Source organism: Cyclopterus lumpus, chromosome 1 (genome assembly GCF_009769545.1).
Source record: "Cyclopterus lumpus isolate fCycLum1 chromosome 1, fCycLum1.pri, whole genome shotgun sequence".
NCBI lineage: Eukaryota > Metazoa > Chordata > Actinopteri > Perciformes > Cyclopteridae > Cyclopterus > Cyclopterus lumpus.
Window position 1 is genome coordinate 14,045,632 of NC_046966.1, and position 71,865 is coordinate 14,117,496.

Below are 71,865 nucleotides of genomic sequence, written 5' to 3' on the forward strand. Positions count from 1 at the left end.
AAACAAACCACACTTTACAATATCCTCAATTTAATGAGAACAGGTGCAATTCACAAACACTGGGTGCGCTCTATTGAGCATGTACGCCTATTTAAATCACAGGGCTGGACTTAAAGAGGACTCTATTAAACGTTTTGTGTTTTGTATTGTTCTTGTTTCCTGCATTGATAAGCCGGAAAGCATTGTGCAACATTTGACCAACTTGCTTACATTTCAGTTTACCTTTTCACATCTCCCTCATCTGCTCCAGGCCTGGAAAGACGCTCAATAGAGCAATCGATTGGCAACCGACCTGCACAGCGAGCCAGATATCGCATCCCGCCGCTCGGTCTCGATTACTCTCGCCTGGATAGACTGCTGCGTGTTTCCTTTAAGGAACTGAGTTGAGTGTGTCAGTTGTCAACAGGCTGAGCGAGAAACGAGCCGTTGACACAGCTTGGTACGCGGAACTGAGACGTTACTGCGCCGTTACTGTGTTGAGGAAAGCCTCCTTTGGGAAGTTCATTTTGTTCGTTGTATCCAGATAAATATGTCCCCTCGACGCGGTAGGTTATCTTTGACTTCTCTCTTTTTCTTTTGCGATATTCTACTAATTTGGTGAGGTGACCTCGGGCCACAGGGACTTTAAAACTATTTATTGATTCAGTTCTCAAGCTAGGTTTTCAGACCATCTGCATAATTAAAAATGAAGTCATATTTAAGCTAATATAGGCAGAACAAGTGTGTCGGGTATCACAAGACAGACTGCTTTCTCTAGTCGTCGTTATGTTTGCTATTAAAGCTCGACCAGTTTCTATTTAGACCAAGTTAGCATGCGTATTAGCCGAATTAACGCTTCCAGCTAAAGCTACATCCATATGTCAAATGCCACTGGGGATTATAGTTATTGTTGGCCATATGATTATGTCACAGTATACAACCATTATACACACAGGCTACTAATGCGACTACCTACTCACTAAGAAGCATACACACCCACTTTATATCGCCAGTCTTTATGTTTGTGTTTTTAACCTACTTCTGTAATGATTTCGCATTTTCTCTTGCCGATAATGTATTTCTCAGAAGCCTCCTGAGCATCATGGACATGTGAAACTAGACTCTGCAGTAGGCAGATGCAAGTCCCAGGCTGGATTTGAATGGCACTGAGGATACAAGGTAAGCACTTTGCCAGTAAATTTGAACTCTTTATTGATCTGGTTCTTGAGCTACAAACGACCTCAGTGATGGCAAAGTCCAGATAGACTGTGAGAGAAGGAAGAGAGGAAAAACAAACGTAGCTTGAAGAGTGGAGTAGTACATTTGCTGTATATATTTATGTATTATTTTTTACATTTTGTTTTGCAAAATTAGAAAGCTATGTTTAAGTCAAGCTTGATGTGGCCTTCCATTGAAAAGAATGATACCAGTCACTTCCTCACAGTGAGGAGAGCTTTTTAATGAAACAATTAAACACTGGTATTGGTTGAGTACTGTGTATCAGCCAATACCCTAAGCCAGGGTATTGGTATCAAGACTGGTGCATCGGTGCCTAGATCAAAGGAAACTTTGGGGAAATGCAAAGTCCATATGGAGTGATATTTCTAACCTGAAGGAACACAGAGCGATGTGGCGATTACAAAATATTGTGTTTGATGTGATAATAATTACTGCAAAGAGCACGTTTGCCATCTTTGTCAATCAGCTGAAGTAATGCTGGTTTAAAAAAAAAAAAAGAAACATAAAAACAGAATATTGAGCCGATTTTATCTCTCAACAAACCTGGCGTCTAGATGACCGACTTTCCAACAACTTTTAGAAACGCCACAGACATTCAGGGCCTAAAACTAAAGGCTCTGATATATGGATTATTAAAGTCAATAGCAACAAGGTGTCTGACAGGTTTCTTTGCACACAGTGACCTCAAGGTATATTTAAAATATTAAGCAACTTGCTCTGCAAGGTTTCTATCCATACTGACCTCCTCCTATTTAACCAGTTCTTTCAACATGTCAACATTAGTGTTACAGGGGACACGACTCCAACTGCTGCCCCCATCATGCTTATATTGGGCTAATTGTTTTGGACCTATAAACAGGCGTTGATACCTTGCGGGCAAAGTCATGTAATGATGATTTTATTCATCATAAAATATGCTGAAGACATCTGTACAAACATACCTCCAGGCCATGACCCAGCCCTACACAACAAACCATGTTTTTTTTGTCTACCATTAGAAATTCCCTTTAAATTCTCCCCTTTTCGTCATTGTAATTTATCACATGTTCATTTTCATGTCTCCAGTATATTGATAAACTTTTATGATACTGACCCTTTTATATACCCACTACTTCAATGTTCTCTTTGCAATATTCCCTTAATGTCTTTGTTTAGGCTTATAGCAGGTTGTAAAGGCTTGCTTAGTTGTTTTGTTGAGTCAATAATTCACAGTAGATGGTGGTTGGACTTTCAGATTTGCATGAAGTCATTAGATCTTGTATACTGTGAACAGACTACTGTCCATACTGAGAACTTTCTTCAACACAACACCATCATACTTTTGTCTGAGTAACTATTTTAAACGCCTTTCTACAAGGTTTTCTAGGGTGGAGTGTTCAAGGAGAAACGACTTTAGATACAACAGCATTTTGCTTCTTGTTTGTTTGTTTGTTTTTGGGAGAGGTGCATTTAGATTTGTTTGGATATGATGAACCCACATGTGTCATTTGAGATGAAAGAAATACAACGGTAATGAGTTGAGAGGAAGCAACTAGAGTTGGGAAAAACAATCTTCCAAATGCAGTTGTACAGCTACTTAATATTTTTGTAGTTTTCTTTTTATGAGTTTTGCACAAAAATAGATTTTTAGGGCAAACTGCATCACACCACCTGTCGGTGGGATATGTGTTGATAATAAAAAAACGTTATCTGTTTCCTGACATCTGTCACAGATAGGACACGGCACCAGCACCCTGGGTGCTTCGCTGTCACGTTAGAAAGTGTGAGATAGAGAGCAAGGGCCAGTTTATCAGAGAAAGGAAAAATAACAACAGGATTCTCACACCTGTGAGAAACAGGAGGAGGTTTAGGGTTTGAGCAGCAGGTGCGGCGACCTTTCACCAGTCTCATTTTCCTCAAATGGAGTGTGCCATATTCATCGTTCACGCTGAGACAAGGAACATGTGCTGCTTATCATACCCTGCGTAGAAACTGGGCTACACCCCTGTTGACTGTGCACCTGTTCATAGTTTTGACTCACGTTGTGGCCTTCCAAGTTATGACTAGGTCTGGCCTATTTTTCAACAACTGAAATTGTCTTGCTACAAACAAATTCCCCCCTGGGGATGAATAATCTATCTATCTATCTATCTATCTATCTATCTATCTATCTATCTATCTATCTATCTATCTATCTATCTATCTATCTATCTATCTAACTATTATCCTATCTATCTATCTATTTGTGATTTCTGTAGAACCCTTCACAGAGCTCTATCGACAACTGTGGTGCCTCTAAGTAATATACTGGTAACACAAATTTGTTTTGACATAATTAGATTTCCTTGTCTATGATAAGGGAAAATACAATCTATCATTCAAGTTGAAGATAATTGAAAGCCTTTGGTTATGTAGCTAGAGCTGCTTCTCTTGAGTTTCTGCCTCATTATTCTCCCATACCTACCCAACCAGTGAAATAATGACCATTACTTCTGCATCAGGGGAATGTGTCAACCTGCCAGCCAGCAACATTTACAGGCTGTTTTCAGGTGCTGCCTCCATTGTACGCTGACAGTACCATTTATCTCGCTATCGTCATTATAATCACTTATTACCAAAGGAAAGAGACAGAGGCGAGGTGGGAAGATGTATAAATATAGCCTGTCTATAAATACTGCTTCAGTTTCTCACTAGAATCTGAGACATTATTCACAAAGCTGCAGTACGTTCACAGCATTTTGTGTGAGAGCAAAAGGCTAGGAAAGAAATTGAGATGTCTGAGCATCAGGGAATTAATTTGCTTTCTTACTTTAGCCCTGAGGAATAGTACATCTATTTTTTTAATCAGATTAAAAACCACTCTAGAATTTCAAGCAATCATTCACCATGATCTACAAATTAGTCTGGAATACATTGACATAGCACAGCCCATTTCAGTCTCCCGTGAGCTGCTCTCACACTCAATGACAATGTAGTCTATTGTCATTACAGTTTGGCTGACAAATGCTTTCCCCAGTTCCTTTCACTTTGTCCAACAATAAATGTACGAGTACTGCCCTATACACTCTTAGTTTAGTTTCTCGTTTGTTTGTTGGCCAGGACGGCACAATTATTGCTAAAGGAGAATCCTGATTGTTTTTTAAAGAGATGCATATGATGAATTCTGATAAGAGGAATCATGTCTAAGCAACACTTTGTATTCCATCAGATCATTTAAATTAAATGTTGTATGTGAAACCATTTGATTTATTTTAATAATTAATTGTATAATACAACATATGCTATTCTTATCAATATTCAATTCAAATTCAACAAGGTCCAGTTAGAGAGAATTTCCTCATGCAAAGGTCCGGAACATCAAAATAATGTCTAAATGGAGCTATGATTTAGTCCAATATTTATTGAAGTAGCCTTGCAACTTTTACTTCAGTTGAATAGGGTGAGATCTAACCCAAAAAAGCCATGCTATTATCTTTTTGTCATCTGAAGATAAATTTGTGTGCAGGGACTAAATCTGTGGTTATTAAACCACTTGTTTCGGCTCTAGTCACCTCTCTGTTAGTGGATTAATGTGCCAGGATTCTGATCATATTTGGCTCTTAAGTTTATTTTTCTGTGCCTTCATTTTGGATTATTGTTGGTACGTTTGCGCAAAAGAGTTGTTCTTTTTGTCTCTTAGTGGTGCTTCACATTGACGCTTTTAATAATCGTCACGGTCTCTGAACATGAGACATACTGGTTTTGAACTGCCCGTGTGAAGACTAAACATATAATAATCTGTCCCTTCTTGGTTAAAGGCTCTGGTTTCGCTGTTTCTCTTTTTGGAGAAAGCCATGTGAAATAACTTCGCTAGAGAGAGAGAGAGAGAGAGAGACTTTTCCTGATCTAGAGAAATCAGACCAGTGCTAATACCCAACGAGCCGGAGACCTCCAAAACATCCCGAACCAGAGGCCAGACTCTCATTAAAAACATCTAATATGTCCCCAGCAAGTATCTCCCAGTACGCTTTATAAAACTCGGCAGGGAGGCCATCAAGGCCGGGAGCACGCCGTCCCTGCATGCCCTGCAAGGCAGCCTTCAGCTCCTGCAGGCTTATGGGCCTGCTGAGCTCCTCATTGATGTCCTCAGAGACCTGAGGCAGCTCCCCACAGAACCCCTGCATTAAAGACTCCTCCTCCCTGTACTCACTGGTATACAGGGAGGAGTAAAAGTCCACCGCTCGCCTCCTGATCTGGCTTGGTTCCACAACTGGCTGCCCTGCGTCTCCTAACAGTGAGTGGATTACCCTCCTCTGCCCACTCTTCCTCTCCAGGCCAAAGAAGAAGCTAGAGGGAGTGTCCATCTCTGTGATGGTCTGAAATCGGGACCTGACCAGTGCACCCTGAACTTTAACGTCTAACAAGTCGGCCAAAGCCACCTTTTTTCCTTTGAGGACTTCAAAATGTCCTCGATCTCCTGTGGACTCACTTAAACTCTCTAGGTCCACTATATCAGTCTCCAGGTCCTTCATAGATCTGGTGATGTCTCGGTTGACGTTGAAAGTATGCTGCTGACAAAGAAGCCTAATCTCAATCTTACCACGGTCCCACCACTGCCTAAGACTACTAAAATCACTCTTCCTCAGCCTAAAAACATCCCAGAAATAAATAAGAACCTCTCTAAATTTTTTATCAAAAGTTAAAACTGAATTAAAATGCCAATACGCGCTCTTGGGTAAAATGTTTCTAATAAAAACATGACATAAAAGCAAAGAATGATCAGTAAAACCGGCAGGAACAATACTGCACATTTTAAAAATATTAAAATGGTGCTTAAAAACATAAATCCGGTCTAACCTGGCTGAGGAGATCCTCCCCTCCCTAAAGTGGGACCATGTGTACTGTCGGCAGTCGGCATGCATCCTTCTCCACACATCCACCAGGCCATGAGAATGGACCAGCCTCCTCAGAACCTGCTGTGAAGCTGGATGTGGCTCTGTGTGGTTACGGTCCTTTAAATCATCTTCCATACAGTTAAAATCCCCCCCCAAGAATAAAAAATCCTCTGAGGCACAGCCACTTAAAACATCATTAACTTTTTGTAAAAACAGCTTCCTCTCTGCACCGGTTGCTGGAGCATACACATTGATAAAAACAACAGTAAAAAGGTCGAACCGTGCTTTAACTAAAAACAACCTCCCCTCGATGATGTGTTTGACCTCCAGTGAGACCGGGATAAAAGACCTGGAGAAGAGGAAGCCCACTCCTCCACTGAGGTTTGTGTGGTGACTCAGGAGGACTTCCCCTTCCCACTCCCTCCTCCAGTCGGCCTCGTTGGTGCTGTCGCTGTGGGTGTCTTGTAGGAAGAGAACATCAATACCTTTCATCTTTTTAAATTCATAAATAGATGTTCTCTTCCTAACATCCCTGGCTCCATTAACATTTAAAATTCCGACTCTGAAAGTATCCATTAAAAGAAAAATGTTTAAAACACAAACAAAAAACAATAAATTAATTAAAACACACATTGGAGCTTTCGGCATCACCCTCATCCATCATTTCCTTTATTTTTGTGGCAATTTTTCTTAATCTAAAACCCTCCTGGTCAGTGAAGCCGGACTCCTCCTTCCGGCTCATGTGGTGTCTGGCTGAGGTATAAAATAAGTTTATGTTAGGAAAGAAGTCAACAACGTTGACTCCTTTCCTGCCTTTTGTCCTTTTGTAAAAAAATCCTAATTTTCTCTGCCGTGTACATTTTTTGTTGCTGACTTCTAGTTAAAACCGCAGGAGCATTGCTGCTGTCAGACACCTCCTCGTCACTGCTGTCTGACCTCTGCCCCCGACCCGTCTCCTTGGCTTCCCCCACCTTGCTGGCCTTGGTGCCACTGCCTGCCTTCTGGGCCCGCTTCTTCCTCTTTGAGGCAACTTTAAACTCCCCAACTTCCATCTCCGCTTCTTCCACCTGCTCAGCCCACCCACCTACACTTTCCTCCTCCGCCTCTACTTCCCCACCAACCTGCTGTGCTACCTCCACGGGCTTCTCCCCAGCACCATTACCCCCCATTTCCTTTTCTTCTCCTCCATCCTCACCATTTCCCACCTTAACCAAAGCCTCCCCCCTGCTGCTCTGGACACCCTCACCATCATTACCACCACCACCATTATTACAACCATCACCCTCACCACCACCATTATTACCACCATCACCCTCACCACCACCATTATTACCACCATCACCCTCACTCACCTCACTCACACCACTCACACTCAGCTCAGGCACAGCAGCATCCACCCTGCGCCGCGGCGCCGGAACAGGCCGCCCAGACGCCGCAGCCGCATCCGCGCCCCCGTCCGGAGACGCGAGCGCCGCCGCACCCGCGCCCCTGACCGGAGACGCGAGCGCCGCCGCCGCCGCGCCCCCAGCCGGAGACGCGAGCGCCGCCGCAGCCGCGCCCGCCGCGCCCGCCGCGGCCCCGACCGGGCCAGGCGGAGCCGGGTCACCGCGCTTCGGACAGGCTCTCGCGGTGTGCCCCTCCTCACCGCAACTAAAACATTTCATCACCGACAATGTCACATAAATCTCTTAGTCAAAATCATCTACTTTCACCCTGAAGCGGAGGTTGAGGTCCTCGTTCCGGTTGTTAAGTATCATATACAAGTATCTACGGTGGGACACTACGTGCTTCAGCAACTGATCTTTACACCCAGACAAGATCTTCCTGATCGGGGAAACCACCTTCCCGTGTCTGGAGAGCTCTCTGCTGAGGAACTCGTCAGTGATGAACGGAGGGACATTAGACACAAGGACTCTAGTAGCCGGTTGCACTAACGGAAACACCTGGACAAACAAATCGTTCACCGTGAGGCCCGCCTCCACCACACGGTTCACCTTCTCCACCTGGTCCAGGAAGATGACCACGGCGCCGTTCATGCGCGCGGCCGACTTAATGCTGCTGTGCCCGACCTTCGCCCCCACAGCCATCCCGATGTCCTCCACGCTGCACGAGAAAGCGGCCGCGATCTTAATGCCGTGCTTCCTCGTGAGGTGGGACAACATGTCTCCATTTACCATGGCGTCTGACGCCGACCGGCGAGACACTGGCAGGAGGAAACAAACACCCAAAGAAAACCCACAAACTACCCCAAAAATACACAACTAACAACCCAAACTACGGTGAAACCAAACCAATAAACCGCGGTTCGCCTATTAGACGGATGCAAGCATCCAGTCTCGGGTGTGGTGAATGCCATCATAAACAAAAAGACACACAGTAAACAGAGAAAATTTAAATTTTTAATTGAGACAGTCAAATGATTCTGTCATTGTCTGTTTTTCATTCTGTATTTTTTGGATATGAAGGACTCTAGTATGTTGACATTCTGCATGTTCTGAGAACTGTTTAGGGAAACAGAAGAATCTTTGTGGAGACAAAGCAGGAAGTTGGTCCTATCCTCTCCTCGGTTCAATCAGAAGTGGCCAGCTAGGTAGGTCGCTGCCCCTGTGGTTTGGCTTACTGCACCATGCGCATGTTCTTGTGTTTGCTGGAAGTCTTAGTTTCACTGTGACTTTTGGAGGAAACTTTGGATAAATATTAGTTGGTACAATAAACCTGTTAGGCTGACATTTTTTTTTTTTTTTTTACAATTTCAACTCTCACTTTAGCTGTGTATAACAAACTCTTTTATCCCATAATCACTCTATCGGTGTTCTCAGAAATAGAAACCATGACTAAAGTCAAGCAGTTGGCTCCGGCCTTAGGAAACGAGCACTAGCTTGTCTTGATGGCCTGTCTGCAAAACACGATGACATGGTTGCACTCAATTAAAACAGTGATCATAACTCTTCTTTTTTTCCTTAAACCAGTGTCTTGTTTCTAATGAGTGGTTTATTTTTTAAATTATACATGTGACAAGCTGACTGTTATGGAATAGTAATAAAAGTGAGAGGCTGGAGTTAAAATACCGATGCAAGAACTTTCTAATTAAACTAAGAATGCAAAGAAAACCACAAAAGCTAAAATGTCTGCTTTGAAAACTAGTTAAAGTGCTGTTAAAAAGATTCAAAAAGATTTAAAATGAAAAGGGGTCTCTTGTGGAAGCTAATGTCATGGCTGACAGTATCTGTAATCAGAGCAGAGGGACAGATCTCTGTGCTTGGACCATGTCACAGTTTTGTCACCGCTGCAGCCAATGAGTTCATTTAAAAGTAATGAGGGCTTGTTGACTAGGTGAAGCAGTTAAGTGAGGAGTGAATTATTTAACACGAACAACACCTGGGTCAGTGAACCTCCATGGTTTGAAATAGGCTGAATCTGGGTATTAACTGTAAAAGAAAATAGTGCTGGCTGGTCTGGCGAGGTGTGATTGTGTAAAGCCAGGGTCACTTTGCTATGAAAGCCTACTCTTCTGTCTTTCTTATTCTCCCACTACGTTTCTTAATACAGAATTTTGTTATACTTCCTGGCCTCTGTGGACACTCTGTCACATGCTCTCCTCGAGCCAGTGTGTTCTTATTGTTGTGATCCACAACAGCTGAGCCCTTGAGCAATACAACTATCCTGATGGCCATTTGACAACAAGTGTCTTAGTGGCCAAATCTGTCACAGTGGCTTTGTCCTCTGAATATTAGCAAAAAGAGGCTACAAGTAAAGTATTTGTTTGATCAACTTATCGTTACAACAATTATGGACTAGTGGACACGCATTATAGTAAAACCTGTGTAGGGTTAAAGTTTAGTAGGTCACAAACATGCTTACAGAAATAATTTCTCAGGAATTTAGGAATGGCTGGTTATTTTTTATGGACGTAGAAACTTTTGTAATGATTCACTGCACATCTATTTTTTTTGTTTTAAATGAGTTTCATGAGACTAATTAACACTGTTGCAACTGTAACATTTCTTAAGTGACTGATGCCTGGCCAAAACAAAATACTGCTAATGTGTGTTTTCACTGTGGCCGTGCAGTATAATAGTGGTACATTGACTTTCCAAAAGCAATACCATTATCATATTTTGTCAAAACACTGTTGCTCTATCAGGTTTCAATAGAAAAAATGTGCTTTAGTTGCCAGAGGAAGGCTGTAGGAGACTTAGTGTTCTCACTGCCTAACATTTCACTGCCCTTCCCGTCTCACCAGTTTGTTGGCATTCTTGAGAGCAGTTTCAGTTTTGTTGGGCTGCTATTGTTTATTTGTCTCCAAATCCTGGAATCTGAAATGAAACTGTGAAATGTATTAACCAGTTGCCTCTTCACTCAGTTACTCCCAACATACCAAGGCACACACCTTTGTCCCAACTAATGCAGTCAGACACTTTGAGTGCTAAAATACTGCTCTGCTTACTCATCTGTCCACAATGTGTATATATTACACTTAAAGATAAAGGCACATTAAATACAAGACTTGCATCCACATAACTGATGTAGGTTATCACCCTCTCTTTTATAGTTATCATTCAGTTAAACCACATTATGGGCCTTGACATGTTAAATCATGTTAAGCTTTCTCCCACCGCAGCATTTGCTTTTGAATTAAAAAAAACAAAACAATAGGGCATATAATCCTTTTTCAGCTATGTGTAAATTATCATTGCCTACAGGACAGTTAACTGTTAGCTGCTGTAGCTGTAATGTTGCCACTAGCATTAATGCACTGGGCTGTAAGACACTATGCAAGTCATTAGCTAAACTGACAGCGTAAGCACAGGGAAGACCATTACTACTACAAATAAACAGCAGGATTTGAAGTGGGACTTCTTCTAATCCCCTCCTAGGCAACCTGGATACACCATAGTGATCTGGGATTTCATTAAGTCTTCCATTGGGGAATGTGTGAGCATGTTTTCAAGTCTTTTACAAGGTCTTTTTCCTCTTGTAGTTTAATCTCTGTCCCTTGGCAAGCCTCCTCTTATTGCCACTGATGTCATCTGATGTGGTGTATGACATTTGTTCCGAGGGGGCTGGCATGTGGTTTTGTATTGGAGGCAGAATGACTTGCAAAAATATCCTTGCGGTGCGGTTACTGAGCTTCATACACAGGAAACACTATCAGCTCTGCTCTGGTGGTGGTGCTGCTGCTCTGGTGGCACTGCTCTTTGTAGAGTCCTCATCAAATTTCCCCGTATGGACAAGAAGGTCTGTCTTTCTGTTCAGTCCTGTTTATTATGATTAAGAGTTCACTCCTAAGTAAGCTTCAAAGAGTTGTTTACTGATATTTGCTTCCTTACTGATAAGTGGATATAGTTAGACAGAATTATGGGGTTTAGTAAAAGTGACCAATAGTTTGTGTCTTGTGCTTAAATGAGGAAGCAGACTCAGGCTGGGTGAGGGGCATCTGTCCCATGTTCTTCATGGATCTCTTTTTTTGCCACTCATTTTTTTATCTCACTGTGGGGCCTTCAGTGAAAGCACTTCCTCATGTTTTCACTGGAAGGGCACTCAAGAGGGAGGTTTTCTTTCCTTCCTAATGTTCATATCCTAAGTGTGGTGTGAAGCCTCTGAAGAGATTATGCAGGAGTTGGTCCCATTGTTAGACACTGATTCATTCAACCCATAAAGCTGTCGTTATTTAGGGAACCCAAAGCTTCTCAAACATGACACCTCCCTCAAAAGATATAGGTCATCGGTTAATAATGGTAAAAGTATTCCATTTATGTATGTTGTAAATTCCTGGTTCTTCTTTTGGTGAACATTTAGCTGTTTTTGCTTCAGTTAGGGACTTCCATTTCCTATTTATTATAGTACATTGTGAAATGTCTTGTGGCTACATTGATCATTTTAAAATATGTCTGGCCCTTTTTGTAATGGATTAGACCAAATATAAGACCAGGACTTAGTTTTTCACACACAACCTTGCCTGTTTTTACATTTCTCTGTGCTTAAACTATTATTTTGGGCCAGATATTGGAAGAAATGGCAAAATTACACCACGAAATAACTGACTAACAAAATTGCTGGAGCATAACTACAGAACACATAATGTAAGTTACCAAATATCCATCTATCTATCCAGCCATCCATTTTCATCCGCTTACCCGGGGTCGGGTCGCGGTGGCAGCAGGCCCAGCAGGCTGACCCAGGCTTCCCTCACACCCGCAACATTTTTCAGCTCATTCTCGGCGATCCCGAGGCGTTTTACTATTGTGCTGTGCTGAGTATTCTTATAATCTCTTAACTTTAGTAACTGTTCTGGTCCTTGTAAAAAAACAAGACCGTTGACACTGCAGTCTAAGACTAATATGTAGAGGGCTTCTGTCTACATTCTGGGGGTCAGGGGTCATGTTCTATCTAAATGATACTGAGAGAACAAGGGGTCTGCAGATTAAGCCAGTCAGCTGTGCTCTCACAGCAACTCATTAGTTGCAGCTTGACAGTTAAGAGTATTGGTTCAGTCTAAAGCCTTCATACAGGTGTTATGTACAAATATAATACTTGAAGGGCCATTTTGTGCATATTTATTTTATAGAAAAGCCCTTTTAACTCTTTTTTTTCTGCTGTGACACTGCTATAAAATATCACATATATTTGATTCATAATTGCATGTCACATTACATTTAGAGATTTAATTTACCCCTTTAGACATTAGGTGAATCTTGTTTAGACCAATCCACATTATAAGACATCCCTTTGTTAATATAGCAAATGGAAGTTTTTTTTATTGCAACTGCTCTATTCTCATTTCACCAGCATGTCATGCTCAGGGTCCTTTAAACAATACATTCAGGAGCTAAACACACAAAGCCATGTACAACTACTCACTTGATTTACATGGATACATTCAGTATGTTTAATAGCTCTGTGAGCCTTTTTTCTGTGTGCGTGTTTGTGTGTTTGTGTGCACGCGTGCGCGTGGTATGTTACAGAAGAAGTGACCTGTGTGTGAGAACATGTCTCTAATGAGTGCAAAAACACGAGGGTTAATGAGGCTGGTCTCCTGTAATCACCATCAATGACAAGATTGTGTTCGTCATTGTCCTCTTTGGATGTTCATTGGCTCAGGAAAAGGCATCGGGAACACAAGACAAATTAGGACTTAATTGTTGGATGGACAGCCAAATGCATGCATACATACTGTACATGCCCAGTCTTTTGTTCTGGTTGTGTGTTCCATTTCCATAGTGTTAAATTGGAAGATAGGAATCGGCTTACAAGTATATACATACATACTTCCCCACTTAATCCCGAATCCTAATATGCTGTTTGCAAAACCTGCTAGGCCTTACATGTTAAAATGAAGTCCATGTCCAACTGGGGATCCATTAGAATGGCTTCATTGTTTTGCTGCTGACTGAAGGCTGGCTAGCTAGCTGGAGACAGAGGTGGCTGGCAGACTGCCTGGCTGGGTTACGAGCTCTCACTCGTGACCAATGTGACAATGAGTGACTAAGTTGAGTCTATTTATGAGTGGGCCAGTATTATCTCATGCCACCTCTGTTGTCAAATGTTAAAGATGCCATAGTTCTGTTTTTACTACCCCAGGATGTCATAAATGAAGGCAGAAGTTTGTTCTTATTGTGTTGTCATATATATATATATATATATATATATATATATATTACATTTTAATCTATATGCAGCAATGTCGTTCCAAACATGAAATACACCAAATATTAGTTTTGTTAAATAGTGCAATTAATTCCTTGTTTATTTGACCCATGGCTTTTCTTTTCAGTTACAGTATCAACTTTAGTAAAGTCTCTTTACTTGCTATGTAATGATGTTTCCAATGGTTTGGTTGAACACTTGCTCAGCATAATAAAGCTGTTACAATAGTGACAGCCTTAAGCTTGTAGAATAAACTGGAAGTCTAATAACTCTAAGGAGTACTCCACCAAGTTAGTATTGACTTTCATAATATTGTCAAAACCAATGCAATCAACACAGTCTCATCTTTTGTATTCCACACATTGTTGTTCCTTACCAAAACCTTATGTCTACATTACCCACAATGCAACTGAACCAGAGATTCTGATGCTGTGCTTCTAGTGTATTATGTACTACTAGCCTCAAACCGACAGGAGGAGTTACAAAAGTCTGGTTCACTCACTTTTTTCTACCTTCTCTGGATTCTTCCATTTTTAAACTAGTCTTCAGATGCATCTGACGCCACAAATGACTTTTTACAACTTGTCTCATAAGCAGTAGTACTCCCCAAACATACTGGTGTCTAAAATTGAAGGGGTTTTCCTTTTGAATATATATATATATATATATATATATATATATATATATATATATATATATATATATATATATATATATATATATATATATATTATTTTTCTTAAAGATGCATCTTTTCTTAAAGATACGGTACATTTCTGATTTGGCTCTGTGAATGTTCTATGTTTATTCTAAATATCTGTCCATCAGCCTCTTCACCTTGCTCTTTTATTAATGCATCTTTTAAGTTGGATAGCTTGTCTCTTTTACTCCTGCAGTGAACTTCAGGCACCAAACAATCTGCATCATTTAGCCATGTTACTTCACTTCAGCCTCAATTCATTATCTGGACGGTACTATCTTATACATATCTATCAAAACTCTGAAACCGGCAATTCTTGAATGTTTGTTGGCAAAGAGTTCAAGTTTTTTGGGGTTTCATATTACCGATGTATCATGCAGAAGCAACTACTTGCTGCAGCATTCACATGCCGAGCAAGTCAATTCTTGTTTTAGCCAAGCTATCTTTGCTATTGATTGCTCCTTATTGGACTCCTTGATTTTGCTGAATATTTGAGCAGTATGTGGTGGGTAATTGCCAAAGTGCCAGCAGCTGGTGAGTGGGAATGGGGGGCGTGTTTCTGGTGATATAAGATTCCTGATTGTTGCTGAACTGAATTCTAACACAACCAAACTGGTTTAGAGCTGCAACACTACATTTCTTAGCACCCACACAGGTGCATAGGAATGAATGTCACTAACATACTTTACAGTTGTTGGCCTTCCTAGATAGATGTTTAGTGATTCGGTAATGTATTGTCATCCAAGATTGTCTTTTAAGAATATAATGCATTATCTCCTTTTTTTTAATTTGAATGAATTCATTAATTGTCTTTGCAGTCCCTTTGTCACTGCCTGTGGAGGGCGCAGACAGAAATTTCCTGTTTTTCATGATGTAGAGATTGGTAAATGTTGTCTATAGGCAGCTCAAATACTTTGAGCAGCAGTGTCTCCCACATTATTTTTTTTTTAAAGAGAGTACGGAAATTAAAGGCTGGAACTCGCTACATCTGGAATGCGCCCAAATCTATCTGGTCGCTCTGTCTCCTACATTTTGAGTGTTACAAAAGTTACAAAATACACAAATGTTTAATGTGGGGTGCAAATTAAGCAACAGTTTTCACAGAATATTTTTTAATATGAGAAACAATTCAAGCAATGTGAAGGGATGACTTCCTTAACTAATAGTCAGAACATTTTGCTTGGATAGTTTGTTGGTTTGCTAGCTTGCAATCTACTAACAATCCTTTTCAATGATAAGGACTTTTTAGTCTTGGTTAATCTTGGTTCAAAGGTCTACTTTAAAAAGCATCTCACTGGCTAAAACTGTATCGGCAACTGTTGCATGCTAGCTAAAAAACTGATAAAACTAAAACCTGAATTTGCTTCCATTACTTGTTAATAATTTATCATCTCCAAACAATTGAACTCCATATTTTTCTCTGAATGTGTAAAGTGTTAGATTACTTTTTTAAATTTAAGTAATGAGATTCTTCCTTACATTTGGAAAATGTAGCATGTGTAGTTTCATGAATAGCGAATCATGTCTCAGATCAGAAAGCTTTGAATTGTAGGGGACTACAGTCAGTGGTAAACTCAATGCAGCATTGGGCTGCAATTAATCTGCCAATTATTGTCCACAGTAATCGATGAATCACTTTGTCTAGAAAATGTCAGAAATAGTAAAACTCATCCATCAAACTAAGGTCCAAAACTACAAGATATTCAGTTTACCATTAAACAACAAGATGAAGAATAGCAGCAAATCTACATATTGGAGTTGCTAGAATAATAGCCAATTTATCTACTATAGTCAATTAACTAATGTTGTGTCATCCCTTTTCCTTCTTTGCAGACTGACTCAGGGGGAGTACTGCAATGACTAGCAAGCATCCTAGCCATGTAGATAGCGCTCACTTCACAGAAAAACAGCCACCTGCCTCGTCCCCCAAGCTCCATGTCCAGCGATCACCATCAAAGGAGACCATCACCATCCACTCAGCTCTTGGGAAGGAGGAAGTGGAGGAGGAGGAGGAGGAGGAGGAAGAAAAGCTGTGCAGGACAAGTGTCTCCAATCCCTCCGCTGATCAGAATGACTTAAACATTGTGACAGCCTTAGAAGCAAGCGAGGAGATGTTTGAAGACATGTCATTGACATCTGCAGCCAAGGTTGCATCTCAAAATGCTGAGCAAAAAGGCTCAACCTCTAAGTCCTCTCCCACTAAATCTTTGAGCTTTCCCTCCAGTGAAAAACCCTTCCTCAGCTTGCTGAAGTCTTTTTCCTCTGACATTGAGTCTCGTGATGGGATGCCTCCTCTTGCTGCTCCAACAGTAAGGCATAGGCACCTGAAGAGTCTTGTCAAATCTCTATCTTCAGATACATCCCAGGACTCATCCTCTTCCTCCATATCCTCTCGTTTTCCAGAATCCCGCCTTAACCTGCAACTCTTCAAGCAATTCACACAGTCCAGGATGCCGTCTGCTACCACATCGTCCACAAGTGATTCTAAAACTGCCCCTTCATCTCCATTAACTTCACAAGATAACCGCAGCTTCTTTAACGTCTCAGAAGTTGAGGCAAGGATTGAAGACACTAAGCGGCGTCTCTCTGAGGCCATCTCTGAGCCACTCCAACTGCTGACTAAGATGATTGATGAAAAGAGTAGCAGCTTGGTAAGCAGCAGTATTTACCGGCCCAAAGCCCTCTCTGCAAGTGCCTTAGAACTCTCCAACATTACTTCTATCAATGGTCACCTGGAGAGCAACAACAATTACTGCATCAAGGAGGAAGAAGGCGGTGACCTAAAGGCTGAGTGCTCTAACAGCGGGGCTTCTGGTACAGCTGAATCTCCTGTTAACCCATCTGTTGACACGAAGAGCCCCAACAAATCTTTACTTTCCATGTCATTGGACACATGCTCTATGTCCGCTCTTGCTAAACAAGAGTATGACGACTTTTGCATCCTGTACAGTGAGGACTTTGAGACTTGTACCGATACAGACGCTGATGGTGGCAATAGAACTGATGATACTGGAACTGGGAGTCAAAGTGAAGTGCCACTAAGTGGTAGTACTGAACCGTTCAGTGAAGATGACTCCGAAAGTATAGAGCCAGCACCTAGTGTTCCACACTATACTCTCATCTTCCTTACTGTTCTGGTCTATGGGTATTTTGTATTGCCTCTACCAAGTTACGTAGGAGGAATGCTGCTTGGGATTGGACTGGGATTTCTTTTAGCCATTGGTGTTGTGTGGCTGTCGGGACCAAAGCCTTCTGGTAGCACTTTTAAAGAGTCCAGACACCATCGGAATCTGACCAGGCTGGACATTAAGGAACCAGCAATCTATAAGGTCAGTGAACATTTCAAATGTCCTTGAATTTGTTTTGTAATGCTACAAAGGCCTTGGAACACATTTGCTATCATCTGACATTGATTTAGCTTTTTATTAGTCAAACAATTGTTAACTGAATAAACTGGCTTCTTGGCTACACATTAACACCATAAATATTGCCAGTTGCCCCCTTGAGGCTAAATCATCCTTTGACAGCTGATGGGTTCTTAGTTCTATGTCTTGATGCTATCAAAAGTATCCCTGGGCCAAAATGTTCATCTGCTTTTGGAAACAAAATCTGACTAATAATTGACTGATTATTATTTATATTATTATCATGTCAGTACAAGTGGACATGTTGCATCCTCCATTCTGCACTAATTTACCACCCCAAATGTATACATTAAAGCCACATATCACAAAATTGTGAAAAACAGTAAAAAAAAAAACTCATCACTGCTTTTTAGTTGTATGCCTCCGTCATGTTGCAGTTTACATACACGTCTTAAATAGCATATGAATTCTTAGATAATGATGCATTCTAGAGAAAAATGTGTTTTGCGAGGTCACAGTGACCTTTGACCACAAAAACGAGTTAAACCTTGAGTCCATAAAAAGGTATACAACTTTTATAATGACAGATCATTTGTCTTCATTGTTTATCTATGGGGTGCTTGTAGGCAAACATGTTTTTGCATTGAAGATGTCAAGTAAGTAATAAAGTAAAGTGGATCCTGGGCAAAATTTAGCTGGATGAACTTGAAAGTCTACCACAGAAAGCAGATGACAACAAACAGTTTCTGACTGTTAAACGTCAGTGGTTGCCAGATACTCTTATCAGTGTGAAGTTCATAGAGACATGAATACCTAAGTGCAGATATTTACACTGTCCTCATTTTCCAGGCCCAGTTTTTGATTGTTATATATCTTCTATGTTTGCAGTAGTTTAAAATACTGTTTTGGAACTCAATTATTGAAAAGTAATCAACATGTATGATGTCTTCCGTCCAGGGCTGGATGAATGAAATATCGAACTACGACCCAGAGACATACCATGCCACACTGACACACTCTGTGTTTGTCCGGTTGGAGGGCTCCATCATTCGCTTGAGTAAACCCAACCATAATGTTGCTCGCCGTGCCACACACAATGAACCAAAACCCGAGGTCACATACATCAGTCAGAAGATCTATGACCTCACCAACAGCAAAGTATGTCGTTAGTATAATTACAAACTATACAAAAATATATAACAACAAATACGATTTTAACTGTTGCACTACGTCTGTAGATCTTGTAAAGTATAACACAAGTCAGTTTAAAAATATGTAAGTCTAGTCTATTCCCAGTCTGATTCATTAGATTATCCTGTTCACAAAACAATGTTGCATTTTAAAATAGATAAGGACAAATACTACAACATGGAAAAGAGTATATTTTACTAAATACACTTATACAAAATGTCCTTAAATGTTTTAAAACCTAACCTTGTTTGACTCGGGTCTGTCTTCCGTAACCCTCCCCAGGTATATATAGCACCTCAGAGCCTGGCCAGGAAACGTGTATGGAATAAAAAATACCCCATATGCATTGAACTAGGCAAACAGGATGACTTCATGTCAAAGGCCGAGGGGGACATGTGGGAGGCCAGTGAGAGCTTAAACACAAGGGACAGAGGAGAATCGACAGGAGGAGGACCGGAGCGAAGGGGGTCGTCTTTGTCCAGTAGAGACCTGACCCTCTATCTGTTTGGAAGGACTGGGAGGGAGAAGGAAGAATGGTTCCAGCGGTTTCTATCAGCTTCCAAGCTAAAGGCGGACTTGAAGAAAGCTTCCAGTGTTGCTGGGACTAAGGGTGGTGAGCAAAACATTTGTCTCCTTCTGCAACTTTTCTTTATTTGTCTTTTTTTCTTTCTTTTTTTACCTGGCTAAAATTTTTTTTAAATTTTTTGTTTAGAAACAACAACACTTTTTCATCTAATTCCTCACCCTTTTCCTATATTTGCCGTGGCCCACAGCTCTGAGTTGTCACAGTCGCAGCAGCAGCCGTGGCAGTCTGGATGAGGCACTGGCATCTCAGCCCAGGTTAAAGGATGCCTCAGTGTCAGCAGGCGGTGCCAAAACCAGACCGCTATTAGACTACAATGTATACATGGCCTCCTTACTGCCAGAACAGGCGGTAGTCAGCCCGGCAGTGGCCAGCCCTCCTCTTCAGAGTCCTCAGAGCAGCCCCGGGGCTGATAAGAAGGTAGCACACATATTTATCTTCCATTTATACTATTAACATCTTTTTGCTTTCTAATTTCCATTCTTAAGGGGCAAACATGCTTTGCCAAGGCCAATTCCAATTTAACCTTACAGTTTTACATGATGTGTAATTACAAACAACAACAAGTATCTAATATTATGCCTTATCCTCACAGGAGTAGACTACGTGGTCTATTAGGAGGTTACATGTTTTAAAGTCCTATACAGAGAGAGGAGATTTCTTTTATTTTCGCCTCCTTGTTAACTTGCCTGTTGTGTCTTAAGCTTCAGAGCACAACTTCAGCTCAGGTACAACCCAGGGATGAGGAGGAGGAGAAGGAGGAGGAGAAGGAGGATACTGTTGCCTGGCTTAATGCGGCTCTTGGCCGGGTCTTCTGGGACTTCTTGGGCGAACCCTACTGGGCTGAACTGGTCTCCAAGAAGATTCAAATGAAGCTCAGCAAGATACGGGTGAGTGGAGCGAGGCCGGTCCTAACAACCTAAAACTTTGAAATTTAAACCGACAGACTGTGTCGGAAAGTGTTAAAGTGTAGAGTATGCAAAAGAAAAAAAGAGTCATGCTCACCACCTTGATGAAAACAACATCAAGCACACAGAGCATAGACATATAAGATAAGTTCTCTAAATGTCATTTTGTATCTCTGTGCAGCTCAACACTGGGTTTGGAAGCACTTCTGTCCCTTTTTTTTATTCTGATGTTTCTTTCTAATCCTTTCACGCAGGAACAACCTACTTTGCTATCTCGTATACGTGTTTTGGTCTGTATGACTAGCCACAATGTCCTGTGGCAATAGCTGCAGGTATTAGTGTAGTTTTGATAGAATGATGGAACAAGACTGAGTTCAGTCCACAAGGGACTGACACGTAGAGAAAGTTAATTATAAGGTGTGGCGGAGGGCAGTGGGTGTCACCCATGCATAAGGCTGCATTTACACCCAATCAGGCATTTAGCACAGGGTTGTGCAGCGGTGTGGGAGTGTCCCTTAATGGCCCTTTAGCTTTCCTGCTTGGCTGTTGTAGCTTTTATTCCCATATGGCTTGGTGGTGGAGCTCTGGATCACCTGTTACGTGATTGGCCAGCGTGACGTCGAGTTACGTTTTTTCAACAATTGATTATCTTTCAACTTATTGCTGCAGGCCACTGCAGTTTATTTCCCCATTGCCACAGGGTTACACATTACTGTCAAAAGAATGGGAGGACTTGGATTCTGCCCCACCAGCTGATTTGGTGTGAATGCAGCCTTAGTTAGTATGTGCATGAGTGTATTCATTTCATTGTTCACATATCCATTGTTTTCAAGCTGGCATCCTATATACTCTATGAGATATATGGTTATGAACTACAGATTTTTTTTCTCCAATTTGATTAGATCATAATCTGCCAATAAAATATACATGTACAATGCGCTTGGCTCAGTTGCATGCTTTTTGTCTTTTTCAGTTGCCTTACTTCATGAATGAGCTAACCCTGAAAGAACTGGACATGGGCTCGGCCACTCCCAGAATCCTTGGGGCATCCAAACCCTCCATTGACTACAGAGGCAAGAGAGAAATCTATGACAAACACACACAAACACATTCAGTGGTTTCTGTAAAAGGAGTAACGCTAACTGTGTGGTACACTGAGCTCTATGCACTGTATTCTGAACTTAATTCATTGTGAAGACTAGTGTTCATTTTGTTCACTATTTAGTTTTTAGTCAAGTTTTAGTTTAGTTTTAGGAAATGGTAGTACGCTTGCTCTATGGGCCCCATGGATTTGGAAGATCGGAAGAAGAGCCGGGTATTTTCATCTGAATTTTACACTGAAGTCTAACTGTTTTGCTTCAAGTGCCACTGAGCAACTTTCATTGGAAAGAACGGGGAACCGCTTCTGACGCTGTATCCAGTTCTCGTTATGCATCCATGGTAGCTATCCCCAGTTGCCAAAGAGTATGAGTAAGTTCTTTGCAGTTATTATGATCAGGATGCGGAAATGGGGGACGGTGGAACAGCCGATGGACCAGTGGTAAACCGAAGGAGTTGTGTCCTGTGCAGTGTTGCTCTTTTCCAATAAAAGTAGTTTGTACTTGCTCTAAAGCGGGAGGTAAAGTACAAACCTTTCCTCTACTCTATAGCTGCTGCCAGACAGTCTGACTAGCAGCAACACTTCTCAGAGTTCAATACGGTATTGTTTAATGGAAAGTTGCAAAGTCTGACAAAAAGGTATGTGTACTCGATTAATATGAAGAAATCTGGTGTTCTGTACCATTGATCCTTGGAAACGCCTCATAATTGAAGGCTTACAAAATAGAATTTGATGGGTCAATGTCTTCTGGTCTGTGGACCGGATAAATGGAGCCTTAGTTATATGAGGTCTTAGCTTTGTGAGGGACTATACATTATTTGCCTGCTGCCCTTACGTTTTTCAGCTGACTTTTTTTTTTATCTTCATTTTGTCCCACATTGCCTCTTGTGCATGTTTCTACAACTCATACCTCTGCATAGAAAGTCAATGTTTCATTCCTAATTTCTGCTGTGTGTTTCCATGATCTATAGCCTTTTACCTTGAGGTGGTAGTTTGAAAACTGAGTGGAACCAGTCAGTTTAGTTTCCCTTTTGAGATGTCCGCGGGTGTTTCTTTCCTGCTTTTTCATTATTACTGCTTTTAATTTCTCCTCCCTGTTTCGGTTTGACTCACTCTCACTTAATGTTTTTCTTTCTGGCACAACCAGCTAATGTTTGGGCGTCACTGCTGTTTTTCTTCTTTTTGCCTTCCAGTATTATATTTCTTGATCCTGTCTGACGACTTCTGGGCCATGTATACATTTGTCAGGAAAGTTATTGAAATATGATTTTAAAAGGACAGTGTTAGTGTGACATTTAGTGCACAGCTATTTGTACACACTTTGCATTACATACATGGAGATGCGTTTTAGTGGCAGCAGAGTGCAATGTGTTTTGGTTTAGAATGGCTGTCATCTGACTCACTCCTCACCTCATTCAGCTTTCCTGTGTCAATGTTCATACTTTGCTGCCTCCCACTGGTGCAAAGAGAAACCACACCCAAGTTCATGATTTAGATGTGGCTCTTTGTACACACGAACATGTGATAATGTGTTAGAGAGAGGGGGGAGAGGGACTCAGCATCTCAGAGAGTGGTGCTACAGAAAGGTCTTAAAGAAAAACAAAGGAATGAGGGAAAGATGGAGAAATTCACTAGGCAGAGAGAAGGACTGTGGCCTTTGGTGATGTCTGTGTTGAGCAGACTGGCCTTAAAAGCAGCTTGATTTAACTCTGCTTCTTTCAAGTTGGAAAATACAATAATATTTAAGATGAGATCAAAATAGATATCTGTCAACAGGTACTTTTTTACAAATGTATCGTGACAATGCTTGCATGTATCTATAGTAACATGTCAGTAGAGGCATATATATTACCTAATCTTGTACTTTACAGTTTCACTTCTTCAAATTTCTCTCAGATCAACATTTCTAATAACCTCTGTGTCCCTTTTAGGTCTGTGGTTTGACCTGGAGATTTGCTACAGTGGCTCCTTTCTGATGACCCTGGAAACCAAGATGAACCTCATTCGTCTGGGCAAGGAGGGAGAAAGTGTCCGCTTTGGGGAATTTGGCAAAGACGGGTGAGACAGTTAAACACACAGATTTGAGAAAAGCCTCAAGACACTTGACACTAAAAGGTATATGTGTCTCCTTCAGGTGTCTGCCACATTCTGTCTGGCTCTCAACCAGTAATCTATATATTTTATGTCTTCTCCTTTCTTTTCTCTGTTATTCTCTCTACCTTCTGGATCCTTTTATGCGGCTGTTAATCGGATGTGTTTCTGCTCTTGGTGAGTGCTGCTTGACTTTCAACAATGATCTCTTCTGTTCAACTCTCATTCTCTCGTTTTGTATGTCTTTTTTAGTTTTGCGGTCGTCTCATTTCATGTTACCACCCAATGCGTCATCCAATTAAGTATTCATGTTCTTAGTGTGTTCAGTGCCTTCATCTGTGTTTCTGATGATGTATAACCCACAAATCCTCTCAGCAACAAACGGAAAAGGTTTCACGTCAAATGACACCTGAAAGCGGTGGAGGCGCTGCAGAAGACATACTGAGCAGCTTTTTCTTTTTTTTAGGATTTAATTGGATTTGTTTATGTCTAACTTACTGAATTATTTCTCAAAACAGAAGTTCATTGTTTTTTTGGTACTGCACAACAAAACAAAATAAGACATAGCAGATGCATGTGCATGTTTTACTGCATGCATGCAGATGTGTGTGCCCACCCTAATCTATTTGAGTTGTGTTTGTTTCCAGATACAGGCCACGGACTTACTGCCTGGCTGATAGTGATGAAGAGTCGTCCAGCGCTGGCTCATCCGATGAGGAAGATTCCTCAGATCTCTCAAATGACTCAACTGGAGCAGAGGGGTGAGAATAAGTTTATAAATATTCTCTGTGCTCACTTAATCCAATTTGTATAATCCCAAGATCTTGTTACATGTATTTAATAGTAATTTAAGTAAAAAATGGAGACAAAAAAAAAATGCTTGTTATAAACTTGAGGTAGGTGAAGGTCTCGGGGAAAATACTGACTGATAATTACTTTAATTGGAACAGAAAACATAACTCTCCTCCAACAATATGTTGGCCCTAGACATTCATGATAAATATCAGTTATCAATTATTATTTTATGAGATTTCATTGATGCCCAGCATTACTAAATGTAATATGTGAACATAACCCTAACCTTTTATTGAATACAGTTTGGTTGGAGGCCACAAACCCAGCAAGATCATGCGCTTTGTGGACAAGATCACCAAGTCCAAATACTTCCTGAAGGCCACAGAAACGGAGTTCATCAAAAAGAAGATGGAGGAAGTGTCTAACACACCACTCCTGCTTACAGTGGAGGTGCAGGAACTCAGAGGAACGCTGGCTGTCAACATACCGCCTCCGCCCACTGACAGGATATGGTACGTGAAGGAAGTGATGTTTTTCTACAAAGCAACTTGTGGAAGGCTGTGTAAAGGGCATTTCCATGTCTTTCAGACTGACAAATAATCACATCTTCCTCAAAGATTCCTCACTTTCCCACAGAAGGAAAACACAGCCGACTCTTGTTGATTTTAAAATGGCTTTCAGAATACTCTTAATTAACCAATTTCCTCCCTTGTTTCAACATTTACATATTGACAACGAGCCAGCATGCACATTACCAGGACCATAGACTATATACAAGACGTGAACATGACCTAGCGATCAAGACTATAAAGTTTATGGTTTATAATTCCAGTTAGAAGTAGGGTCAGTTTCTCATAGACTACAATCTGAGTCACCCCCTGCTGGTCATTGGTAAGAATGCAGGTTTAAGGCACTTCCGCATTGGCTTCACCTTTTAGACCTGGAGGTTGCCCCTAGACCAGGACACCTGAAACTGGCTCACCTGATAGAATGCACTGGTTTTAAATGTTATAAATTAGATATGTGCTTTTCCTGGGAGGACGAGCCTAAATGTGTGCTGTGGAAAAAATATATTTTATTTTGTCAACTCTTACTCGCGTTTATGAGATAATCCTTAATTGTTTTGACTTTCTGTTGTAGGTATGGCTTCAGGAAGCCGCCTCACCTGGAACTGAAGGCGCGACCTAAACTGGGGGAAAGAGAAGTGACTCTTGCTCACGTTACAGACTGGATCGAGAAAAAACTGGACCAGGAATTCCAGGTATTGATAAACACTACATTTTCTAAGGTTCCTTTTAGACACTTAAACACAGACAACAGGGTTAGGGTCAGAGAGATTCAAAAGTTCGCCAGAGAAAGAAGAATAGATTCACTGCATCTATTCCATTGAAATGAATTGCATGTGACCTGAAATGTTGCTGTTATATATATGCTGGTACCATATCTTCTTATTTTCAAATTACATTTCACTCCTAAATTACCAATATTACAAGCTAACAATATGAATATTTCCAAAGACCTCAGCCATAGAACATCTTTACAATATGACTCTATTCTATGATCCTAGAATGATCTTATTGGAGACGGCCAGTGTGTAGCAATTAGGGGATCTATTGGCAGAAATGGCATGTAATATTCAGAACTCTGTTTAGTGTATAATCCCCAGAAAACTCTGAATTGTTGTGTTTTTGTAAGGTAAGAATGAGCCCTTCATATCTACATGGGGAGCGGGTCCTCTTCACGCACGGAGTTCACTGCCTTGTTTCTACAGTAGCCCAAAACAGACAAACCAAACATTCACATTTCAACAAATTTCACATTTGTATACAACATGTAGGCCACTGTAGTTCTCTGACATACTCTGTGTGGTTCCTAGCCGCACTTTTGCACCGGCGGCTCAAGCTACCGCAGTCTTTTAACGGGAGGAGTGAGCAGCGAGGTATCCAGTTGGTTGCAGTCTGCAACATCACCACTAGATGCTGCCAAGACCTACACACTGTCCCTTTAAAACATTTTAGATAAACAGCTGCATATAACCTATTTATTATTCCATTCCATTATCCAAACCTGCTTATCCTATTTAGGGTCGCGGGGCGCTGGATCCGATCCCAGCTGACATCGCAGGGCTCATATAGACAGACAACCAGTCACGCTCATATTCCCACCTATTTATTATGTGCTTACTATTAAAAGACCACCTACTGTCTTTACATCTTTCACTCTCCTCTTTTAGAAAATCTTTGTAATGCCAAACATGGACGATTTATGGTTGACTGTCATGCATTCTGCCATGGACCCACGCACAGCCGGCAGACCCTCCGTTGGTCTCACAGTGGACCCAGATCCTGCCCCTCCAGAGAAGGACATCACCAGCCAAACATGAAGGATTGTTTACAGTATTTACGAGAGCTTGTCTGTGAGTCACAGTCAAAAGATCATACGCTAATGCAAATCTATTCCCGTAGAGGAAACCTTAGGAATTTAAGAAGAACAAGGTTGAGTCGACCGAGGAAACACTAAAGACAAACTGTTGCTTGCTGCCAGAAGAAAAAGGTGATTTGACTTTGAAGGATTGATTCAACTGTAAGTAACTCTATTGAATAGGGCCCGATATGTGAAGAGTCACGTTTGGCTCCGATTTTGGGTTGGTACAAGTTAATAAGGGGAGTAAGTACATAGGGATACATAATTACATAAAGTCCTCTGAACATGATGTGGCAGCTTTACCACATAACTCACAGGTTGCAGATGACCAGTTTCTGCTAAGGCGTGAGATGGAGCTTGATAGCCCCTTTATTATAGAAATACAGTAACTGGAGTTTTACAATATGATGGCATGTTGAAATTAGAGGGGTTTCATTTTGAATGATTAGTGTGTGATGAATTGTCATTTTCAATGATGAGTGGTATACATGAAGTATAATCAGGTTAAGAAAAGTACATTAGAAAAGCTAAAATACTTGATGTTAGATTCATTTACCATATACATATTAAACCTTTTAAGTCGCTTTATGTAAGCAGTTTTTCATCAGGTGTTAACGGTATTTATTTGTGCTGTGACTACATCCTGAGCATCTCCCTTTATTTGCCAAAATGCCATTTTTATGCCAATGATGCCCTTCATGCCTTTACGGAAATAATGCTCAAGAGCAGCAAATATACATTATCTAGGAAAAGTGTCATACACTGTGTAAATTCCATACTAATTACAAATGCACATACACAATAAGTGCAATGATAAAATCACTATTGTAGGCTCTTGTACACTGTAAATATTATATAAAAGCTTGTCTAATGAGAAGTTCGAGACCTCTAACATGTCTATTGAATGTATGACAATAGTTTTTACCCAGTCACATTTTTGACTGGTATGCAAATTATTGCACAATTTCTTTTTGTTTTCTTTTGATAAACACTATATCATCTTGCATATCTTTTTCCAGATGTGTCCTCAATCGTATAAAGTACCAAGTGGTGTATTTATGTATACATCATTTCTACTTCATTGTGTTAACGTTAATGATGATGATGATGGTGATGATGATGACATTGTTGGATGTTCATTAAAATGACCAACTGTGATATGTAACAGTGCTTTAAAAAGCCTCTACCAGCTATACTGTATGTACAACAGTTTGATGAAGTAAAGGTACGTACCGTATAGCAGAGCATCTATTGCCTAGAATGTAGCCTTATCTGCAGGTTCCCTTTCTGAAAATACCTTTCTAACAGTGTCATATTTCTAATTAAACCAAAGTCCTTTGATTAGGCCTAAAGTGCCAGATTTCTCGCTGCTCAAATGTACACACCCTGTATTGATATAGCATCTTTGTGAGGTAATATTTACAAATGCGCTACAATACCTGCATTAACATTGTTTACAGAAATTCTTACCTTGTTGTCATCTTTTGCTCTCTAAGGATACTAAAGCACTGTAACACCAGATGGATTTATTTCTGTATGATTGTCTTTCCCTTTATGCTTTGTCTACTCTTTGTTAAGTATTTGTTTTTGAATGACTACACAAGGTGGGTTATGGTTATATTTGTTTTGGCTACATCTTTGGAATAAACAAAATGAAATACAATTTTGAGGATATATGAAGATAATGTCAGGATTTGTATCTGTGAATTATTATTGACTTTTTAAGATTATGACATTTTAAGGCCAAATTCAGTGATTAGCCGATGTGTATCTGCCTTATTTATAGAGCAAAATAAACGCAAACGTTTATGAAAACCCTTTTGTTTTTTTTCATTTCCAAATGTCGTATTCTGAGATCTCACTTACTTTGTACTAATGAGTCAAATGCTTTATCTTGTGTGTTTTAAAAGGAAAGTGGCCAGTCAGTGTTACATTGTCATGCCTTATTGTATTTTGATTACTACTACTACATTGATAACGTGTTTGGTAGCTTAAGAACGCATCATATAGAAAACTCATGTGATTAGAGTTCCTTGTAACTATCTCTGTAATTTAAAAGTGGCACAAAGTAGTGTAGTACACGACTTGAATATACTTGGTGGGGTAAAGTATAACTATACTATACAACTCTGCCTCCCAGTTATGTTTTGAGTTTAGGAAACACTAGCAACCCAAAATGACTTATTAATATGACACTAGATTCAAAAGGTTGATATAAAATACACTCAAGTCAACTGACACCAGACATGTGCAATAGAGGTAACGTTAAAGCACGTGGGACGACGAGCTCGCGTACGGATCTCCTCCTACTCATACGGATGTTTACGGTTGCCAAGCAACGGTTGCCTAGTGCGCTGGTTTATCAGCAACATTGTGGTAAGTATTTACACAATTAAAGGGAATTATTGTTTCGATTGTATTTAGATATACGACGCATTTATTTTATTTGTTAAGTACCGCCGGTTAACCGTCGACTGTTGTAACTGTGAGTTAGCGTTAGCTGATGTTTCCCTCAATGTCTGCGCTGCTAGCTAGCGTTAGCTAACGTCGGGCTAGCATTGGTTCACTTGAGGGTTTGGTATTTGATGTAACGTTAAGTTACCACGTCAGATATGGAAGGCGAGTTTTCTACTGTGTTCAAGTGAAAATATAAAATACAAAAATAACACGTTAATAGATGAACGTCAAGTTGTAACATTTAGCTTGTTAGTGAAGAAAACAATATATCGAGCACAAAACGTTACGCGTTTAAACGGTCTGCTAACGTCGCCATCTTCAGACCCCCCTCGTTTGTCATCGCAGGTGCTCAGCATGCAGAGCGCTGGAGGTGAGCGAGGCGAGAAGGAGGCCAGGGAAGAAAGCCCCAACCAAAATGAGGCTGGAAGTGATACAGCAGCAGAGAGCTGTGAGGCGACTGTTCCAACTGCTCCAGAGGTATTTATGTCAGGAATAAACAAGTCGAGCTGCTTTTTGTTTTAGTTTCATTTTATTTGGTTCAACTTCTTGCGGGTATTTATTTCCTCTTTTGTCCAGGTGTGATGTTGCACTTGTAGTCTTCGTTTTTGGGTGCACATACTATAAGTTAATGAGACCACGCGTTTTATACTGTTGCATACAGTGTTAAGTCCTGTAAAAGTCTAAAATGGGTCCATGTAATTATGTCTAACACTATACGCTGTCTCAATCTCAATCATCAGTGTCTGGGACCTTTATTGTGCTTTCTCTCTGCGTCCCAGTGTGGCTCACAGAATCAGCCAGGACCAGAGCACGATGACCTGTCCCTCCAGCTTCTCCCTGACCACAGTGGTGCAGATGACAACTCACCTGCAGCCACAAATTCAGGTTAGTCACTTTACCTGTTTGTAATTTACTGTTGACTACAAAGCAACTCAGCATGAGGGGAATTCATTTGGCAAGTGAAGCACATGAATCAGTACAATATACATATATACATATTTCGGCTGGTTTGCTTAGAATTACTGAGTTCAGATAACCATCACTATCTTTTATTACATTTTGATTTAATACACAGAGCTTTATTGTTCAAGGGCAAGAAAATGTGCCTTAAAATTACAGCGCCTTCGTTAACTTCCTCGTTCCCAAAGACATTTGCAATTAAAAGAAAAAGAATCTATGGAAAAAACGAAAATATTATTTAAAATAGAGTTGAAGATAGACAAAACAATACTTCCAAGAACATATTTACAGGTTCTATATTACTGAGCAATATGTATATATTTTCACATGTAATTGTTTCAATTGGTTAAAGTAATAATCTCAAAGATTATCATTTAAATACATGTCTGTAAATTCACTATCTATCACTGAATAGGGTACCACAATGGAGATTGAGCCTATGACCCACTGATGAAAGCCCTTGCATTTTCAGTAAGGCATTACGAACTGGATGTCTGTGTTGACATTCCCTTGAAAAATTGCAGGCCTATACACTGAAATCCATTTAAAATCGGAAGTCAATAATTCTGGCTCGGTATTTCCGACTTCCAATCTAAATGTGTCCTGATGTTTGTATGCTAAGTCTCTGAGCTGCATACAAATCTACAGTGGACTGACATCGATTACCACAGCGCCAGTAGCGAAAAGAAACGGTGTATAAAGTAACCATCTTTAAATGAAGAACAAGAGAATCCTATGGAGAAATATTTCTGAAAATCTTATTGAAGATATTTCAAGGATCAACAGTAAACCCGTTAAGAGACTGGAGGAGTACGCTAATAGCGCAAGCTCACAAAGAAGCTCATATCAACTGAATGGAAATGATAATGGAAGCTGCAATTTTTTTACAGCATATTTCACAGCACAAACACCACATAAAGTAAAAAATTAAAGGTAATTAATTCACTGTGCGCCACCATGTTACTGTGATGTCAGGTGTGTTTATGTCAGCATTCCGACTTGAATGATCGTTCCATTGCACTTTTCCGTGTCAGAGGTCTTTTTTTTCTTCTTTCAAGTCCATGTAAAATATATATATATATATATATATATATATATATATATATATATATATATAGCAGTAAAACACAGGCTAATAAGTAAACAGTTAAACACAAATTATCAAATAACATAATATCGACAGACAGACTGAGTTAATGTTATTGTACATATGAAAAGAGGAGAGATGAAATGTTGATATTGCACATAATATTTATATTGTTTTGAGGTAAACATTAATTAACAATTGATATTGCACATTCATTAATTTCTGAATAATTTGTCATTTGTTGGTATGTGCAGTCTATTGGGAGCAGTGTTAATTCTGCAGTTTGACAGCAGTAAGAAGGAGGAACATGAGGTTCTCCCTCATACACCGTGGGTGAAGCGCCTGTCCAGTGCTATTAGGCTGCCCCATCAGACCACAACATAGAAGACAGCTGATGCCACCACAGAGTCGAAAAAGCTCCCTGCACTCCAAAAGACTCTCCTCAGCTGATAGTCTGCTCTGTCCTTTTTGTAATGTGCTTCCTTTGTCTGTCCAGTCCAGTTTGTTGTGCAGGCAAACATGCAAGTAGATTCCATCATATCAATGATCAATCCCTCAATGTTTATTTAAACTAGTGAGTTAGATATAGATTCACCCCCCATACAGTTGTCATAAACTAAGAAATTAACTTTTTTTTACCAGGCTGTAAACATGTGTATTACATCTGCTGTAAAGGTATGCATTTTAACATTGAGGTCTATGGAGATTGACTTGCTTTTGGGGCCATCCTCAATTGGCCATTTTTACAACAGCAGTTTTTGGTGCTTCCACGATGGTTTTACTCCTCCGGACCGGAAGTTGACACTTGGCGGCGACACTGTTTTGATCTCTCTGAAGTGAAATGCAAAAACACACTCTTTTATAGGCACAGTACCATCAAAGAGAAGGAGATTGAACTTTAACTTTGTCTTTTGTGTCCTAGTGCAAGAAAATGCAACTCAAGCGCCGTTAACACTTCACCTCTCAAACCTTAACATATCAGAAGACATGGAGGATCAAGAGGCACTAGCGGAGGATGAGGAGGATGAGGACGACGAGTTCCTTGTTCTCGACTCTGAACATGTCTGTTGCATCTCCTTCAATATTTATTAAATCACTATTTATTAAATGAATAGATTTGACCTCACTGCTCCTAAAAGAGAATAATGGTGCCTCAATGGTGTCTAACCTGTGAGTTAATTTGGTACATTACACACAGCTATCTTGTGCTTTCCAATAAATATACAGTGTGCTCACATATCAGTAACACAGCCTTCTAAAGCTATGTTAATGTTGCCCAGAGTTGAATATGCCTAGCCCACTATCATGTGATTGACGCCATGTTTTATCTTTTGGCAGCCCCTGGTCAGAAGGCAACAAGCTGCTCTGAGCAGCCAGCTCAGCAAGCAGCTGGAAAGGATCAACCTGGGACTGAAGGAAAAGGTGGGCTACTTTTCTGTCAGTATGTACTTCCTACCCCCCAATACTTCCGGCCCCCTTGCTCAGACCACACATCCATCTTCAAACTAACTCAGCCTTTATTTGGATGTCACCTGTAAAGGCTGTGACTGCTACTTACACTGGCATATTGAACATGTGGTCCATATACACAAATGGGTAAAGTTTGCCTGACTTAACATCTATAGGATCTCAATATGTCTAGAATATGCTTACTGTTGACTTGTATATACATTAAATAAAACAATATTTATTTTAATGTGAAGCATAAAAATGATGGACAATAATAGCCTAATGAATAAGATAACTAGCTAAATCTCTTTGACCCAGAGTGTGTGCATGGCAAAGGGAATCAGAGTCAAATAGAGATTGTGATAGAATGATAGACTTGATGATTACTTATCTGATTCCTGTCTGTGCTCTCTCTCTCTCTCCCACTGCTCCAGCTGGCAAAGGAGAAGGCAGATACCAACCACATACAGGAGACAGGTGTTGAGATGTTCAGGGTTCAGGAGCAGCTGGCCAGACTTCAGACCAAACTGGATGACCATCATCATACTAAGGCACAGGCTGAAGCCAAACATCAACAGGTGCAAGATCAGCTGGAGTCAATGAAGAGCCAGTATTCCAGGATTAGCAGCCAAAACGGCAAAGCCAAAGCCAATGGTGAGACGGATTGCCATTTGATGGCCTTGCCTTTGTGTTGATCCTCCAGCGCAGCTGAAATCGTCAGCAATAGGCAATTGTCGTGCAGCATTGTTCAGACAAAGAAATATAGGCCCACCCAAGAGCATAGAGTTTGAGTCTATTGTAACTTCACTTTCTTTGTTTAAGATGGTAACTCAATCTCTGAAAAGTGATACAACTGTAGACATTGATTGTCTTTGTAGAAACCATGTGTATTGAAACACATTTGAACTATCATAATTAGACTTTTCCTCAGTTCAAATTGCAATACATAGCTTGAATAAATTCTTAAATCAAATTAGGTCTAGATTTTAAGTTTACATTTCTTTGCAAAAGATTTGTCAGTTAAACCTAATAATATTTTAATCAAAACTTCATCCTTTTCATAGCACAGTGAAATATTCAGTTTTATTACCAAGTAGGTTTGCACAAGGAATTTGTCGTGGCAATTTGGTGCATACAAATCAACGGTGCAAAATTCAATTGACATTATAAAAATACTAAAATGTACAATAGAAAATATGAAAAAATATAAGAAATCAAAGTGGTAAAGTGGTAGAGCTGTACAGTTTGTTTTGAAAGCAGCCTCTAGTTTGGTTAATTTGAGCAACAGCAAGACAGCATCAGTCTCATTAAGTGTTATTGTCGATTCCTGTGTCTCTTCTCCATAGTCTCCCAGTTACAAGCTGAGACGGACAACCTGATGCTGCATCTCACTTTCACACAAGGAGTCAGTGAAGATCTGCGCTCAAATGTCAAAGTCATGAAGAATGCCAGATTCAAAGCGGGAGTTGAGAAGAACCAGGCTGAAGATCAGAAATTGAAGCAGGTGGGCAGGCTCTTGCATATCTTTCTTGACTTTATTAAGCAGTATAATTAATGAAGTTGCTGTTATTGACTGAAAATACTCCTGTGTCATCAGGATTTATATGTGGAGCGTCTAACAAAGGACATGGAGAGACTGACACAGCACATAGCCATGTCTGAGGCCCAGGCCAATGCTCAAGCAGAGGAGACACAGGCAGCCAAAGAGGCTCACTCTGAGGTAATCATAGTATGGCATAAGGTATAAACTAAATGACATGACTGTACTGTGATGAAACACATTAATGCTGGTGTTAATATTGACATTTCTGACCAAATGTATAAAAATATGTTTTTTTTATGGTTGAAAATGACTCTACTGTTTTAAATCAGTTCTAATCTTTCAAGCCGAATTATGAGATGGCTTCGACTGTTTGGGGCTAATCTATCTCGTGAAATAAAGGATAACAACCTCCCCCCCCTCCTCGCCTCTAACCCAGAGCATCTATTGTTTTTATTGTTTCCATAACCTCTGTATACCATTACAACCACAGCACAGTCCAAGCCTGTTTGAAAAGATGGTGTAAATAAAGCAAAGAGAAGTTGCCACCCTTTATGTGTAGTCCACTGAAGCGATAGATACCAGTAAGTGTTACAGAAGTTGTATGAGGTCATTAGCAGACACATGACAAAACAACCAGATGGTATTTTTATTTTAGCTGGTAATTGTAATCAAACTAACCCGAGATCTGTTTTACCAACTCCCAGCATGTCCACATCTCCACCAGAGGAGATAATACACTGGACGATATCTCCACAAATATTCCTGGCAGCTACAAAGTGCTCCCCGCCCCCACTTTGGACAATCAGATCATATTTCCCTGTACCTTCTGACTACATAAGCACAGCTAATTAAATGGGTAAAACCATCAGAAAAAAACAGTTAAAGTTTGGCCAAATGAAGCAAGAGCTGCTTTACAAAACTGTTCTAAATGTACAGACTGACACATGTTCAGTGATCATCAATAGTGACATTGTATATCAGCATATGAATATAAGTAAAGCTGCTGGGCCTGATAACATCCCTGGTTGTGTACTAAGAACATGTGCCAACCAGCTAACTGATGTCCTCACTGACATCACCTGCTTCAAGACAGCCACTATCATTCCGTTTCCTAAAACGTCTGCAGTGATTAGTCTAAATGACGATCGCCCCGTGGCACTCACCCCCATTCTGATGAAGTACTTTGAGAAACTGGTTCTCCAGCACATCAAATCATCATCCCAGCCAGCCTGGACCTTCACCAGTTTGCATACAGAGCCAACAGATCCACAGAGGATGCACTCCACTGCTCTCGCCATCACACAGAAAATAACACCTACATCAGAATGCTGTTTGTTGATTTAAGTTCAGCCTCCAACACAATCTCCACCATGAAACTGATTGGTAAATGTAGCACTCTGGGCTTGAATACCTCCCTTTGCAGCTGGTTATTAAACTTCCTCACAAACAGACAGTCAGTTTGGATTGGCAGCCAAAGCTCCTCCACTCTAGTGTTGACCACCGGAGCCCTCCAGGGCTGTGTGCTCAGCCCCCTCCTGTTCACACTGTACTGCTTCTCCAAACACGAACTGAGCTCTGTTGTGAAGTTTGCAGATGAAACTACCATCATCGTCCGGATTACAAACAACAGCAAGACTTCATATAAAGAGAAAATCAACAAATTTGCAGAGTGGTGCTCAGAGAACAACCTATACTGCTCAACGTCAGTAAAACCAAAGAGCTGATTGTTGATTTTAGATAAGGAGAGGCAAAGACGCACACTGCTGTGTGTCGTTTGATGCTGGGCAGATGGCGTACAGCCAGTCCAGCAGACCTTCATCTCTGAAAAAGCAAAAACAATGAAAATATGCTGAAATGCTCTGTAGAGCTGCAGTTTCAGATGATCATTTTTTGTGAAGTGACACCTTTCACATTACACATAGACATTTAATTTGTTGTTATTGTTAACATATTACATTATTTATCTATTTACCAAGGACAGTAAAAAATTATCAACATTTCCACCTCAATGTAAATGTGCCAGAGTTAGCTAGAGAACTGCTTTTTGTCTGAAGAACCAACAGTGCAGCTATAATACTTAAAAAACACCAACAACAAAGACTATATAGCATCTGTGATTATATGACAGCGCTGTATTGACCTGATTTGATGGACTCAAGGCTATTCGTCTTAGAAAACTAAATGTAAGCAACCAAAAAACATGAGCAGGGTTTAAATGGTGTTGTCTCAATGCATTGACTCCCTTCAAAACTAAATATTGCATTTGTTGGATTAGATAATGTGATATACTATGCATATTCTCATATTGATAGTGCAATCGATGTATACATACAATATTGGTCACGACTCATGTTTGTGTGCAGGCTGAGATGGAAATGGAATCTCTGGTGATGGCGCGTAAACAGCTGCTGCAGCAGTGGAGCAGCAGCCTCATAGGTATGAAGAGACGAGATGAGGCCTTCAGCGCGATGCAAGAGGCCATGCGGTGAGAATAAGGGCAATGAAAGGCTGAATATGAATAGGCTACTGAATAACTTCAAATGTCCGAATGCATTCCAAACATAAATGTAAGTAACAACTTGTCCCTGCAGGAGACACACTTCATGGACAGCATCTTACGGAGGGTGTCGGTCTGCAGTGATAGACTGTTAGTTTTCAGGCTAAATCACAAATATATGCAGATGAGTGTAGAAAGTAAAACATGATGGGCCTCGTGCAGCAAACATTCTCTTAAGATTTCCATTGTGTTTTCTCTTAGAACAAATACTCCAAATGCACCACTTTTTCTCAACCATCCAAATCTGCTCCTACCCTGGGGTGCTGAATGATGAGTCTTTTATCAGAATCAGTAACACCACGGAAACAATACAAGGGCAGTGTGCAAATGCTCTGGCTCATGCCCTAGAATTGGAGAGATTCTGCCCCAAAAAAATGGTTGCAAGAAGAAGAAACTAGTTAAATTGAGATACGTAAAATATTACAAACACTTAAAGTAAACATATATTTTCAAGAGAGTCTGTACTGGTGTGACAGGGAAATCATTTTAAATTTTAAAAAGCAGCCTGTATGCCATTTAGTTTAAAGTCGTAATTGAGATCAGTGGACCAATAGTTTTGTATTCTGAAGCCCAAGAATTTAAATTAGATCTCTATAATTGCTTTACTCTAATAATTTGATTTTATAATATCCACATGCTTTTTTATGTTCCTCCTGAATTCTTCTTTCAAGTTCTTCCAAAATGTTAAAGTTATGTTTACCAACGGACAAACAATTTGTAGACATTGTTTGTATCTTATCTCTGTAAGGATTCCCTCATACAATATTCTCTCACGTAAGAGAAGAGCAAAATATAAGAAAACATTGATGGATTCCAAAAAGCAATGGGTACAAACAAAATATGAAAAAAAATCTGTTCTCACATCACTTCCTGCATGAAGCTCAATAACAGGATTGGAGGTCACCCAATATTAACCTGAGATTAAAACAGACAACATTAAAATGAAAGCATGCATCTATTCATTCTTTGTTTCCATCAGCACTGTTGAGCACCAGGTGATTTTGCTGGACAGAGAGATTGAAGGTGTCAAGAGATCCATCACTGAAGAGCAGGAGCAAAATGAGACACTGACTGTGCAGCTGAACTGGTCACAGATGGACGGTGCCACATCCAAAAAGCTGATCAGTCAGAAGCAGGCCCAGCAACAGGCTCTGCAGGCCCACTACAGCACCTGCCTCCGCAGTCTAAGGGAGACGGAGCGCACCTTCGCCAAGCTGACTAAGGTAGCTGTTTTGACTGCTCTTCACCAGACCATAAGAGGTATTTAGTCACTTTGTCCTCCTATCTTCTCTTCACATTTCTATTCCGCTCGCCATTTATTTTCCTGCATCTAGGACATCAGCACCCACCATGTTGAGGTGAATGATCAGAGGAGGCAGTTGGAGAAAGAGAGCGCTTTGCGTCTGGAGTCGGAGGAGAAGATCATGACCCACATCCAGCAGGAGCTCACCCACAACACAGCTGCCAAGTTTTCCAAACGGCTCACCTGCAGGATAGCCACACTCAAGAAGCAGAAGGTAAAGATGAGATTCGCAGAATTTGAAAAGTTTACTACTGATGAACAAGATTGGAAGGTGGGGTTAATGATTTCAACTCAGATGTGGACGCTTTCATAATGATGCCAGCCTTCCTATAAGGTGCTCCGATATAGATCATCTCATATATACAGTATATATCATGATTATCCGAGAAAAAAGGATTTTAGAAATGTTGCCTTTTAACACAAGTTAATGTCACATCATATCAAAAAGGTTGCAGATCCCTGGTTGTTTCAGGAAAAGCCATGTAAGAAAGTTGACGCAAAGATCTTTCTATCAAAGTCCATAGAGTATTTCCACTTACGCAATCATGTTTTCATTAACATTATTATATTATTGAATATGTACAGTATATTTTAGATCTTCATTTTCAAATGGAGAATGTCTTTGTCCAGTGATCTATGAATGCACTTCCATACAGTTAGAGAACTAGAGTGAATGGCAAAGAAGATGCCAAAAATGCAAAAAGTATAATGCGCCGAGGATAGAGAATTCCTTAATAATATTTCATTTCATAACAAATGCTATGGATAAATATATATAAAGATAATACATTTTTGATCTGCTCATCGTCTTTTAGCGCTGTCAGTTGTGGCAGTTGGAGAATGATGTAGAGACATTGGGACTGGAGAGCAGCGAGGTCAGCCAACATCTGGACAGCCTGACACTCGCCCAGGAGGCTCTCGATGAGGAGATCGCAAAGTACAACGAGTTAATGACATCCCACCAGACTAAGATTTCTTCCTTTGGTACACTCATCGGCAGAAACATGCTACCATCACCACCTATAACGGAAGATCCATCAATCACAGCCCGAACTGGGGTGAGGGGGTTTTGGGGAAGCAGTAATGCCTGGTTGTCTGTTGTTTACGTGGACTATAATAAGTTGAAACTCTCAACAATCAGATATATAAATCACATGCTGCCTTTGTAATTTGTGTGTCTCCATTACTAGCATGAGGACCTGAGTCCTCTGCAAATCCAGATAGAGGCATTAATGACTCAGATGGAGGAGCTGGCAGCGAATATCAAGAGTGACCAGCAGCTCTGGATGAAACGCCAGGGGACTCTAGTCGGACTGACCGAGGAGATAGAGACCAACAGCAGGGAAACGCTCAAGCTGCAGATAAAGTACACTGGCATGCAGCAGAAGAACATATGCTTGGAGAGTATGTAATGTAGTGTGAAACAAACACATGCATTAACAAATCAGTACACAGGTCCATATCAGTGAGTCAAAGTCAGGAAATAATGTAACTATTTGTGAAGTTTTCAGACATCTCTAACTAAACCTTTTTCATAGTAAAACAATTCAATTCAATTCAATTCCGTTTATTTTGTATAGCCCAATATCACAAATTTGCCTCAGAGGTCTTTACAATCTGTACACATACGACATCCCTGTCCCAGGACCTCACATCGAATCAGGAAAAACTTCCAAGAAATAGAAAATAACCTTTCACAAGGAAAAAATAGGGAAGAAACCTTCTGGAGCGCAACAGAGGAGGATCCCTCTCCCCGGATGGACAATATTTTGGACAGAAGCAATAGATGTCATGTGTACAGAATGAACAACATTACAGAGTTACATAAACACATTCAATGAATATGACAGAAATGTATGAATGGACCTCCACAGAAGGAGGTAGAGAGGAGGGGGGTGGGGCACATCAGCAGGGCCAAGGCAGGAGGTCGGCTCACCAGGCAGGAGGCATCAGACACAGCCAGGTCCAATGGACCCTATGAGAGAAGAGGTGATAGGTGCTCAGTGTATCCTAAAACGTCCCCCAGCAGCCAATAGGCCTATAGCAGCATATCTAGGGGCTGGACCAGGGCAAACCTGATTCAGCCCTAACTATGAGCGCTATTAAAGAGGAAAGTCTTAAGTCTACTCTTAAATGAGGTGACTGTGTCTGCCTCCCGGACTGAAAGTTGAAGCTGGTTCCATATAAGAGGAGCTTGATTATCTTTAAATCTTTTTTTTATCCACTGTGTGTGTAACTTTCCCTGTGGACTAGTACGTGAGCTGCTATTAAACCAACTCCACACCCCACCAGGTCAGATTGAAGTGGAGCACCGTGAGGAGACGGAGCTGGACAAGAATGTGAAGATACTGAGAGGAGACCTGCTGAAGCTCAATACCCTGCTGAGCAAGAACGGAGAGCTCAGCCAGGCGCTACAGCAGAACCACTCATTGATGGAGACAGAGTTCCTCCACAGACTTAAGGCACGGCATTGATTGTTTAATTTGTCTTTTTTAAATTATTTGTATTCGGAATTGATGATTAACCATGATATCATGTTTTCAGGAGGCAGAGCGAGAGGCTATCGAGATGCATATGAAACACGAGAACACCCAGGAGGAAAAAGAGAGACTCCTCAACAGTCTGGTGGAGGCAGAGTCAGTCACGTATTCATTTTGTGTTTGTTTATATTTTTATGACTGTTTGGCAAACAGCTTGATGAATCTTTATTCCCTCCGTATTGGCTTTAGGCAAGAACAACATTATTCTATATTGTTTTGGTTAGCATAATTTTTTTTAATAACGCCTATAAAAACCTCAAGGGTATTTGAGTATATTCCTAAATATTAAGCAAAACCTATTCTAGAGCGAGGCACTCCTAAAAAAATCTATTTCAGTTTGGTGTTTTAATGGGTTAGTTCAGATTCACCAGTCACACAATAACACAAACAAAGTAACTGATAGACCAGCAGCTCCTGCGATTTGCAAGCTAAAATAAGTGTTATGTCAATGAAGTCCTGTGGCTTTGAGGACAACATAGATGTATATAATGGCTTTAGTTTACCATTGAAAAGGGCTGTCCCTCTGCAAGGAAAGCAGTACACATGTTCTAAATGTAGCATATACCTTTGTAGGTGTGTCTTTCTTCTTGGTGTTCCAGAGTATGTATAAGTACCTCATACAACTGCACTTAAAAAATCCATACACACAAATTGGGTACTGTTTTTTACGTGTGTGTGTGTGTGTGTCAGGCGGCAGATTATGCTATGGGAGAAGAAGACCCAGCTTATAAAAGAGACTCGTTCAGCTGTAGCCTCGGAGGTGGGCCAGGGAGACATTCAGATGATGAAGACTGAGATACACCGTATGGAGGTAAACACATTGCACACAATATAATTATACAAAGTAAACAGAAATATTGAGTTGTCATCTGCTGTTTGCCTTTGTATGTGCATACACGTATTGTACGTACATTAGGGCAGTAAAATCTCACGGCTGGCTTATTGACAGAGGGGGGTGTCTTGTCCGAAAGAAAAAGGCTCTATAGGTGAGACATTTGCTTATAATACCACACATGCTATATCTTTTATACAAAAAGACTCAAAGCTCTTTAAAAGACTCCAGAATCCTGCATCTTTGTTAGTTAGTTAAAACAGCAATAGGAACACAGCACACACCGATTAATTAGCTAAATTACAGATTGATTACCTGCTCTACTAATGACATGTTTTAGATATAAATCAGCGTCTCTTTGTTAGGTTTATGAAAGGAAGTGATGAGGAAAGGTATTGCGAGACAGAGCATGTCAAAGTTAATGTTACCTAAAAAGATGTCATGGAAATATAATGAATTCACCTTTTTATCCTTTGTGGCCCTGGAAGCAGATGATCTGGGGCTTGGGAACTATTGTTCTATACTAGTGCAGTGCCCATTTGGGGTCTGGCCTTTTGAAGCTTGTGCCCATTCAGAAGGAACAGGCCAATTCCTTAGCTCCCAGCACTGTCGGGAGGCGGGCCCTCTGGTAGCATGAGGCTGTTCAGAACTGAGGCCAACAGTGGTCTCATAATTGCTCGTTGCTCGTTGACTCCAGGGAAGTTAAGAAGAATTTGGTTGTAACGTTAGTATTCCATTTTAATCTAGAGCACTTTTTTTGCTATGTAATGTTGACTGTAGAATCAAAGCAAACATATCAGATATGTCAAAATAAATTAATCTTTTTAATTAGTTTTCATTTTATTCATCACCAGTTTTTAGGACCTTCCTCATCTAGAGGTATTACAATGTCTTTCAGGTAAAACAGAATCCCAAACAATACCATAGTATGTGGTTTGGGTGAAGCAAACATTTAGAGTGAGCAAAAGATTAATGGTTGGCCTCTTAAGTAGCTTAAAAATTCAAATGAATAAGGTATCTTAGCCTTGGTAATGGTTTGTATGCTTCTATTAATATTTGTATCGCCTGTTTTAATACCTGTGGACTCAACTCATTAAATGTGCATGTCTGTGCAGGTGCGACTCAACCAGCTGATGAAGCAGCAGGAGCGACTGTTGAGGGAGAGTGAAGCAACCGTGGAGCGAAGGGAGACCATTGTCCTGCGCAGGGAGGCCATCGTCCACAGCTCCAACAGACAAACCACGAAGGGTGAGCTGAACCGTATCACTAAGGGCCTGCAACGCAAGATCCAGGACACGCACAAGGTAGGGGGCCTGGGTTGTTCCATATCTGCATATACAGTATGCCTGAGGCATGTTGCACAAGTATCTCATCCGCAGTATGTACGTCTTTAGCATGTGGTAGAGTGTGAGCAGGTGATCAGGGAGCTTCAGATGATCCAGGAGAGTGTGAGCAACAGGCTCGCACAGCAGAAGCAGCAGCTGATCGAACTCTGTGGCACCAGTTACGCCCTTGATCCCGAGTTTGAAAACCTCCATGACACAAAAGACAGGGTAAGGGGCGCATACTGTACGGTGTACTGCCTTACAACACAGGGATACATGCTACCATGTAACTAAACTGTAAATGGGCTTTGACATTTTAAATATTTTATGATATTTGTACATTACACTTGTTTGTTCTTTACCTACATGGTGTGTGTGTGAGTGAGTGACTGACTCGTCACTGCGTTTAAATATAATACAAGAATATTGTTTAAGCAAAGTAAGTAATAAATAGTTGCTGGTACGTGTCTCAATTCAGAATTGAACAACAATGTCACTCCTCTGCCAGTAACTAATGAAGGAGGAGCGAGAATGTTAATTGGAGCCTTTTTCTGGGACGTGTAGACACGGCTGGGGAACTTCCATCTGTGGGAGTGGCATCTGTAAGTTTCCACTGACAGATGCCACTCCCACACACCAAGAATACCTGAAATAACTACTCCTGGGGTTTCCACCTTCTGTGCTCACTGTTGTAAATGTTCTAATAAGGGAAAGCACAAAAACAAATCCACACTCATTGGTATCCTTCCCTCCCTCTAGAACCTAGCCCACCTCGTCGCTCTCCAGAGCCGCAGCAAGAAGCTGCGGGGCGTGTGTGAGGGCAGCTACAACGCTTTGTCCACCAGTGAATCGGTTGGCGCCGCTCTGCAGAGCCAGATGGAGCGCGTGCACGCTGCCAGCACCATCTTGCACCGCGTGTGTGAGGAGTTCCCCCAGCACCAGAGGGCGCTGCACAGGCTCTCGCTAGTGCTGGAAGCACGCACCCAATCCCCACATCAGGGAGTCCTGAGTGAGGGGAGGACATAGACATGACAGTGAGTACAGGGGAAGAAGTGCAGAGGATGTGAAGGGAGTAAAAGAGAAGAGATTAGATAAGTGACGACCGGAGAAGCATGAGAGCTCATTTAATTTGACTGATTGCATTATTTTATGCTTTGAATGAAATACAATAATAATTGAGTGTAAAACAATGTTATAAAATAAAGACTTGTGAAACAGTAATACAAATGACTAAATCCTTCTTTTTTCAGTGCTTTTCTTGATCCAGTTTGATTTGTGGTTCATTGGTACTAAATATATTTGAATGATGAAAGGTTAGTAACAAACGTAACGGTGGTTTCTAGTGACATTGTCCCAACAATTAATGCAACCAAAGACAACATTTTTTTTAACTTCTTAATCATTCAGTATAATGATGTTTTTAACTCATCCACCTTTTATGTGTACAGTTACTGAAAAAAGGGCAAACGGCAGCACATTTAAGCTATTTTAATCTTGTGCCACATCAATGTGATCATATTTCAGATGATTTTTCCTCCCCATTGCCTCATTTTGCAATTGGAAACAGTCTTGAGGTTTGTGAGTTTTCACTTCCTATAAATCCTGAAAGCTTGTAGCCTGCATAATTACATAAACAGCCTGGTTGCTGAAACAGCACCTTTTTCTACAGTATATTGTAGCCAAACAATGTGTGATCTCCATCACATAATTACTTATTTTCTTCTCTTCTACTATTTACTTAACTCCAACTAAAGATCCTCATGTGCACAAACATTCAACACAATTACTGGAAATGCATTGTTTTATGAAACAGATTCCTCATGACAAACAAAATACAAACATACAAAATACAATTTGTTATGATCAATAAAAGTATCATTTGCTACATCCTAATTCAAAGCAGGTCTTGTAGTACCCGGTCTGGAGATGTGGCTGAATCAAGTCTACTCAAAGGATTAATATGCATGCTAAAAATATACACCAATGTCCCAAAATCCAATGCACAAAGAAAATATAATGAGACTGGTGTGACAGCTCCAGCAAGATCTTACAAACCCCCAAAAAAGGAAATATGTTGTGCTTTCTCTTAGGTTTATCAGTTTTTGATTACATCTGTCAGTGTAAATAAAAGACAAAGAGAAAGACAAAACTCACGATAAAAACTTTGAAGATGAATTTGACTGATTGCATTACTGTTTTCTTTTTGTTCTTCTTTTTCAGATCACTGATATGATAGTGTCATAAGTGATTCGTGGTGGCCTTTGCAAAGTTTTAATTTATTGTTGGTGTACAGAAGCTAGAGCAAATGGTTGTGATTTTGCTTTGAGCAAACAGTAAGCTTAACTTGACTAAGTAGGGCAATATTATGAATGCAGAAGCAATTAACTATGGAATATGTAATATGTTTTAATTAGTGTTATTCATCTGTGTGGTGGTTTATCGTAAATCACTGCACCTGTACATATGGGTGGAGATGTATCTTCATACTCTGCTATTAAAAGAAACTGAGCACACCTGTCCTGGTTGACTATGGCACTTAAGTCTGTTTACAATAGACCAGCACTGTGTCTGCGCATGTCACTCAATGTCCACAATGTCAATCATTGAAATCAACATTATACAGTATGTCACTCTTTCAATAATTGGTCACTCAGCCAATCAGCTGCTTTACGCGACAGGAACTGTCAAGTGAATTCAACGCTCACAAATGTGAGGGCAGAGGTTGTCCACTTCCCTAAGGGGATTATCTGGATCTTGATATTGCATTATCTGAGTTTTGGAGCACCTGCTCTCAGCGGCATGCATGCAAAAAGCGAAACAATTGCAACATTACCCCAAAAGAAGCCAAGAAATAAAAACACAAAATCATTTTCTTTTTCACCAAGACCAAAGCAACCGATTGACAAACCGACTAAGAGAAAGCAGACTTAACTTTTATCTCAGGAATACCTGGAAGGAATTTCTTTAAATTGGGCACCAGATTGTGGTGTTCAAAGGACAAGGTCACTGTGAAACACATTTTCGGCCATTACTAAATCATGAATATGTTCATTTTGACAATTTAACACAAAAGTGACATTTTGACAAGCGTGGATGTAGACTGCAACTTGACCGGTTGGCAGAGGCATTAAATCACGTGGAGGTTTATTACTGTTCTATTTTCCTTGTCTATCATCATACATATGCTATAAGGCTTAATGGTCTTGACGATATGAATTTATATGAGAGAGATCAGCAGGCTTTGTACTGTTGACAGAGACTGGTCAGGTTACAGAACATTTTATTGTAGCGTAGGCTTTACTTCCAAATATTTCCAAAAAGGATAATAATCGCACTTCTACCCTGTCACTTTAAGACAATGTTCCTTTGAGCCAGTTGGAGTCATAGGGTTAGGGTTAGTGGTTTGTGGGTCTGAAGGAAGGCAATTTATTTCAGACCCAGTTCAGTGTGAGTGTGTCGATAAGTTCAGTGTTTCTGAGGAAAAAGAAGGAGAAGCCTGGAGAGTTGCAGGAGAGGGAACTTATCTTAATGGCCAAACGAAGGCAAGGAGGCCCACAGTTACATCCCAGCAGCGCCAAGCTGTAGCTGAACAAGAGTCTTTGCAAACCATGCTCCTGGGATCAGTACTCGTCTGGCTTGTCGTGCAACAAAAGTTTATGAAACCCAGATGGTTATTGGATCACTTGCTGCTTTGTTTAGTTTTGTAGACATCAACTATTTTCTTACACATTAGAGAAACTGAATAATGCGTCAGTATCTCCTCCATAAGCCACTCTTACTCCTCTCTGTTCTCCTCCATGCTGCTTCCCCAGCTCACAGGTGTTCCTCATTTATCTCCTCACTTTCCTCACATTATTTTTCTGTCAGGGTGGAAAAAGGACTGTTCTTCCTGTACTCCCTTTCTGCTACAGTAGCAGGGGATATATGATCCTATTTGGTTAATCCTCTTTGTTGTTGAAAACAATGTTGATAACAACCTGGTGGAACATGCACTGCATTGCAGTGCTGAGCAACAGTCATGCGGTTTGTAGATTTCATACATTTACACATACAGTTTCAATGAGCTCACACATTATTTTATTCATCATTCACACTTTTCACTATTGCAGTTTACTGGCACGTGCATCTTAATCGCTTTGAATAACTTCCTTTGATCTTAAACCACAGCATTAGTTGGAAATACAGGAATAGCTCTATGACTGAGATATTTGTTTGTGTCCTTTGATTATTCTATATTTCCTGTATCTATTATAGTACTTCCATCCTCTAACACACATCCTGTGAGCCAATAACAATATATCATTTACCGTAGGTTGCCTTTACAAACCCTTTACAGTACAGTAAACAGTTAGCTCATGACCTTGCGCTGACAACCCATTCCAGCTACGCCCCCAACCTTCTTTGAAGGAGGACTTTGCACTTCATAGCTGAGTGTTCCTGCCGGTGAGGTATGTGTGTTTACTTTACTGTGATTAGTGAATTATTAAGGCAAACTCCCATCTCATCTAATGTTTCTGTGTTGGCGAGAGCCTTTGTTCGTTTTTGCAATAGGCTGTGAATTGACTGCAATCAGCAAACAAATCTGGCTTTGCTCATTGATAAAATGAAGCAGAGGTTTATGATGTGATAAGATATTGAATGAGCTGGTGACAGCAAACACACCTGAGAAAGCCACCAAGAGTGTGTATGGAATGGACATATGTGTGACTCACATTGACTAATGTTGTTTTAGTTTGTGAGACCCTGTGTTTCAACTCTCAACCATTGGGTGTTTGTGCCGACACTCAGCGAGTCCCGTGTTGCCCTGCATCATAGAAGTCTTGTCTGACAGGTTTACCTAGACACACACACACATATTTTGACACAACAATTGGGCGTGGAAAGCCTGGCCCTTTTATAGTTCTCCAATGCGTTTCCAGTCAGACTACTGTTCTGTGTGCTTCCAGGGATGAGTCAGTGATAAGTGTCTTCGCAGCTACAGGTGTGTGCTCGCTCCGATTGCTCCAGTCGTACATCCATCTCTCTTTCCAACACGCATAACACCCTCAGGATGGCAGGGGAGTGTTTTCCTGAGAGTCCAAAACTCGGAGAGATGGGAGAGGAGGCTTTGTGGGAACTGATAAACGACAACCGCCACCGGATCTCCTTGGGTGTACGGCCAGGCATCTTGATCCCGTACCTGAGGCAGGCCAGGGTGCTCACCGAGATGGACGAGGATGAGATCCTCTCCTGCCACAACCTCACCAACCGCAGCATGAGAACCAGTGAGATTTCTGACTTTGATTTGTTGAGTATATAGCCAAGAGAAAGAGGAAATTACAGCCACACTGCGGTACTAAAAACTAATATGTAAAACCAACATGTTATGCTACTTTAAAGAGCTTGAGAGTGTATTGGCCTGCTATATATTTGTTTTTAGTACTATATATTTTATTTTATTTCTGTAAATATTTTGTTTAGTGGATGTAATTATTGTCCGCTTCTCTGAAAATGAAATGCTTTTCCTTCTCAAATACCAAATAACCTTTCCAGAGGAATTCTTTGGTTGACAACATTACACATCTTCCATTCACAGGCTATATGCTAGATCTGCTGAGGACCCAGGCGAGGAATGGTGCTGTGGCCTTGCTGGAGAGTCTGATGATCCACTACCCCACCCTGTACACCCAAGTCACTGGATGCAAACCCAGCACTGAGCCTTCAAGATTCAGTGGTCAGTGCCTTTAATAAGGTATTCTAAGTGAATAATTGTCTGTTTGTGTCACTTGCTTGATGTCTAACTTTCATTACTTTCCTTGCAGGCCTAATAAAGTACTCAGAGCTGACAGAGTATCTGGTCAGAGCAGTAACAGGGATGCAGAAGGAGCTCCAGGAGGCGCGTTGCGAAGCTAGCAGAAAGAGTGCGCGCTGTGCTTCCCTGGAGTTGGAGATTAGGGAGATAATGGATCTGGCGGATAAGTCCAATTGTCTTCAGTCTGAAAATGAACACATGCAGAGACACGTGTGTTCTTTGCAACATGAAGTCACCAAGCTAAAGGATGAGAAGTGTGACTTGTATATGCGCTACACAGCAGCCATCGAGGAGAAATCCGCTGTGAGCATGCGTCTCCATGACCTCAACCTGCAGGTCAGTGATCCTTCTCACTCAAAAGCTCAGGAATACATAGAATGAGTGTCACTTTCCTGAAACACAAAGCTGTGATCTAAAGGGCTTAAAGAACTGAAATGTGAGCATCGTCGCTTGATGTCAAATTAGAAGCGTATGCTACTGTTAACAGTTGTATAATGTGTTTTGGGTCTCTGGGGGAGTTTTGCCTGAGAAAGTGACATAAAGCCATTAATTTACCATATTCAAACCACTTAAGTAAAATCAATATCTTATTCTTTCAGGTTTTTGGCAGGCTAGGCACTTTTTCTAGCTGTTTTGAACCTATAAACAAGTCTGGGTTTACTAATCAAACAGCCGGTTTGAACCATCTCTGACTGGGCAGATACAATCATAGTTGAGGATAATGGGGTGGCACCTGATGTGGCCAATGTCAGGTCACAACCCGGATTTTGATAAGCAATTATCAAAATTAAAAGTACTTGATCAAGCAGAGATAAGTTAAATACCTTTGGGTTGTGGGACTGTTGATGAGACAATATATAAGTTTTAGTCCATTATTTTGGGTTCTGGTCACAACATTTTTTTATATTTTTAAACTGATAAAAACTAGTGGATAGTTTAAATAATCATAGTTGCAGCCCGATCAACATTGTTCTTGTGTTGTGGCAGATCTATCAGCTCCAGACTGAGCTGCAGAAGGCAATAACGGAGAATGAGTTCCAAAAGCGACGCTCGCTCAGGTGTGCCGATTCTGCTGAGTATCCGCAGCTGCAAGAAGAAGTCAGGAGTCTGCGCTGCCAGCTGGTGAAGGCGGAAAAACTGGACCCAGTGAGAATAATCACTTAATCGTGGTATTCACTGATAGTAACAGCTCTAACGCATAATCACATTTAGATAGTGAAAGAGTCAGTAGCCAGTTGTGTCTTCCTGTTTGTATCTGATGTTGCTGTCACTGTTTCGGCCAGGCTCGTCAGGACATCCTGGCCCAGGACCTCGCTGAGGCCATAGGCAGCCAGGTGGAGCTCGCAGTGCAGCTCAGGTGTTACAGAGAGGAGAATGAACAGCTGCTGAGAGAGAAGCAAGCGGTATGTGTGTGTGTGTGCGTGTGTCTGTTTGTGTGTGTGTGTGTGTGTGTGTGTGTGTGTGTGTGTGTGTGTGTGTGTGTGTGTGTGTGTGTGGGGCGGGGCGGGGGGGGAATGAAAAGGGACATTTTGTTTAACCCTCTGCTACAAATAATGTACACAGGTCTTTAGACAGAGGATAACCTCTAATTAAATAATATTGTCGGAGTCTGTCACATTTATGTGTGCTTGGTATTTTTTTTTTTTAAGGAAATAAACAGTTATACATTAAAATGTGAATAGAAATGATAAAAAGGTAATAGGCACCATTATCTATTTCAGACAACACAGACGTTTCCGTGTACATCTATTATATATCCCGATAACATATGAGGCCACATTTGTGTAACGTGTGTATTTTGCGTTTAGCTCCTGGATCAAAATGAGGGCCTGAGCCTGCAGGTGCAGCAGCTGACCCTGGACTGTAACATGCACCAGCAGAAGAGCACTGTGATCCAGAACCAGATGAAAGAGCTGCAGGCAGAGAGAGACCAAGTAAGAAGCAATCTCGCCACTCAAACCTCCCTGTCTTCCGCAAAACATTAATTCAGTTTTCCAGACAGCATTTTCTATTTACGCTTATATTTTTATGGCTTGTTTGTATCTGATCTTCCATCACATCATGTGTTTTGTTTTTCCTGTTGAAATGTCAAGCAGTCAGGTGTCAACAGTGTTGTTGTGGAGAGTGTCACAATGCAACCAGTTCTCTTGGCTCTGTGTAGTGTAGTTATTTATGTCCCTTCTGAGACATTAATTAAGCTCTCCTTTACTCAAATCATTAGTCGTCCTGTCATTAAACAGAATTGAAGGAAAAGTAAACAACATTTACACTGACAAACGTAGTGATTTGCTACATTTCCCAATGCTGCAATGATTCAAGCTGGTTTCGTACCTGTCTTCTAAACATCGTTGAGGCTTTTCCTCTGAGAGGAAGGACATTAACAATCCACCCACACACACTCTGAAAGCTGTCAGGTGGCCACACAGCTGCCAGCTGCTCCACTGGAGCTGTGCAGTAACCAACAACAGCAAGTTTCTTCACCTAGATGAGATGGTTAAAATGATGGTATTCTTTTTAGGATGGAGGCTTTTTACCTATGTACACTCAATGTTTGATTTGCAACCTTTCTTCTGATTGAGTGAGTTCAAACTATAAACGACAATTCCAATTTTACCAATAGGTTACGCATATTTGCAATGGCTGTAGATCTGGTACTTTTTCGTATATATGTATATATAACTAGACACATCTTTTACTACTTTTTTACCAAATGATCACCTTGTAATTTCAAGTTCTGTCACATTAAAGCACCAGTTTGTAGGATTTAGGGGGCTCCATGAGCTGAAATGGAATATAATATTCATAACTATATTTGTATTAGTGTTTAATCACCTGAAACTAAGAGTCTTTGTGTTTTCATTACCTTTAGAATTAGCTGTTTATGTCATGTTGCACCGCCATGTTTCTACATCAGCCCAGAACAGACAAAACTAAACACCGGCTCTTGTGAGGTCATTTTGCATTTTTCCGTCACCTCAAGGCCACCGTAGTTCTTTGATACTCTTGGGAAAGGGAGGGTTGATCGGAGGGGTGTTTAGTTGGTTGCAATCTGCAACCTCACCACTAAATGTGTACACACTGCTCCTTTAACATTATATTTTAGATTTGATTTTCTACTTTCTACTGTGATTGCCATCTTATGTGATTATTCTGTTTGTTGGCCAGCAGGTAATCCGATATGATTCCCGCCTCTATAAAAGAAATGCCTGTTTTTCTCTTACACACAAACTTTTTATTTTGAGCATAGTGGACAGACCTTCTTTGTGCTCTGCAGATAAGTACTTTTTGTCTTGCACCTGAGTGTTTTAGCACACACTTGATCCCTTGTGAATAACCAACTAAAACAAGACAGTGAGAGGTGTACATGGTTGCTCCTTCATGGTTTCTATGTTCCTGAGTTTTTGTCTTCCCAAGAATCTGTGAAACAATAGAAACAGACCAGCCACAGAAGCCACATTGACAACTTCCTGCATATCACACACCTTTGTGGCAGGGAAGCTGGCACATACATTCATTCTTCTTCATGAGACATATGCATACCCACGTTTTGAGTTACAGGTGGTGCGTGTCGAGTGAAGCCTTTGTGGTTATCATGACCTTGTGATTTCTACATGAGGCATAAACTCTGCCTGATTGTGTTTATCTGCGTGAATGAGAAACAAGGCGTGAGACTGCATTGTTCTTTTTGTGTAAAAAAAAAGAAGATGTGTAAAGTAAATATGAATGATTTCCATGTTTTTAGGCGTACCTGTCCAGAGACGAGGCCCAGACCATGATCGCCCGCATCTTGGCTGAGAAAGACACCCTCAGGTGTCAGCTGGTTGAGCTCCAAGAGCGCGTCTTCAGCGTGCAAGCCAAACGCAGCTCCAGAGAACTACAACGGCAGAGTTGTGATGGGGTGAGTCACACAAGCAAATATCAGCATACACATGAACACAACACGTACAGAAATAATAGTGATATTTTGTGTTTTTGTCAAAGGAGTTGGAGGTGGACTGGGAGAGCCTGAGATCCAACTTTGAAGAACCCCCAGTATCCCCACCCAGAGTCTCCGATAGACGAAGACTTTGCCGCATGGATGCAATCAATCCAATGTCAATGCTCAGTTCCTTCAATTCAGTGGTAGGTGTGCGTGTGAGTGTGTGTGTGTGTGTGTGTGTGTGTGTGTGTGTGTGTGTGTGTGTGTGTGTGTGTCTGTCTGTCTGTCTATTTATTTTATATGGACTGGGTATTGAAGAATTCTTTTTGATCAATGACCGAGTATGAAATATTTATCTTTTGTTTAATTATTTAGTTAAAGTTCTTGTACATGTGCATTTGTAAAGAGCATGGGTGGCAATAGTGCATATTTTCGTATATGGTAAGTCTGATATATCTTAGTCCTCTGTGCCAGAGATCTCCATTGTTTCCACACTGTTGCACATGTTCCTCCATTATGATGATCATCTGAACTGTAATTTATGATGAATTACAATAGTTCCTCAACAAGTACACTATTTACTCCTATTTGAGTAATTGCTACAATGCAGCTGTTTTACCAAATATAATTAGTCTTTTTCAAACTATATATTATGACACCTTTTTAAAGATTAATATTTGCAGTAGGAACCAATGGGCTTGTGGCTGAGTGCGACAGGGTATGAAGGTTCAAAAGAGTATAAATTTGTGGTTGGTCTATTTGTGAGATTTGTTGAGAAAAAAGAAAAATATGGAATCCAGCTTTTTTCTTTTAACGGGATATTAATCTGTAGTATGTTAGACATATTTTGCAAAATGAAGAAAAAGAGAAAAAAGAAGGTTAGAATTTTTTTTTAACAAAATAATGTTGGTTGGTTTTCTTAAATAATATCCAAGCCTAGATTTTCTATCTGCTTTTGACATTCAGTATTTTTATGACTCATTTTACTTGATTTTGATATAGTGAAGAATTCATATTTGTGTGTAGATATTCCATGTGTCTCAATCTGCGTGTATGTGTACAGTGTGCAGATGCAAGTATCCGATCCCGTGATGTGGAGCCCCCCAGTCCAGAGTCTCTCCGCAGAAGGGAGAAAGCTCTGTATGCAGACCGTAGGTGTGTTTCCTTGTCCACCCACACTAGATGTTATTGTGAGTTATGTTCATGCTTTTCACGTCTTCAGTGCCAACTGTTGAGGCTGTTAGCGGAACACTGACCAGGGAGGGTGACTTTTATTGACCTCTGCATTCCTTTCTGTTAACGAGAAGGCATTCAGCTTCGAGTGGATTATCAATTAACAGGAATAAGAGGGGTTTAACTAGGAGATTATCATATCAGGAAAGATATGTGATCAATAATCACAGAAAACAAATGCAGCAGGGTGTTGGTTGCACAGGGGAGAGCACACTGTGGATAGACATTATTATCTTTGACCAGAGGCACATTTCTCAATTATTCTATTTCTGCTCATAGGAACTTTGATATTTCTGTGTTCAAAGTGCTGCCGAAAGATTGAGTTTTGTCATCATGAGGCTTTAAATATCCCTAATAATTTATACCAATCCATTAACACAGTATCTGGGTTGAGGCATGTCACATAAATATCTCACATTAGCATTAAAGTAAGCTCAGTATGCAGTACATAAGTCAGCAGTATCAGTGTAAGTGTACATGTTTGTATGTGAAAGAAAGTAACAGACAGAGAAATCTGATAGTGGTGTTCATGTCGTGTTTGTCTTTTTTTTCTCTTGCAGCTTGGAATCAATGGAGAATGAATTTCTGTTGGAGGACTTTGTGTTCATCCCCTGTGGTGTGTATGGAAGAGATATGTTAGTGCCTGTGTGTTTGGGTGGAGGGGTTGGTGGTTTGCTGCAGTTTGCCTGTACTTCCATTAGCTATTGTTCAACGGTGAACCTTTGCCAGGGCTGTAAGGTGACACATTAACTCACAACCCTGATGCCAAATCATAAAACAGCCTCTCTTTTGTTTAGTGGAGGGTGAAGACGAGCACAAGCCCAGGCTTTCCTCTTCCGATGATTCCAGCATTGATGGGTGAGACAATCCACAACACAGCTATAAATATGAGACCTGACTAAGCCTTTGTTTGTAGAAAGAACGGCAAGACCTTGCATACCGTTATTTTATTCTCAGTGGGACTGTAATTTATTAATTGAACACTATGCTGTATTGAAGAAGACTTGAAACTAGCGATCGAGACCATATACTTATGTTAACAATGTTTACTGAGGTAATAAATCATCTGCAAAGTAGAGACATTTTCATATAGACTTCCATACAATAAGGGGCAAATTCACACACCACATGTATAAGTTCAAACTCATCTATTGTGAGATGCAGTCACTGACAGGATGTAATGAATTCACATGACAAATAAGTGACTAAAGCTCCCCTACATGTGGGTTTTGAAAATACTTGATTTTGATAATAAAGTTACTCTGCTGTGCCTCGTGTATAATTGCTCACAGTGCAAAACGTATCAAAGACACACATCTTATTTCTGCTGCGGTGGGATTTCAAAGGTCTCAAAAGACTCACGTAGAATATAATAATTATTTTCCCCATTTATGATTGAACAATATTTGAAAAGAGAGAAGTTAGATTAACCTAATATGCAGACCACACTGATCAAGCTGTATATACTGTATAGTGTGAAAAGAGTTCCTTTGTTCTCAGTGAGAAGCAACATTTTTCCATTTTTAGTCAAAATGTTTGATCAAACGTTCCATCCTTTCCTCCTCCCTTCATTTCTCTCTCCCCAGCATGTCAAGAACCTCAGTCCCTTCATTCCTGATGCGCTCTCGTCAGAAAGCAATTCGTGTCAGCGGCCGTGTCCTCAGCATCTCCCTCCAGGGGGAGGCATTACTCACACAGCTGGCAGTGGTGGGAGGCAATAAGACCGGAGTGTTTGTGCACCAGGTGACAGAAGGGACCGCTGCCCATACTGTCGGCATCAGCCCCGGGGCACAGATAGTGGAGGTGGGTTGAATGTGTTTCTGAACACTAACTCTAATCCTTCTCCCTACTGTGAAGGCGTTTCTCATAATATTGTTGGCCTGCAGGTGGAGTACGAGCAGAACCAGAAGGCTCTGAGAATGGTGCTTGAAGATTCCACTTTAGAGGAAGCTATGTGGGCTCTTGGCCAGGTCACAGGCCTCTGCCACCTCTCCCTCCGGCCCAGGCAAGATGGTATGACCCACAGCATGTGCATTAATCTCCATTCTTGAAGCCAAAATAGTACTTTTTCATCATAAAATAATCAATATCAGACTACATTTCCCATGACTTCACATGACCCAAGGTTTTCTTCAAACAACGTCATGTTATCCTAAATAAGCACAATTGTCATTTGGCATTGTGACAATTAGTGCTCATGCTGTGGTTTTGCTGTGAAATTACATAATAAAAACAGCAACAAAAGAATGCATTTCTTCACTTTGAATTTTCAATAAGAAAATTAACTTTGGCACAAACACACACCAACATTTAAACACATACACACATGCGAGAGCACAATGATAAGGCATGACTGTTTTAAAACAAATCCCAGTGACTGTATCTTGGGATCAGCTGGAAATAAAAGTCTATGGCTTCAGATGTTATGAGGCCTTCAGGAAGGAGATGAGGCAACACATGTAACTGTGACTTGTTGAAATAGCAACCGGATATATTGTATATGTATGTGTCTTTGTTTCGGCATCATAATAATCATAATAAGGCATTCCCTTATATCAGGCTTTCAATCCAGATCCATGGCTTCAAAGTTATTGTATTTTTCACCAGATTGAGACATTTTCTCTTGTTTGCCCTTCTTTTATAGTTCCCTTGGTTTCCACTGGGGTTATTGTTGCTGTATTATGGAGCACTCCAGTGTCTGATGCAATGCATCAAAATCAATATTATTGCTAATCATTGACATATCCCAGACTTTTAAAATAACTATTACTACTATATATGTTTTTGTGTTGCTTGGATTCAACCAATACAGGAGCATAAGAAGGTCACAGCATGGTAAATTGTTAAACCAGTGGAGCTCAAATCACAACACGATTACATAATAAGTATATAATGTATACAAATATGTGGCTTTCGTGTCTTCCTCTGACTGTTCAGACTATGACGCGCTGCTGCAGCAGCTGCAGAGCAGGGAGACTTCATCCGGAGACTCCTTCTACGTACGCGTCAACTTGACTCTCCCTGCTGGCCCCAACTGGACCCTGGCTCTGTCCTGCAACGACATCCTTCATGTCACCAACACGCGACCCGCTGGCACTGAGGACTCCTGGCACGCCAGCCAAGTTCACCCCTGTCAGCTACTGGACCTCAAGAGTGGAAGCGTACCCAACTATTATAGGTCGGTACGCTGATGTGGAATATAGGAATGAGGGATGCGCTGTCAAATCAGTTTATTGTCTGTCAACATACAGGAGGGAGATAGTCAGAATACTTCCCACTCACAGTGCTTCCAACAATACATTTTGATTTTCTTATGGCACAGGGCACAGCGACTTCTGATTAGAGCAATTGAAGACATGAGCTTTCAAACAAAGAAATCTCTAAAGGTAAGAATTATCTAAAATAATGCCACCCAGCGTTCCCATCAAAGATTTCCCAGTGTGCTTACTTTTGGGAACATTCCTCTCACTCACCAGGTTTGGCGTATGGTGTCTCCAAATAAGCAGAAGGCAGTGAGGATTGTTGGCACCAGGCACCAAGGCAGGAACCCACTGTGGGTCAGTGTGGAGAATGAAAAAACCAAGAGCGTAGAATCAGGTAAAATAGCCTGCAGCAAAGACACTGAAGTCCAATATCTTGCTTTACTGCTTCTTGAATCTGCTGTTTGCTGAACATTTGCAAAATGTTTTTTTAATGAAAACATTTAACCTTCTTCATATTCTTTTTCGTATATAGGTGGTACATCTGCACCCAAAAGTTGTCTGACCCTCATGCCCTACAGCCTGGTCACTCCACACTTCCCACTCGTCTGCAGGCCTGTCCTGCTGCTGCCCACCATCCTGGGACACATCCTGAACAAGAAGATGGCCGACTGGCAGGGTTTCCAGCTCTGTGAGCCTGGTAAGAAATGCAGTGTTGTTGTAGGCCGAAAACCTGCATTTATAATTTGGAATCTTTTGTCATTGAAGCTTTTAGATACAGAGGAGGGAAGCACTTTCCTGTTCTGACAGATATGTCTCTTTGATCTGTTACTGCAAACCCGGAAGGAAATACACTTTGTGAATACATAATAATGGCTATAAAGCCAGTAAATGTTTACCAGTATTCCCTGCAATGATAAGGTGAAATAAAAATGTAATGATCTTTGTTGGCGAACAAAAAGACACTACATGCAGAAGAAAATTATGGTTTCAGATAATGCACAAAATTAATTAAAGATAATGGCACGACTAAAGGTAAAGATGCCATGTCTTCATGTAAAGTTTTAAATGTATTAATGAAACTATACATCATTATATCATGATCTTATCATATGACATATAACATTACTTCATGCCTTAACTTCATGACCCCCCCTCCCTTCCTCCCCATCTGCTCTACAGAGGTGCTGAGCTTCAGCGAGCATGCAGCCCAGCAGCAGAGGTCCGAGATCCTGGAGGAGTGTGAGCAGGAGAGAAGCTGCTGCTACACCCTGCAGAGCGTCGAGAAAGTCATGAAGAAGGTCAGAACTTCTATCTAACTTATATAGTTTCATTCAAGGTTGGTAACTCAAAAAAGTGGTGATACAAATCAGCAGTGGTTTTAGAGGAACAAACTAAAGGGTTAAGAAAATCAATGAATATGTGTTAGTTATTATAAGGACCATAGTTTTTTTCAGTGAAAGTCAAAAATGATATTATTAATGTATAATTTGACGCAGAAATGTAGTCTTTTAAGGACATCAGAGAAACTTCAGTGAGCCACTATTCCTCTCATCCTACAGGGGATTCATTGTGTGCTGCCGTTGGGGCTGGACTGTGTGCGTCGGCTGCACCGGGCCAAGATCTTCCCCATCATCATCTTCATTGGCCAGTCTGCACGTAGTGCACGGAAACTGAAGTAAACCATCCTTCTTATTCTTGTTCTTCTTCTTGTTCATGCAAATGCTGACAGAGCTCCCCTTTTTGCTCATGACTCTTATTTCACATTCAGATGATCACAATAAGTACAAAAATGTTTCCTTGGGTAAAACTTGATGACCTCACTAACATCAGCCATATGTATGATATCAGGATCCTCCAGTAGCTATATTGTAATTTATTTCAATAGGCTTAAACCTCTTGTAACCAGCTTTTTTTTCTTCTTCTACTGAAGCAATAATAACCTTGTGTTCAATGTTGACGTTTTACAGAACAAAATCGTAGCTGTCAAGAAATATATTCATATGATGTCACATTGTCTCCATTTGGACAGTCATAAAAATCTACGACCGGACCACCAACAAATGACAACAACAACAAATAGACAGGAAATCATCTTGATCTCATCTTTGTGTATTGCGTTCCTTCCTCCTCCTCCCAGGTCAAAGCTGCAGCGCCACAGCCAGTCGGAGGAGCAGCTGTTGGTGTGTTCGAGGAGCGAGGAGCCGCTGCTGGACAAGCTGCCCTGTCTGTATCACAGCGTGGCTCCAGACTCCTGGTGTGACCAGACCTCCCTGCTGACCAACCTGCGCACCATCATCTGGGAGGAGCAGAAGAAGATTGTCTGGGTGGAGCCCGACCTGTGGTAGAGCGGAGGATAGAGCAGGAAGGAGACGCATGCAATATTAAAATAATAACAACAACAGTAGAAAGGGCTTTTTCATAACATGATCTAGAGAATAAATGTAACTTTACAAATAATGTTTTTGTAAACATGAGTATGTATCTATGATACTTATAAGTAACTGGGTGATAGGACTCTTATAAAGTGCTATATATTGTATTTTTGTTTGTTTGATGCTGTAGCATTATTTACTGTAACCTGACATGAAAACATGTTCTTCTCTGTTGCCTCCCTTTTTAAAGCATTTGTTTAAAGCAAACACTGATGTGAGATATCCGCTAAAAACACATGTATTTATTGTTAAAACATGCTGTTATGACTTGTCTGTACTTTATATCTACAATTTGTTGTAGATCATTTCCCACTATGAAGGATTTTCTTTTAAAGCTCTGGATCTGTCGTCTCTTGTGCTTAATCAGAATACTTCTATTTATTTTATTTAGTATGAAACAGGATTCTTATGAGGATGGTCAAACTGTTGTTCTTGCACATCAGTTTGCATCCGTTTGCAATTCAAACAATAAAATCACAACAGAGATAAACACAGTGCAGGAAGAGACAAAAAGCCAACTGGGCTTATTTGAAGCCTCCACCTATAATATTTAAAATTTTACAAAATTACAAACATAAAATGAAAAATGCACAACTAAAGAAAGAAAGAAAGAAAATAAAGAAAAATAATGTAATTATATCAAGTCTGTGTATGCATATGTGTGTATGTGAAAGTGGATTCTACCCTGTCCTGTGGCATTTCCTAAGCAATGGGAATGTCCCCATGAGTGAAACAGCTAAACATTTTGATATAACAGCTAAAACAACATATGAACACTAATCCATAAAAAAACTCTTACAAAACAGTAATTCGACTTTCTTTTAGGCAATTTTTGATTTTATAGAATGACATTTCTGGGAAAAATCATTCCATAATTTGGTTCCCCCGAAATCTAATAGAAAAGTGACCTCTGCTAGTCAGTAATTTCCGAGGATGAAGATGTGAAGATTGGCTAGTTGAGTAAGAATGAATCTGTGAATTAACTTTGTAATGTAACTCAACTGCAGGGCTTTTGATTATAGTCAGTTGAGAGTGTAGAGATCTGAAGCCGCATTTGTTATGGCGCGGCCAAACGTCAGGTTATTGACATCCCTCTGACTTTCTGTCGTTTTGTTGACAGATTATGTAACGGTTTGTTTTATTTATTGTATTACGTGTCTCATTGTACACATAAAACAAATTTTATGTATTTTCATTTAAATGTTAATATTAAGATAGACGCGGGCTCGTGCTCGAAATTCGCGCAATACCTGTGGAGGCGCCGCTGCTGTCTCGCGAGTTTAAGTGACATATCTCATTTCTCGGTTCAAGGCCATTTCCATTGTATCTAGACCGGGGTTTGGTTTGTTCATTGACAATATTATTGAGTTCAGACAAACACTGTGACATTTGGGGAGCGGGGCCACCTGGCTGGAGCAGAGATTGGCAGATAAAAGGTATCTTTGCTGGTTTGTTTGTTCTGTAAACTGGCGGAACGTGTGAATTTAAGGAGGGGATGTTTTCCCTCCGACACTTTAGTTTAGCCTCCAGCTCTCCGGGTGATTGACAGTTTGTCCTCCGGCCTCGTCAGCAAACATAGCACACGACGTCATGTCCATGTGTGGAACTGATAAATCACTACAGGCTCACACTCAGTTGGCTCAAGCTTATATCAACGTTGAATGTCAAATTAACTGAAGCATATCTGCATTATAGCCTGCTGTATTATGTTCATGCAGTTTAATGTCAGGGCGGTTTGAATGGAGGCTTCTTACTGTGTTTGATATGAAATCCTGTAGCTTTATATATGCAGATCACTGGTTTTACACTGTGTAAGATCAAGTTATATTTACATTTGGAGGAGGCCTACCAGTTGAAGGTTAGGCATAGCTAAGAGTGAATACATTCAAATGTGTTAGGTTGACAGTTTATGAGGCAAATAATTGTTTGATAGGATCCTTTATTAACCATTGTGTTCACAATGTGGCAACACCATATTTTACACCATAACATGATTATTACAAGTCTGCAAATGATGAATACTAACTAACAGCAAGTCATTACTTAAATCATTAAATCCTGTAAGTATGGCTTATTGTAAAGTGGTATCTAATTAGTCCTTGTAGTCTGTTACGGTTCACATTTCCTGATTGGGAATTATTGTATAGCATTAAGAGCTGCTGTGGCCATTAGCGGCCACAGAGGGGAGGTAGAGAGAAATAAATTAGGGTTGGAGGGAGAGGGTGGGGGAGGAAAACATGGTTCCTACTGGGAAAGGGAAGAGCAGGGGGAGACGAGAGGGGACACTTTGATTTCTGACTACAAGCCTAAAGCACCACTGTCTTTAATCAGACTGGCGTGCTGTGTTGATGGCTGTTTACCAGTTTTTGATTTTACTGACTGTGTACTGGCCGGGTGAAAAAAAGGATAATCAATCCTTCCCCCACACCCCGTCTTCCCCTTTTTTATCTGGTGGTGATTATTGACTGGATCTGAAGGATTTTTTTTAAAGACTTCCACTGAATCAATTTCCTCTCCGGGAAGACGTTTTTGGCTCCATCAGGGTCCAAACCCTAAACCCTCCCTCCTGTTGCTGGGAAACCTCTCCAGTGATTTCTGTGTTGTCAGAGTGCATTATAGACATGGAGAGGGAGAAACCTTGGCTGAAAGAGGGGAAATAAAGAGGTGGGAGGCTCAAGAATATAAATGATTACATGCACATCTACTCCGGCTCTCTTTTGCTTCCTTGTACTGCCTCCTTCAAAACACACATACACACATACAGAACGCATACTGCACTCTAGGGCTTGATTAACATGCTTTGATTCCCCTGTCTCTCGCTCGTTCGCTCCCTCTCTCTCGCTTGCTCAGTCTCCACTGGCATTTTAACTGGGTTGAGTTTCAGCTTTTGGGATGAAAGGAATGAAGAATGTGTTTGGCAGAAAAACTGTCCTGGAGAATATTTGATGTTTAATTGATAGAGGTTGGATGTCAGAGCAGAAGACTTGTTATTTGCAATTACCCTAAATCACTGTGTGTGTGTCTTTCTGTACTGTAAATGTGAACCATTTCATACCACGCCTTTCGCTGCCAAATTCCTTCTTCCTTGACGTGATAGTAAAACTGTCACTTTAATTAAAAACAATAGGGCTCTGCTCGTCAATTATGCAGAAAAGTGCATCCTAATTAAACACACGCCCAAACAAAGTCATCCTACGCAGGTGTTTTCACTTATTAAACCTAATTATGTGCAGTCTGAGCTTGAGAGATGCCTCAGCCTTTGTTCATGTCACTCCCTCGTTCTCAAAAATTCCCACAATGGAACAAACAACGTAGTGTCTTCTAACAATCTCGCCATTCAGTGCAATTTCTAAATGCCAAAATTACAGTTGTGCAAGTCTATACGCTCAGTTTTTTATTGTTTCCTATTTGCACATTCAGCCGACAAAGAACAATGTTATCTTTCTGTCCACCTGACAAAATTCCAGGAGGCTATTCACTCTCCGTAGCTCTGTTTTGGTCTCTGCCAAATAGTCTTTTCTTTACCAGCTACCTACTTACTTTACTTACCTTGTCCTTTTATCATTGTACAGTAGGGCTTTCTGAGATGTTTCATTGAAAACCGTGTGCAGAAACACTGGATGAACTGGGGGGGGGGGGGGGGGGGGGGGGGGGGTCATAAGCTGAAGAACCACAACAATGATTCAAAGGAGGCAAAAACACACACAAGTCATCTGATCAATTGTTAAACGGTATGAATTAGGGCAGCTTTAAAGGTTTTGTTGAGGCCATTTCACTCAGAATTGAAACACTCACATTTATTTTTCTCTGCCTCTCCCCTTGCAGAGTGCTGACCCTCTGATGACCCAGCATGTTGTGAACACACCACATCGGAGAAGCTGCAAATCCATGCGTGAGTCTGTCCAGGCAACCATGTGTCTCCCACACACACGCAGTCTCAGAGCTCACCTTGAGGGCAGCCCTGCCTCTGTGTACCAGCATGGATTAAAGTTCTCATGTGAACTCTGCTATGTCAACAGCTTAACAGTTCTCACAGGATAACTGCAGAATCAACAGCTATGAACCCTAAGGACATGCACATATATTTACTCTAATATGTGATCAAAGTCAAATGCAAAGTGACCGATAACTGACTGCAAAAACATTATTTCAATCCAGTGTCCATCACTGGCTTCACAATTCAATTTGATTACAATTTACTAACGATGTGAATGCCCAATTATTCTTGATGCGTCTCAATGTATTGCATCCTAAAGTTTCTATATCACTGCACATGGCTACTTTTTAATCAATTTAAACAGTCCGATATATGAAGCTTTATCTGAAATGCCAGTATCTGTGTGACTTACCTCGGTACATTAACATTAAAAAATAACAAATGCAGTGCATTACATGCAATATACAGAAATAAGGTTTTCACTTGGCATTTTACAGCACATGAATTAGCCGAGCATCTAGCAGACTTTTACTCTTCTCCTCTTGCTTTGTTAAAGTCACTGCATCTCTTGACAGAACCAACACAATGTTTGAGTTTCAGCCTGCGTGTGTTTCAGCTGAGCATTGATCAGACTAATATTGGTAGCGAGAGACACAAGTTAGCGGACTGCAGATTGTTTGAATAATTAACACTATGGTTAGTGTATTAGGAAACCAGTCACATAACATGAATAAGTCTCATACTCATTTAGGATGGTGGCGTCTAAGGTCAAACGACGTAGAGTGCAAGCATAAACATGCTGCATACTTCAGGGCATTTTGTGCATTTATATAAATATAGTGTTTCAGGTTGAATTTACTCCCATGGTAGCGTTCAAAATCTCATCTGTCATGAGAAGTTGACAGCAAAGACGGCAAGTTTGTGTTCCACCTTTGGTTAATAATTTATTGCCGTCTTCACCTCGAACATGCCATGACAAGCCCATCAGCTTTTCATAGTTACAAAACCAAATTGTAATTGTATTAGGGTGTTTGGAAAACAACTCTCATTCATCAAATTGGGGTTTTAGATACATATAGTGACAGAATGAGAACAGGCAGATATCGGATTGTTTGTTGTCTTATGGTTAACTGACAGATGATGTATCACATGTGAGGTACGTTTGACAAAAGAAGCCATAGAACTGCTGCCACCAAACCTCTTCGACTTATCATAAATGTTCACACAAACACTCGGGCACATACTTTCAGTCCCTCTCGCCCCTCCTCCCCCCTCCATTCTCTGTCTGACAGTGAGGGTTGAGGCGGGCTGGAAGGCAGTGAGTGGAGCCATTGTGCCCAGAGGTCGGAGAGAGTCAGAGACACACAATGCCAGGGTCAGAGTCACCGCGGTGATGGCCCGGCCACTTGGCAGCACTGTCATGCTCAGCCAGATAAACCACAGTTGGGGGGGGGGAAAGCAAACCAACACAGAAGTTTAGTAGAAATACAGTGGACGTCTCTTCTAAATATAGGTACAATGAGAGAGGAGGTGCATAAAGGTTTGTGAGAAAGGTGAATAATAATGTATGTAGCAGGAGGTGGAATATTATAATACTGGGACAGTTGAGAAGAAATGCATCCGCTGGTCATGCAACACATGCACAATTCATGGAATATGAAAATAGCTGTGTGCTGGACTTAGAAAATTTTGTTTTTGATGGAATGAAATCATGGAGACTTTCAGGACGTAACATTGTTTTGGTAATTGATGACATTTAGATAGATGAAATTTCTTGTGTATATGCAGTTTGCCACTTCAGCAACACCGAGCAGGAGCCACAGGAAGCAGCCTGGTGTATGAGACAGAAGGTCCACATTTAAATGTACTGTGTGTATGGTATGTACAATATGTCTGTGTAGTGCAGTCAGCGTGTGCATGAGGACAAGTGTGTCTTTGTTTGTGAGCACACGCAAGCTGTAGCTGTTCCAGAAAGAGCTCTCTGTGATGCAGACAGAGATGTTGTCATTCCTTCAGAAAGTCTTTTTTATAAATATGAAGCCTAGTGTTGCGTTCAATAATCACATCTTGTAGTTTACTGCACACCGCCACTGAAGCGCTAATGTGTTGGTCTTGGTCTCCCTCTAGTCTATAAACCTAACCTCGGCTGGAATAACCACCATCTATTAGCTGACCCGCTGTCACCCAGCCAGCAGACAATCAATACCCTCTGATAATGATGTCATTTACTCACAGTACACCTCAGATAATAACAAGACTGGAGGTCTCCTGTTATTACCTAATTTCATGGGTTTCGTTTCAATGCAGGGATGAACCGCCACACAACCCCGCTCGTGAACGTGTGGAAGAAGAACCTTGTGTTTAGCAGGTGGAACATCTAATTGATGAGCGTTGATCAATTCAATGATTTAAGAGCAGCAAAGTAAGGCTCATTGGGATTAGGGATGCACCTATATTGGGCCAATACTGACTGATATAGCTTAATTGGATATTTGTGACTATGGCTTATCTACTCTAATATGTTTGTATATTATATACATTATATTCTGGAATTGATTATTTGGTAAAGTAATTTTAATATGTTTTCACATTAATAATACACCTTTTTGTTGTCAGTAATTATGTGTGTGTATATATGTTTATATGTTTAAACATAAAAAATGAAATGCCAAATTTGAAAGAATAAAAAAATTTAAACAAACAATCATAGAGAGATAAAGATAGTACATTTTAAACATAACTATACATTTTTGCAAACACACTATTGCCTATTCTTGTGTGTGTGCATGGGTGGTGTATACGTGTCTGTGTGCAGGTCCGTGTCTGTGTGCAGGTCTATTCTTGTGTGTGTGCATGGGTGGTGTATACGTGTCTGTGTGCAGGTCCGTGTCTGTGTGCAGGTCTATTCTTGTGTGTGTGCATGGGTGGTGTATATGTGTCTGTGTGGAGGTGTATGCCTGTGTGTGTGTGTGTGTGTGTGTGTGTGTGTGTGTGTGTGTGTGTGTGTGTGTGTGTGCATGGGTGGTGTATACGTGTCTATGTGCAAGTCTATTCCTGTGTGTGTGCATGGGTGGTGTATATGTGTCTGTGTGAAGGTATATGCCTGTGTGTGTGCATGGGTGGTGTATATGTTTCTGTGTGAAGGTGTGTGCCTGTGTGTGTGCATGGGTGGTGTATATATGTCTGTGTGCAGGTGTGTGCCTGTGTGTGTTCATGGGGGGTGTATACGTGTCTGTGTGCAGGTGTGTGCCTGTGTGTGTGCATGGGTGGTGTATATGTGTCTGTGTGCAGGTGTGTGCCTGTGTGTGCATGGGTGGTGTATATGTGTCTGTGTGCAGGTGTGTGCCTGTGTGTGTGCATGGGTGGTGTATATGTGTCTGTGTGCAGGTGTATGCCTGTGTGTGTGCACGTGTAGTAAATTCATGCTGAGGTGAGGTCTGAGCCTCAGGTTGATCCACGGTCGATTTGACAAGAAGCACAGGCGGTCAGAATCTGCCTCCAGCCAATCGCCCCCACACACAATTTCTCTTTTACACGCACACAAACACACATTCACACATTCACCCCTGCTCCCTGCAACCTGCTCCCTGATTTACTATACATCCAGAGCCTCCTCCTGCTTCCTCCCTCCATCCCCTCCCATTCCTCCCCTCTCCTCCCTCCAGGATGGAGGTAAAGACAGCCACGTTGAAGTGGATGTCGAGGGGAATTAGACGCTGGCAGACAATTTGATTTCTTCGTCTTCAAGGCTTCCTACTCATCCACCGACACAGGCAGCACAGAGGGTTTGATGCTCACATATAGCAGACAAGCAAGTCTGAGAGGAGAAGGAGACACAGATAGAAACAGACAGAGAGAGAAGCGGATGAAGGTAAAGAGTGATAAATGGAATTGGAAGGGCAAGACAGAGGTAGAATTAACGAGAGCAGTTTGAAACACATAAGAAATGAAGGGGCAGGTAATTAAGATTGACGCAAAAAAACAATGAAAAGAAAAAATCATAGAGGAAAAAAGCTGAACAGGGGAAAGGTTGAGTATGTCAGTGGGAGAAAAAAGGAGGAAGACAATAGGAGGCCACTTAATAGTCCACCCACTCGCTGCTGTCCAAATGGGCAGATTGACGCCTGTTAGCTCCTTTAAGAGCTTGTATAATGGACCTCAGTTTAGGTGCTCGGTTCTGTTCTCTTGTTTCAGCTACTTTCAGCCCATCAGGGCGGAGAACAGATACTGTGCTCTTACCTCACTGTGATCGTGCACACAGATTTATTAACCCACAGAGGACTCTGGCAAGGTGAATTATGGCGAGAGCGGCCGACCTCAGTGTAACGTAATGTCAGTTTGAGTTGTGTGTGTGTCTGTGGGTCTTGTACATTATGTGCATGATGACCACATACTGGAGTATGGTCTAATGTACTGGTCTTATGTGTGTGTGTTTATGTGGCTTAGTCTACGCTTGTCTGCCTTTGTGCATGTCTGCCTTTGTAAAGGTCCATGTTTGTTTGTGTACAGTGTATACATGATGGAGCATGTGTGTGTGTATGTGTGTGTGTGTGTGTGTGTGCGCGTGTGTGTGCGCGTGTGTGTGCGCGTGTGTGTGCGGGCGGGCGTGCTTTTTGCTTTTTGCTCCAGGGGAATAAGGCGAGACATTCTAGTTGAGCTATGACTTCTTCAGGCTCAAAATGAGGCGTAGGTGGTAACATCCTGGTAATGTACACACATGTACTCGTGTACCGTCTGGACCGTGTGCTGCATTGTGGACAAATTGTTCCAGGGATAGTCAATGGTGTCTGTAATGTGAAGCCCTGGAAAATACATGTTCATCTGCAAGTTTCTGTCGTGGCTAAAGTAATATTTGATTCTATATAATTTGACCACAAATATTGATTTACTAAATATCTTTGAATTTGAAGCATTATGAAGTTTAATTTAAAAGATAACTGTATTTTAACACTTTTATAAGATAGTCTATCGTTTTATACATCATTTAAAAATGTTTTACTTACTGATTTAAATGAGGTCTATTTACTTTTTTTTGTTTTAGTAGGCCTATTTGTCATGTTCCCAGATGTAATGTAACTAAAATCATGATCTACAGATTTCTGTTTGAAATTTTGCATTTGATAAAGTAGAGTCAAAGTTGCTTAAAATGATAAATTATCGGTGTAAACGGCTCACACTTGTGTTATGGTCGCAGTACAAGACGCTGTCAGGCACACACACTCACCTGCTGGCGATATAAAACACCAGCCGGTTCATTATGCTGATGCAGCGTCACCACATTGAGTTTTCTCAAGAACCGGAGGCAGGACAAAGTTTGACGGTGGCGGCCGCCTCCTAAACCTCTATGTAAGAAAAACCTTTTGTAATATTATATTTGTGAATCTTTATATGTCCACTCATACTCCCACCAGCCTAATTGGTATTATTAGAATGGACATACTGAAGCCTTAAACCACAGTCATTACAAACATGTGCTCAGCAGCCAATCATCATTCAAACCCACATACCTCTATTTTAAATCCTAGTGGAAATGTGCAAATGTTTCCATAGAATTGAGAGAAATGGGTATAAAATCATGCACAGAACGTTTCCATTTGAAGATGGATGATTTGTTTTTCTAGAGGGAAAAGAACGACACATGGTTTTCTAATCAAAAATTATCGGCAGGGTGACTTTATTTTGTTTGTGCCTCCCTAAAATAACTGAATAATAAATCTGTTTCATGATGTGACATTGCTGTGGTTAAAGTTTGGTTGGTTCTCTGCACAAAAACGACCTGGTTAGTATGAGATCATCTATTTGTGAATCCACGTTGTGGACACATTGCCAGTGTAATGTCGGGGTTAAGATTGATGAAAGACGACGTACGTTTTTTCCTTAGCTTCTGTTTGTGTGAGCATTGACTTCCTGATTGGATCTGGGAGCCGCCTTCCCAGGTCTCCCAGCACCAGGCTTTGCTATACAGATTCTCTCTGTTACTCATAGGAGATGTCACCGCAACCCAGTTCTCTGTGATGCTTTTCTCCATGGCGCCATTATGATAAAGAATGATCACGTCGGCCAACCTGAGACCAAGAACAGAGAACTCATGTCCCCCAGTTTGTAATACTGCGAATGCAAGAGGGGCACAGGCTCAATCTCCCCGTGATGTCATTCAATGTGCAATAGTGACTTAACAATGGCTGAAATAAACCGGTCGAGGCTTCATTTATAACGTTGACAATGGAATTCAAAATCAATTCCAATGTTGCACGCTTTTTACATTTATTTTAATATTCTCTCATGGTTTAAACCCAGTATTTCTGCACAGTTGCAGATAAATATCAGGCTACACTTTATATTTCCAGTATTATACTATTTTAGAATTAGGTTCCATTGGTGGCTGTGTAGGATTGTTTCTGAATCTTTAAAGGTCAGGAGACCTTTGTCGCAGTAGTCACAGTAATAAACACCTGATTAAAGTTTAGTTTAGTATTTAAGCGTGATTATGTGAAAGTCTGACCTTTGCATGGCAATGAACTTACTGTATTGTTTACCTTCCATTCTATTTTACGGCTTCTTGAATCCTTTCTAACGCACAATATTTTTGTCAATAAGGAACAATCAAAAACTGAATATGACTTACTTATCTAATCTGACACTTATTAAGATATATTTTGAAAAGATGTACCTTAAATAGGTTAGATTTGTTACCCTGGTGTAACAACTTTCAATATGTACGTGTACTAACCTTTGCAAAAGATTGACATTGAATGAGTAATGTAGTGCTGCAGGGATGATGTCACTGTGTCGGCCATGTCTGGAAGTTTCCTCAACAAAAAGCCAATGGTATTTTTCCATTTTGGATTTCTGTAGAAAATAAGATTTGTGGCAAACAACTGTTTATGATAGTGACACGTTTTATTCAGCAAGATAATCTTCTCACATTAATACCACTTTAATGTTTTTTAAAGTATTAATGCAAATGTAAAAAACAAACAACATCGTGGTCCCATGACCACAAGGCTGTAAAGACGTGATGCTGTTTGTAGTCTCCTTTAGCCACTTATTAGCAGCCATCTTCATTAAGACACATTAAAGCTACAGAATTAAAAAGTGGAAAATCTACTGAAGTATTTTATATCGTAGAAGAAAACGTTGTTATTTTCATATAGCTTGTGTTAACCACAGACCGTATTTCATCTTTGAGATGAGGGAACTGGAGGGGCAAAAAAATAGTTTAATAGTTGTACTTTCAGCACTTTGACTTGTTAGTATATTTGATATATTCTACATTGATTGGGACATGTTGTTATCGTTGGCAGTGTATTCAATTACCGCATCATGCCAATAAAGCATTTGAAAATTGAAAACATAGCAAGCCACACCATATGCATACAATCACCTCTCCTGTGCCCACCCAACACACTCCCACCTCATGGCAGACATTCTGCTCCCTAAACAACCACGTTGTGTTCATTGGAACACTTTGCTTCCATGTTGGCTTTGTCAACGGTTTACAGTTGTTGTTTGTAAAGTATCCCCCTCAGCTGCAGGCGGTGCTGTTCCCTCAGCCGTACAGTTACTGAGGCTGTCGGGCTCGTAGAGGGGGAGAAAGCGCTCTGTCTGCTCCAGTTGTGACTCTGAACACACCCAGAGTAACTCAGAGTGCCCTCCAGCCCAGCAGCTCATCAACCCCAGCCTCCCAACCCCCTCCCCGAGTGTGGGTTGCCAGATTCTCCGTCCCCCCAGATGCGGGTTGCCAGATCGTAGTAAGCCCATGCAGTGTGGAGGGGCTCTGAGATGCTGGCTGTGGCCCGGTGCCACACTGGGCCGGGTTATTATCTCCAGATGACATCAGCATGAGCAGCAGATGCCTTTTTGGCCACAGGGGCCGAACAGAGCGAGAGAGAGGGAGTGTGTGTGTGTGTGGGGGGGGTTCTCGGCAGGATCGGGCTATTTATTACCTCCCCACTTATCAGGCCATCTCCCCCACTCAGCCGGGAAGGAGTGTCTGTTTCATTCCAAAACGACCATTTCTCCTTGTGATGATAATGTAATCAGGATAAGACACGTATACGGAGACGAACCGTTTAATAATAGTGATCGTTATTTATTTGCTGTGGCAGTGATGCTAACATACACATGTGACAAAATTGCATGATAATTAGCCTAGTGAATAATCATGAATATAATAATGATGATACTAATTGATAGTAATAATCACGCTAATGGCAATGACAGAAAACTGCTTGATGTCACAATGCCAATTGTCTCATTAACTGTGCGATGAATGTTTGGATTTACGCACAAAACCAGGAGATACTGCAGTTAATGATGGTGATCAGGATTGTTATGTAGGTCACCTGGTGTGTGTGTGTGTGTGTGTGTGTGTGTGTGGCCAACTGTGTGTGTGTCGTCCCGCTGAAAGCTGCTGGTTTATT

The 71,865-nt window shown here is 40.9% G+C and overlaps 3 protein-coding genes across 6 annotated transcripts; all 3 read left to right on the plus strand.

Moving 5' to 3' along the window:
• The first annotated feature begins 356 nt into the window (after positions 1–356).
• Positions 357–28,689, plus strand: LOC117729310 (testis-expressed protein 2-like). Of its 3 annotated transcripts, none has more exons than XM_034530280.1 (13): positions 357–545; positions 1,066–1,158; positions 16,252–17,747; positions 18,741–18,941; positions 19,257–19,587; positions 19,748–19,977; positions 20,262–20,447; positions 21,439–21,538; positions 23,496–23,622; positions 24,303–24,416; positions 24,753–24,962; positions 25,591–25,711; positions 26,684–28,689. In XM_034530280.1, exons 3-13 carry the CDS (start codon positions 16,275–16,277, stop codon positions 26,831–26,833), a joined length of 3,243 nt encoding a protein of 1,080 aa, XP_034386171.1. In that variant the 5' UTR covers positions 357–545; positions 1,066–1,158; positions 16,252–16,274; the 3' UTR covers positions 26,834–28,689. The 3 variants fall into 3 exon arrangements, with proteins under 3 accessions (XP_034386171.1, XP_034386180.1, XP_034386186.1); XM_034530289.1 differs by having other exon boundaries at positions 377–545; positions 24,309–24,416; XM_034530295.1 differs by lacking the exons at positions 357–545; positions 1,066–1,158 and having other exon boundaries at positions 16,610–16,727; positions 16,822–17,747; positions 26,684–28,537.
• A 540-nt stretch (positions 28,690–29,229) lies between these two features.
• On the plus strand, positions 29,230–44,146 carry ccdc40 (coiled-coil domain containing 40). Its single transcript, XM_034544949.1, has 19 exons — positions 29,230–29,250; positions 29,677–29,808; positions 30,111–30,216; positions 32,301–32,440; positions 32,717–32,800; positions 33,262–33,481; positions 34,174–34,331; positions 34,425–34,547; positions 36,734–36,855; positions 37,907–38,150; positions 38,262–38,444; positions 39,046–39,288; positions 39,421–39,634; positions 40,523–40,692; positions 40,775–40,866; positions 41,461–41,581; positions 42,718–42,906; positions 42,997–43,155; positions 43,687–44,146. Exons 2-19 carry the CDS (start codon positions 29,686–29,688, stop codon positions 43,951–43,953), a joined length of 2,958 nt encoding a protein of 985 aa, XP_034400840.1. The 5' UTR covers positions 29,230–29,250; positions 29,677–29,685; the 3' UTR covers positions 43,954–44,146.
• A 3,671-nt stretch (positions 44,147–47,817) lies between these two features.
• Positions 47,818–60,037, plus strand: card14 (caspase recruitment domain family, member 14). Of its 2 annotated transcripts, XM_034557214.1 has the most exons (20): positions 47,818–48,191; positions 48,503–48,640; positions 48,729–49,054; positions 49,706–49,864; positions 50,002–50,121; positions 50,527–50,652; positions 52,461–52,616; positions 52,700–52,840; positions 53,701–53,792; positions 54,431–54,486; positions 54,668–54,728; positions 55,457–55,673; positions 55,757–55,883; positions 56,808–57,048; positions 57,193–57,256; positions 57,347–57,467; positions 57,606–57,770; positions 58,253–58,371; positions 58,633–58,748; positions 59,211–60,037. In XM_034557214.1, the coding sequence occupies exons 1-20, from the start codon at positions 47,978–47,980 to the stop codon at positions 59,416–59,418; spliced, it is 2,967 nt and encodes a 988-aa protein (XP_034413105.1). In that variant the 5' UTR covers positions 47,818–47,977; the 3' UTR covers positions 59,419–60,037. The 2 variants fall into 2 exon arrangements, with proteins under 2 accessions (XP_034413105.1, XP_034413836.1); XM_034557945.1 differs by lacking the exon at positions 47,818–48,191 and having other exon boundaries at positions 48,573–48,658.
• The last annotated feature ends 11,828 nt before the right edge of the window (positions 60,038–71,865 follow it).

Excerpts from the sequence above, each read along its gene's own strand:
- LOC117729310 (XM_034530280.1), top strand. The coding sequence starts at position 16,275 with ATGACTAGCAAGCATCCTAGCCATGTAGATAGCGCTCACTTCACAGAA. Across the intron at positions 18,942-19,256 it reads ATGACCTCACCAACAGCAAA|GTATATATAGCACCTCAGAG; the intron begins GTATGTCGTTAG and ends AACCCTCCCCAG. Across the intron at positions 23,623-24,302 it reads GGGGAATTTGGCAAAGACGG|ATACAGGCCACGGACTTACT; the intron begins GTGAGACAGTTA and ends GTTTGTTTCCAG.
- ccdc40 (XM_034544949.1), top strand. The coding sequence starts at position 29,686 with ATGCAGAGCGCTGGAGGTGAGCGAGGCGAGAAGGAGGCCAGGGAAGAA. Across the intron at positions 39,289-39,420 it reads CAATCACAGCCCGAACTGGG|CATGAGGACCTGAGTCCTCT; the intron begins GTGAGGGGGTTT and ends CTCCATTACTAG. Across the intron at positions 43,156-43,686 it reads TCCATGACACAAAAGACAGG|AACCTAGCCCACCTCGTCGC; the intron begins GTAAGGGGCGCA and ends CCCTCCCTCTAG.
- card14 (XM_034557214.1), top strand. The coding sequence starts at position 47,978 with ATGGCAGGGGAGTGTTTTCCTGAGAGTCCAAAACTCGGAGAGATGGGA. Across the intron at positions 52,841-53,700 it reads TCAGTTCCTTCAATTCAGTG|TGTGCAGATGCAAGTATCCG; the intron begins GTAGGTGTGCGT and ends GTATGTGTACAG. Across the intron at positions 54,487-54,667 it reads CTTTGTGTTCATCCCCTGTG|TGGAGGGTGAAGACGAGCAC; the intron begins GTGTGTATGGAA and ends TCTTTTGTTTAG.